Source organism: Lolium rigidum, chromosome 6 (genome assembly GCF_022539505.1).
Source record: "Lolium rigidum isolate FL_2022 chromosome 6, APGP_CSIRO_Lrig_0.1, whole genome shotgun sequence".
Classification (NCBI taxonomy): domain Eukaryota; kingdom Viridiplantae; phylum Streptophyta; class Magnoliopsida; order Poales; family Poaceae; genus Lolium; species Lolium rigidum.
The window spans coordinates 172415224-172487312 of record NC_061513.1 but is presented as its reverse complement, the minus strand read 5'-3'; the positions used below and the strand labels follow the sequence as shown (position 1 = coordinate 172487312).

The 72089-nt window shown below is 46.5% G+C and overlaps 1 protein-coding gene across 1 annotated transcript; it reads left to right on the top strand.

The window, feature by feature from the left end:
- The first annotated feature begins 37952 nt into the window (after positions 1 to 37952).
- LOC124663562 (endo-1,4-beta-xylanase 5-like) lies at positions 37953 to 41013 on the top strand. The gene is made up of 4 exons (XM_047201251.1): positions 37953 to 37998; positions 38144 to 38190; positions 39273 to 39495; positions 39605 to 41013. The coding sequence occupies exons 1-4, from the start codon at positions 37953 to 37955 to the stop codon at positions 41011 to 41013; spliced, it is 1725 nt and encodes a 574-aa protein (XP_047057207.1).
- Positions 41014 to 72089: the final 31076 nt, after the last annotated feature.

The following is a 72089-nucleotide window of genomic DNA, read 5'->3' as shown; positions in this document are numbered from 1 at the left end:
TATCTAGACTTTAGAGAGACCAATCATGCAAACCAAATTTCAACAAGCTCTACTGTAGTTCTCCACTAATAGGTTTAAACTACATGATGCAAGAGCTTAAACATGATCTACTTGAGAGCTCAAAACAATTGCCAAGTATCAAATTATTCAAGACAATATACCAATTACCACATGAAGCATTTTCTGTTTCCAACCAAATAGCAATAAATGAAGCGACTTTCAACTTTCGCCATGAACATTAAAAGTAAAGCTAAGAACACTAGTGTCCATATGAAAAAGCGGAGCGTGTCTCTCTCCCACACAAGGATTGCTAGGATCCAAATTTATTCAAACACAAACAAAAATAAAAGCTCACAGACGCTCCAAGTAAAGCACATAAGATGTGAAGAAATAAAAATATAGTTTATAGTTTCACTAGAGGTGACCTGATAAGTTGTTGATGAAGAAGGGGATGCCTTGGGCATCCCCAAGCTTAGATGCTTGAGTCTTCTTGAAATATGCAGGGATGAACCACGGGGGCATACCCACGCTTAGATTTTTCACTCTTCTTGATCATATTATATCATCCTCCTCTCTTGATCGTTGAAAACTTCCTTCACACCAGACTCAAAACAATCTCATTAGAGGGTTAGTGCATAATCAAAAATTCACATGTTCAGCAAGGACACAATCATTCCCAACACTTCTGGACATTACCCAAGGTTACTGAAATTTAATGGAGCAAACAAACCCGCTCAAACACAGTAAAAGAGGCAATGCGAAATAAAAGGCAGAATCTGTTAAAACAGAACAGTCCGTAAAGACGAATTTTTTCGAGGCACTTAACATGCTCAGATGAAGAAGCTCAAATTGAATGAAAGTTGCGTACATATCTGAGAATCACGCATGAATTTTTGCAGAATTTTTAGAGTCTCCTACAGAGAGATCTACTTAAATTCGTGACAGCTAAAAATATGTTTCTGCGCAGAAATCCAAATCTAGTATCAACCTTCTATCAAAGACTTTACTTGGCACAACAATGCAATAAAATAAAGATAAGGAGAGGTTGCTACAGTAGTAACAACTTCCAAGACACAACAAAACAGTAGCAAAATAAAAACATGGGTTATCTCCCAATAAGTGCTTTCTTTATAGCCATTAAGATGGGCTCAGTAATTATAATGATGCTCTCGCAAGAAATAAGAGTTGAAGCAAAAGAGAGCATCAAAAAGCAAGTATGAAACACTTTTAAGTCCAACCCACTTCCTATGAAAAGGAATCTTGTAAGGGAACAAGTACTGAAAGCACAAAGCAACAAGCATAGAAAGGCAACACAAGCGCAGCTTCAAGATTCTCAACATAAAGAGGGGAAACTTAATATTATTAAGATGCATATAACCATGTTTCCCTCTCTCATAATAACTTTCAGTAGCATCATGAACAAACTCAACAATATAACTATCACATAAAACATTCTTATTCACATGCATAAAAGTATCATTACTCTCCACATAAGCATAATCAATTTTATTAGTAATAGTGGGAGTAAAACTATCACAACCATCCTTGTAATTATCATAAATTGCAGGCATGGTATAATCATAATAAACTTTATCCTCCATAGTAGGTGGCACCAAATACCACTATCATTATAATCATCATAAATGGGAGGCAAAGTATCATCAAAGAAAATTTTCTCCTCAAAACTTGGGGGACTAAAAATATCACAACCAGCTTCCCCAAGCTTAAATTCTTCCATAGCATTAGCAATAATAGTATTCAAAGAGTTCATGCTAATAACATTGCTACAACTATTTTGCAAACAAAGTTCCATGGGTTTTTTAATTCTCTCTTCAAACACATCATGTCCTAATTCAATATAAAGTTCATAAAGATCTCTAATATTTTTGTTGTTTTCCATTAAGCCTAACAAAATAAAAACAAGAAACAAAAAGATATAATTGCAGGATCTAAAGGAAATAGCTTCGAGCACTCACACACCGGCAACAGTGCTAGGAAATAGCTTAGTAGTCAGAGGATGTGAATACCTTTTACCTTACCTCCCCTGCAACGGCGCCAGAAAATAGCTTGATGTCTACGCGTGCTTCTATTCCTGTAGAAAGTGTTGGGCCTCCAAGAGCAGAGGTTTGTAGAACAGCAGCAAGTTTCCCTTAAGTGAATCACCCAAGGTTTATCGAACTCAGGGAGGTAGAGGTCAAAGATATCCCTCTCAAGCAACCTTGCAATTAAGATACAAGAAGTCTCTTGTGTCCCCAACACACCTAATACACTTGTCAGATGTATAGGTGCACTAGTTCGGCGAAGAGATAGTGAAATACAAGCAATATGGATGATTATAAGTAGTAATTCCAATCTGAAATAAAAATGGCAGCAAGCAAACATGTAGCAGAACTTGTTGGAAATGGTGTTTCAATGCTTAGAAACAAGGCCTAGGGATCATACTTTCACTAGTGGACACTCTCAACAATGATCACATAATAAATAAATAACTTCTCTTCACTTGTGGTACTCTGAATTAATCTCCTATTGGAATCACTAATCCTCACGTAGCGGCTACGAAAGCTCCACTCAAAGTTCATCAAATACTTTACAAACACCACTCATAGGGATATCCTCATCAAATCATAATCCAAGATAATACCATTGCAATTTAGACCGAGTACTAACATAGCATACACACTGTCAACAATAGCTATGAAAGGGGGAATAGATCACATCAATACTATCATAGTAATAATTAACTTCATAATCCATAAGAGATTACAATCATAGCCTACGCCAAGTACTACATGATGCACACACTGTCCTCTTTACATCATGGAGGAGGAATAGACTACTTTAATAACATCACTAGAGTAGCACATAGATTAATAGTGATACAAAGCTCATGATCACATAAAGATCACACCATGGGAGAGAGAGATGAACCACATAGCTACCGGTAGAGCCCTCAGCTCCTCGGGGAGAACTACTCCCTCCTCATCATGGGAGACAGCAACGACGATGAAGATGGCGGTGGTGTCGATGGAGATGACTCCGGGGGCAATTCCCCGTCCCGGCGGTGTGCCGGAACAGAGACTTCTGTCCCCCGGAACTTGTCTTCACGATGGCGGCGGCTACGGAACTCCTCGTGGAATATGACTGGATGTTTTAGGGTTTTCGCGACGGGGAGAATATATAGGCGGAAGGGCGGCCTCGGAGGAGCCAGGGGGTGGCCTCTAATGACCCACAAGTATAGGGGATCGCAACAGTCTTCGAGGGAAGTAAAACCCAATTTATTGATTCGACACAAGGGGAGCCAAAGAATATTTCTAAGCCTTAACAGCGGAGTTGTCAATTCAGCTGCACACGGAAACAGACTTGCTCGCAAGAGTTTATCGATAGTAACGAGTTTTATAGCGATAGCAGTAGTGAAATATCGGCAGCAGAGTAACAAAGACAGCGGTGGTGATTATAGTAAACAACGGGATTAAAATACTGTAGGCACGAGGGATGGATGAACGGGCGTTGCATGGATGAGAGAAACTCATGTAACAATAAGCCAAGTACTAATCAATCAATAGGCATGTGTTCCATATTTAGTCGTACGTGCTCGCAATGAGAAACTTGCACAACATCTTTTGTCCTACCAGCTAGGTGGCAGCCGGGCCTCTAGGGAATCTCATCGGAAATTAAGGTACTCCTTTTAATAGAGCACCGGAGCAAAGCATTAACACTCCAGTGAACACATGTGATCCTCATATCACCGCCTTCCCCTTCGGTTGTCCCAATTTCTGTCACTTTGGGGCCTCGGGTTCCGGACAACAATACGTGTATACAACTTGCAGGTAAGATCATAAAGCAATGAATATCATCATGAATTGATAACATGTTCAGATCTGAGATCATGGCACTCGGGCCCTAGTGACAAGCATTAAGCATAACAAGTGGCAACAATATCATAAAAGTACCAATTACGGACACTAGGCACTATGCCCTAACAATCTTATGCTATTACATGACCAATCTCATCCAATCCATACCATCCCCTTCAGCCTACGGCGGGGGAATTACTCACACATGGATGGGGGAAACATGGCTGGTCGATGGAGAGGCGTCGGTGGTGATGATGGCGATGATCTCCTCCAATTCCCCGTCCCGGCGGAGTGCCAGAACGGAGTTTCTGGTCCCGAGACGGAGTTTCGCGATGGTGGCGGCATTCTGGATGTCTTCTGGCGATTTCGTCTAACCCCCGTGCGTTTTTAGGTCGAATGCGTTAAGTAGTCCAGAGAGGGGCGTCGGAGGCCAGCCGAGGGGGCCACACGCTAGAGCGGCGCGCCCCCCCTCTAGGCCGCGCCGGCCTAGTGTGTAGGGGCCCTGGGCCTCCCCCAGGCCTGCCCTTCTGGCTCCGTGATTCTTCTGGAAAAAAAAGCCCTTCTCCATAAATTCCGAGGATTTTCCTGAAAGTTGAATTTCTGCACAAAAACGAGACACCAGAGGAATTCTGCTGAAAACAGCGTTAGTTTGTGTTAGTTGCATCCAAAATACACATATTAGAGGCAAAACAATAGCAAAAGTGTTCGGGAAAGTAGATACGTTTTGGACGTATCAACTCCCCCCAAGCTTAGCTTATTGCTTGTCCTCAAGCAATTCAGTTAACAAGTGAGTGCGATAAAAGAACTTTCACGAACACATTTGTTCATATGATGTAAATATTCTCATGATATGGCAAGTACTTAAGCAATTCATAATAAGATACATGCAAATAAAATCATCTAATAGCTATGTCAATCATGGAAAAGGTACCAACAAATTAATAATGAGCATCATGAATCATGTCTTCAGCAGGATTGCAATGTTCATAGAAGGATATGATAAAGTGGTATCTCGCTTGCCCATATTTGTACAGCAAAACATAAATGCTTGGGCACCTTTGAAGTTCATGGGAAGACTGGAAGTAGTGATTATCAAAGATAAAAGCATCAAAGTTATACCACAGTTAATCACATTTTGGGACAAGCATATTATACTAAGAATGACAGTTGTGCTCTCAAGAAAATTCTCAAAGAAAGGATGGAGACACAATGTAAAAGTAAAAGATTGACCCTTCGCAGAGGGAAGCAGGGATTAACATGTGCTAGAGCTTTTCATTTCTAAAACAGGAGTAAAATTATTTTGAGAGGTGTTTGTTGTTGTCAACGAATGATAGTGGGTACTCTAACTACCTCGTCAAGAGCGACTCCCATGAAGGACGTTATCTCTACCAGCAAGGTAAATCATCCCTCTTCTCTTTTGTTTACACATATATTTTAGTTTCATTATGGATGACACTCCCCCAACCTTTGCTTACACAAGCCATGGCTAACCGAATCCTCGGGTGCCTTCCATCAATCACATACCATGGAGGAGTGTCTATTTGCAATTTAAGTTGCTTACCGATAAATCGGGGCAAAACATGTGAAGAGAATTATTAATGAAAGTTGATTAATTGGGGTTGGGAACCCCGTTGCCAGCTCTTTTTGCAAAATTATTGGATAAGCGGATGTGCCACTAGTCCATTATGAAAGTCTGTCAGGAGTAAATGACAAGATTGAAAGATAAACACCACATACTTCCTCATGAGCTATAAAACATTGACACAAATTGAGAAGCATTTTGAAGGTTTAAAGGTAGCACATGAGAATTTACTTGGAATGGTTTGAAATGCCATGCATAGGTATTTATGGTGGACACTTTGGAATAACTTGGTTTTCAGGGGTTTGGAAGCACGAGCAGCGTTCCCGCTCAGTACAAGTGAAGGCTAGCAAAAGACTGGGAAGCGACAATCAAGAGAGCAGTAACTGTCATAATCATGCTTGCGACAAAATAAATTAACGGAGGCATAAAAGTGATCCAAGAACTCTGAGGTAAAGAAAATCATCGAGGCTTAATTGACTTTTGTTCAGTCATATGCATGCGTGAGCATGTGCCAAGTTGATTCAAGAGAATTATTCAGAGGAGGATACCACAATGTCATATCTATCTATGAATAAAACAATGCAAGCAAATATTTATGACATGCTACTCATATTAATAAATTGGAGCTAATCATGAGAGATCATGAACTACTAGACTTTCTTAAATGACATATACCTCATATGAACCAACTAAGCATGCTCACATGGATGAGTATATGTACAAAAATGAAAACAAATAGAGTTCATACCAGCCTCTTACCACAGTCGAATTGTCATAGATCGTCATTATTGCCTTTTCACTTGTGTAGTTTGAATAATATGGAATGAAAACCAAGCTCCCGCCACCGAAGACCTCTGAACTCCATAATGAACTTTACAAAACCAAAGAAGAACAGCAAATATTTTGTGTTTTCGAATTGGAAACAAGAACAAAAGGAAACAAGCAAACAAAGCAAAATGTTTTTGGATTTTCTTATAGCAAACCAACGATAGAAAATAAAGCAAAATAAAAGCAAGAAACCAAAATAAACAAATGTTAAAGAGAAACAACAGAAATATTTTTGGTATTTTTGTGTTTTAGGAAAGAAACAAAGCAAAAACAAGAAAATGAAAACTAAAAGAGTCACATAAACACAAAGCAACAGAAATTCATCAAACTTGACAGCAGTACAGTAATCGATTTTTAATAAATTCTTCCGCTGCTCAGCTCGAAAAGTGTTCAACTAATGAAAGTTAGATAATAACCTGGGGAACATGCACAAAAATTGGCTTCGCAAAATAACGTTCTGGATGTTTTTGAGAATTTTTTTGGTATCAGTCCAGAATCTGTTTTCAATCAGCACTTCCCCGAATATCATCTCCCTCTTATTAGAGAACCACTTTAAGAAGCTAAACAAATATGTACAAGTATCCAGCAACTATAATATGCAAAGAATGAGTGATTCCGGTATACCTCCCCCCAAGCTTAGGCTTTTGGCCTAAGTGGAGATCAATCCCATGGTGCCCATGAAGTAGCACCTCCGTAGTACGACGAAGATGGATCCTGTTCTGGGTATGTGCTGGAAGAAGCACCAGGATACGTGACGGTGTAGTCGTGGGAGGGCTCGGCGTCCTCGGAGTCAGGCTGCTGGTGGAAGCCATGTATCTTCAGCTGCTCATCCACCTCCTCCTTAGAGCGCGACCATGGTTTCCTGTGAATACTGAACAAATCTGGCTGCGGCAAAGGGATTTCCCTCTCTTCCCCGTCAGCAAACAACATTCTATAGACAATATTATCTAAACTAGAGTCGGTTGTAACAAATTGATGACTCTTCATAGCAGCAATATCAAGCCTTATAGGAGTTACTTTCACGTCAGTAGGGTCAAGAGGAAGATCTAGATATGCTAGCATGCGTGAGGCAATAATTCCTCCAAAAATAGGCCCCTTGTTAGACAGGCGGCGAGCAACAAGAGCACCAAGATGATAAGGTGTCTCTCCAGTAAGTGCAGAAACTAAGAAAGCAAGATGATAACTAGAAATATTGCTAGTGTTCTCCCTACCAAGAATGCTAGTAGCAAGATAATAAGCGAAATATTTAATGGCAGGGAGTTGAATGTTTCTTATCTTGCCGCGCTGAATGGTGTGACAATCATCATCGGTGACTCCTCGATAGAGCTCCACCAAATCCTTGGGATTGCTCTCAATCTTCTTTGCTGTACCTACAGGGGCAATATCCAATGCAGTACAAAAATCCTTCAACTTCATAGTGATAGGATTACCATAGATCCCGAATGCAACTGATGGTTGATAGTGCTTGTTGTTGAACTGAAAGCTCTCAACAAAGATTTTAGTAAGCATGTAGTATTGATCCCTCTCGTCCTCCATGTAGGCGGTTAAGCCCACATAATTGATGAGGACCAAGAAATCATCCAGCAACCCTGCATTACTCAAAAAGTCATAACATGGAAAAGATGAAGCGTTAGGGACTCCATTGTCCTCTTCGGCTTCGAAGCTCGGTGCGATGACATCCTCATTATAAGACCGTCTAATCCGAGTGGATGACCTTGAGGGCCTCCCCGTGCTTGTCGTCTCTCTTTCAAACACTTCTCCAAAGTTATGGTTATCCATCTTCCTTTTCTGAAATTTTTCAACAATCATTAAAATTTGATTTGGTGACATATAATTGAAGGGAACTACTATAGGAACTTGCTAGGGTACTAAGCATGCATCAAAACTAGTTTTTACCACTTAGAACAAGCATGCAAGCTCACTAAACATGTTACCTACAGCAGCAAAATATTCAAGATATACTCAACCAAACAAAATTCTACTTGGATAATCGGAGGAGTCACATACCGGAGAGCAAATGTGCCAAATTTCAGACAAATCTGGGCTGAGCAAAGAGATCGAGAAATCTTGAGCTCTTGAGCAGAAACGCGAGTGAGAGAAAGTGAGTACGAGTTTTTTCGGGAGAGAGAGTGAGATGGGAGGAAGAGATGAAGCGGTGGGGCAAGGAGGGCCTGGCAGTTGGCGTGGGAGTTTACTTGTGTTGATGAGATTATCCCCGGCAACGGCGCCAGAAAATATGCTTGATGGCATGTATCTCACACGTTCGTTGGGAACCCCAAGAGGAAGGTATGATGCGCACAGCAGCAAGTTTTCCCTCAGAAAGAAACCAAGGTTTATCGAACCAGGAGGAGCCAAGAAGCACGTTGAAGGTTGATGGCGGCGGGATGTAGTGCGGCGCAACACCAGGGATTCCGGCGCCAACGTGGAACCCGCACAACACAACCAAAGTACTTTGCCCCAACGAAACAGTGAGGTTGTCAATCTCACCGACTTGCCGTAACAAAGGATTAGATGTATAGTGTGGATGATGATTGTTTGCAAAGAACAAGTAAAGAACAAGTATTGCAGCAGATTTGTATTTCAAGTATAAAAGAATGGACCGGGGTCCACAGTTCACTAGAGGTGTCTCTCCCATAAGATAGCATGTTGGGTGAACAAATTACAGTCGGGCAATTGACAAATAGAGAGGGCATAACAATGCACATACATGACATGATGAATATTGTGAGATTTAATTGGGAATTACGACAAAGTACATAGACCGCTATCCAGCATGCATCTATGCCTAAAAAGTCCACCTTCAGGTTATCATCCGAACCCCTTCCAGATTAAGTTGCAAAACAACAGACGATTGCATTAAGTATGGTGTGTAATGTAATCAATAACTACATCCTCGGACATAGCATCAATGTTTTATCCCTAGTGGCAACAGCACATCCACAACCTTAGAACTTTCTGTCACCATCCCGCATTTAATGGAGGCATGAACCCACTATCGAGCATAAATACTCCCTCTTGGAGTTAAGAGTAAAAACTTGGCCAGAGCCTCTACTAATAACGGAGAGCATGCAAGATCATAAACAACACATAGGTAATAGATTGATAATCAACATAACATAGTATTCTCTATCCATCGGATCCCGACAAACACAACATATAGAATTACAGAAGATGATCTTGATCATGTTAGGCAGCTCACAAGATCCGACAATGAAGCACATGAGGAGAAGACAACCATCTAGCTACTGCTATGGACCCATAGTCCAGGGGGGAACTACTCACTCATCACTCCGGAGGCGACCATGGCGGTGAAGAGTCCTCCGGGAGATGATTCCCCTCTCCGGCAGGGTGCCGGAGGTGATCTCTAGAATCCCCCGAGATGGGATTGGCGGCGGCGGCGTCTCAGTAAGGTTTTCCGTATCGTGGCTCTCGGTACTGGGGGTTTCGCGACGAAGGCTTTAAGTAGGCGGAAGGGCAACGCGGGGGGCCACACGAGGGCCCCACACTCCAGGGCCGCGCGGCCAAGACCTGGGCCACGCCGCCCTACTGTGGCGGCGCCTCGTGGCCCCACTTCCTTCCCCCCTCGGTCTTCTGGAAGCTTCGTGCAAAAATAGGACCCTGGGCGTTGATTTCGTCCAATTCCGAGAATATTTCTTTACTAGAATTTCTGAAACCAAAAACAGCAGAAAACAGCAACTGGCTCTTCGGCATCTCGTTAATAGGTTAGTGCCGGAAAATGCATAAATACGACATATAATGTGTATAAAACATGTAGATATCATCAATAATGTGGCATGCAACATAAGAAATTATCGATACGTCGAAGACGTATCAGGGCCCCACACAACAGGGTGGCGCGCCCCCCTTGCTGGCCGCACCGGCCTGTGGGGTGCCACCCTGGGGTGCCCCACTGGTCATCCCCAAGTGCTCCCAGGTGCCTCTTTGAAAAATAAGACCAACAGTATAATTTTTGTGAATTTTTGAAAATTTTGAAAAATGCACATTTCTGGGTATTAAATTTATTATTACTGGGTAAAAAAAGATTTTGAAATCTCTATATAACTAAAGAACTTTGCAAAACAAAAATGCTACAGCAAGTAGAACAAGTGGATGAAGAAAGAGATGTTGTTTAGTTCCTCTATGCATATAAAATGAATTTGTTAACAAGGTTGATCAAGTCTTGCCACCAAATAAATTTTACATAGCATAAGAAGAAATAAACCTCAAATCAATCATGTTACCTTGAATTGTATTGATATGGATCCAATCATAATACTTTGATATCCTTGCTTAAGCTCATATATAGGACAATCAATAGTTCCCACTTTGATGGTTCTCAAATTAGAAATTGTATTAACTCCACATACTTTATCAATCTTCTTGAGAAAATAAACAGTATGCTCCTTGTCATCGACATTGAAAGTAACTTTTCCTTTATTGCAGTCAATAACAGCACCTGCGGTGTTAAGAAAAGGTCTCCCAAGAATAATAGACATATTATCATCTTCAGGCATTTCCAACACAACAAAATCAGTTAATATTAAGCAATTATTAGTAACTTGAACAGGAACATCCTCACATATACCAACAGGAATAGAAGTAGATTTATCAGCCATTTGCAAAGATATATCAGTTGGTATCAACTTATCTAAATAAAGTCTCTTATAAAGAGAAAAAGGCATAACACTAACACCTGCTCCCAAATCACATAGAGCAGTTCTAACATAATTATTCTTGATTGAACAAGGAATAGTCGGTATACTTGGGTCACCAAGCTTCTTTGGAACTTTGCCATTGAAAGAGTAATTAGCAAGCATAGTGGAAATCTCCTCATTAGGAATTTTCCTTTTGTTAGAGACAATATCTTTCATATACTTTGAATAAGGAGGCAATTTAATAGCATCAGTCAAAGGGATTTGCAGGAATAAAGGTTTCATCCAATCGCAAAATTTATTATAGTGTTCTTCTTCCTTTGATTTTAGTTTCTTAGCAGGGAAAGGCATTTGCTTTTGAACCCAAGGTTCTCTTTCATTACCTTGTTTCTTAGCAATAAAATCTTCTTTAGTATACTCTTTATTTTTAGCATGCTTTTCAGGTTCTTCTTCAACCTCTTCTTTATCAGAAGCACCATTCTTATCATTATCTTTATCATGTTCATTACCACTTTCAGTTTCAGCATCAGAAATAGAAATACTATTAGGATCATTAACGAGCTCGGAGGATTCTACAACAGCTTTATGTTTCTTTTTCTTTTTCTTAGATGAAGCACTAGTTTCAGTTCGTTGAGAATCTTGTTCAAATCTTTTGGGATGCCCTTCAGGATATAGAGGATCCTGGGTAGAAACACCGCCTCTAGTTGTTACTTCATAAGCATGTTTTTTCTTTAGAATTATTTTTTAACAAGTGATTTTGCACTTCAGTGAGTTGATCAATTTGAGTTTGAACCATATGAAAATGTTTAACAAGCATCTTAACATCATTGGAGGTTCTCTCCACAATACCATGCAATTCACTAATAGCTCGAGAATTTTCCATTAAATGATTCTCTACTCTCATATTAAAATTGTTTTGCTTAACAATATAATTATCAAACTCATCTAAGCATTGAGCAGGAGGTTTTGAATACGGAATATCTTCACTAGTAAAGCGTTGAAGAGAGTGTACCTCAATCATGGATGAAGGGGGAGTTATCTTGCATAAATCTTCTATGGGAGGTAAATTTTTCACATCTTCGAATTTAATACCCTTCTCTTTAAGAGATTTCTTGGATTCCCTCATATCTTCATCATTTAATTTAATCATACCCCTCTTCTTCAATATTGGTGTCGGGGTTGGTTCAGGTGTAGCCCAATCATCATGATTCCGGCCTATTCTAGCCAATAATTCTTCAGCGTCGTCCGGAGTTCTTTTCCCGAAAACACAACCAAGCACAACTATCCAGGTATGCCCTAGACTCAATGGTTAGTCCACTATAAAATATATCAAGTAAATCATGCTTTTCCGGATCATGTACAGGACGAGCTCGATAAGAGAGCAAAATCTCGCCCAAGCCTCAGGCAATTTCTCTCCATCTTCCTGGTCAAAATTATAAATTCTCTGCAAAGCAATATGTTGAGCACTAGCAGGAAAGTATTTCCGAAAGAAAACATCAAGCAAATCTTTTGGACTATCAATGGAATTAGGTGGCAAACTATTGTACCAAGTTTTAGCATCATCCTTTAATGAGAAAGGAAAAATTTTAGCAACGAAATAAGTACGCTTCTTAACATCATCGTAAAACAAGTTACTCGTAGTAGACAAGCTCAATCATGTGTTCTACAGCACTTTCTTTTTCAGTACAACAAAAAGGTGTTTTCTCCACAATAGATATATGAGATAAATCAAGAGAAAAATCATAATCCTTATCCTTAATGTTTATAGGAGATGTGGCAAATTTAGGATCAGGGGACATTTTATATCTAACAGCACGTTGTGCAAGAAGCTTTTTAATGTTACTTGCATCAGTATTAGAATTGCATTTATCAATGAAATCATCATCAAGTTCTACATAATCTTCATCAAGATCATCACTAGAGTATTCAACAGACTCAGGTGAATTAACAGGTGTAGCAGCATTTTCATTAGGAGTTTCAGTATTTTCAATTTGTCTAGACCTAGCAATCGTAGCATCTAGAAAAGATCCTAATGAACCATCATTATCAAGCACAGCAGAAGCATCATCAAAATTATAAGAGGAATTTTCAGATTCAGCAGAAGTACCAGCATGTGAGGCTTGTGGTGGTGAAACAAGTTTACTTATCACAGATGGTGAATCAAGAGCAGGAGAGGTACTCAGAGTTGTACCTTTTCTTGTAGTGGATGGTAATATGGCGACTTTATTATCGCGAGGTTTACCCATGATGGAGAATTTGCAGCGAACAATATCAATCTAAGTGAACTTGCAAATAAAGCTATGCTCCCCGGCAACGGCGCCAGAAAATAGTCTTGATGACCCACAATTATAGGGGATCGCAGCAGTCTTCGAGGGAAGTAAAACCCAATTTATTGATTCGACACAAGGGGAGCCAAAGAATATTTCTAAGCCTTAACAGCGGAGTTGTCAATTCAGCTGCACCTGGAAACAGACTTGCTCGCAAGAGTTTATCAAGTAGTAACAGTTTTATAGCGATAGCGTGAGTGAAATATCGACAGCAGAGTAACAAAGACAGCAGTGGTGATTATAGTAAACAGCAGGATTAAAATACTGTAGGCACAGGGATGGATGAACGGGCGTTGCATGGATGAGAGAAACTCATGTAACAATCAAGGAAGGGCATTTGCAGATAGTAATAAAGCGGTATCCAAGTACTAATCAATCAATAGGCACGTGTTCCATATTTAGTCGTACGTGCTCGCAATGAGAAACTTGCACAACATCTTTTGTCCTACCAGCCGGTAGCAGCCGGCCCTCTAGGGAATCTACTGGAAATTAAGGTACTCCTTTTAATAGAGCACCGGAGCAAAGCATTAACACTTCGTGAACACATGTGATCCTCATATCACCACCTTCCCCTTCGATTGTCCCAATTTCTGTCACTTTGGGGCCTCGGGTTCCGGACAGCAATACGTGTATACAACTTGCAGGTAAGATCATAAAGCAATGAATATCATCATGAATTGATAACATGTTCAGATCTGAGATCATGGCACTCGGGCCCTAGTGACAAGCATTAAGCATAACAAGTTGCAGCAATATCATAAAAGTACCAATTACGGACACTAGGCACTATGCCCTAACAATCTTATGCTATTACATGACCAACCTCATCCAATCCCTACCATCCCCTTCAGGCTACAGCGGGGGAATTACTCACACATGGATGGGAGAAACATGGCTGGTCGATGGAGAGGCGTCGGTGGTGATGATGGCGACGATCTCCTCCAATTCCTCGTCCCGGTGGAGTGCCAGAACGGAGTTTTTGGTCCCGAGACGGAGTTCCGCGATGGTGGCGGCGTTCTGGATGTCTTCTGGCGATTTCGTCTAACCCCCGTGCGTTTTTAGGTCGAAGGCGTTAAGTAGTCCAGAGAGGGGCGTCGGAGGCCAGCCGAGGGGGCCACACGCTAGGGCGGCGCGCCCCCCCTCCAGGCCACGCCGGCCTAGTGTGTGGGGGCCCTGGGCCTCCCCCAGGCCTGCCCTTCTGGCTCCGTGATTCTTCTGGAAAAATAAGCCCTTCGCCATAAATTCCGAGGATTTTCCTGAAAGTTGAATTTCTGCACAAAAACGAGACACCAGAGCAATTCTGGTGAAAACAGCGTTAGTCCGTGTTAGTTGCATCCAAAATACACAAATTATAGGCAAAACAATAGCAAAAGTGTTCGGGAAAGTAGATACGTTTTGGACGTATCAGCCTCCCCATAGGCTGGCGCGCCAGGGGGCCTGGCCGCGCCGCCCTGTGGGGTGGGCCCCCTGCTGGCCGCTTCCGACTCTCCTTCGATGTTCTGGAACCCTCCGTGGAAAATAGGGCCGTGGGCTTTTGTTTCGTCCAATTCCGAGAATATTTCCTGTGTAAGATTTCTGAAACCAAAAACAGCAGAAAACATGAACTGGCGCTTCGGCATCTTGTTAATAGGTTAGTACCGGAAAATGCATCAAAATGATATAAAGTATGAATAAAACATGTAGGAGACTATCATTCATCTCCGGGTGTGGTGGCATAGTTATTGGCCTTCCCATGGGGTCATGCCATGGGTAGTAAACAAAGCGGGTGTTCTTGATCTTGTTCACATTCTGTCCATACAAACGGGTAATTGCTTCTTGCATGGCTCTAGCTATTCCATCCTTCCAAGTGTTCCCCGTTACAGAAAACTAGATAGTTTCCCAAGTTGGGGCTCCAAACTTTCCTCTCAGATCTATAGTAACTTCCCATTGAGGCTGTCTTCCTGACTGATTATGGAGTGGCACTCCAAAGAACTCGGGATACGGGCGTCCTAGATATTCAACTAGTTGCTTCAAATCCTTCTCGAACATTAGGTTTCCTCCGTGGCCAAGCTGATAGGACTTGCAGGTGTACTCCATCTGTGAAGAGTTAGGATGAGTAAGTTAGAGAAGTGAGCAGTGTGTCAAAATTTTATGTACTAGTATAAGGAAAAATAGAGCATGAATTTCTCAGTTTGAAAAAGATCTCAAGGATAAGAGTGAGAATAGGTTTTCATAAATATTCAATTCATTTGTTTTGAAACTAAGCTTTCCAGACGTCCATTCTAAATAGGGTCTCCTAAGGTCAAACAATGGCTCTGATACCAACTTGTCAACATCCGGGTTTTTAAGTCCAGATGCCTATTATGCCATACATCGCAATCCCAGGAAGATAGTTTTTGCGAGACATAATAAGTTCATATCATAGCACATCATTCATTACAACACCATAATAGTCTTACAACAAAAAGGATCACATGATCCAGTCTCATTACAACACTTGATCTACTGATCAATTACATAACACAATAGCGGGAATACGTAGTAGAGGTCCATCTGTTCCACAGGCAACTGTTGACGTCAGGAGTAGTCCTAGTTGTCGTAGACGTCCTGCTGTCCTTCATCCTGGTACTGGGGCTCATCTTCATAGTCTGACCATTTGAATAGCCAGGGACACAACCATGAGTACTTTAAAGTACTCGCAAACTAAAACTAATGTAAGCACTATCAACTATAGTAAGGGGGTGCTAAGCTCTAGGTTCATTTGCATAAAGCCAGTTTTATTTCATATGCACTTTATTAATAAAAGACTCTTTGATTGTCTAACTAACTCAAGTGGGAACATTAGTGTCATTCCCACAACTCTGTTGTGATTCAAAGTCAAAGTCACCTTTCAAACTCAAGTCACAAGTCACCATTCATATTTTGGAAAAATCCTGATGACGGAACAGTATGGCCTTGTTGCGGTCAGAAACCCACCGGCGAGCAGCGACGGGCAACACCGTAGAGCCGGGAGGCTCCCAGGACTGCGGCTGGCCCTGGTCCCTCCGAGCGACGGCCCGCAAAGACTTCGGCACGCACGTCCGATGCTGATGCAGGGCGTGCCACCTGACCTATACCTGGTCGGGAAGGTGTTGGATGATGCCTCGCTTAGTTTCTCGCATGGCATACACGTAAACATTAAATACGAGCCTCGATCGGCTCTCGGGTTGTCCCGTGAATCGGCTCAAGGAGCCGATCCACCCATGATGCGTACGAGGTGTACGATCGGATGGTGGTCCTGCTTGATCAAAATAAAGCTAAAACGACCTACTACGATTTAGGGTTTTCACCGCATAATCGGAACATCCTACTCGTGATTGAGCTCGGCGGCCACGCACGGTGATCGTAAACCGACCCTAGACAAGGCCTAAAAACCAACACGAAGTTGATCCTCGGAACGTCCTGTCTAGGGCTAGCAGACTACACCCTACGCGCCACTGGATCCTTCAACCCGTTTGTAAGGCCTAACCATGCAGATATTAAACTAATCCTTGAAGAACAAGGAGCAACCATAACGGATCGGATCTACTAAACAATGATCAAGCGGGTGCCGCCCTTACACCCAAGATAGGTGTAAGGGCGGCTAGATGTCTAAGGGTCGCACGACGATAGCATATGATACGAAGAACAATGCTAACCCTAAAACATCTATGATAACTACGTTGCTCGCCATCAAAAAGGCTTCAGTACGAGCAACGCATGAACGACGAATAAACGTGCGCTGCCTAGATCGCAAGATGCGATCTAGACAGCATGATGCTTACCCGGAAGAAACCCTCGAGACAAGGGAGTTGGCGATGCGCCTAGATTGGTTTGTGGTGAACGTGATTGTTGTTTATTTCATAAACCCTAGATACATATTTATAGTCCGTAGACTTTCTAACGTGGGAATAATCCCAACCGGGCACGAGCCCAACTCTGTCTAAACGACACGTATCCTACTATGTTACAGATACACGGGCAAACTAGCCCAAACTTTGTATACAAGGCCGATTCATGTATTTCTTCCATGTATATTCTTCAAGCCCATCTTCAATCGCGGCCCACCTCTGATCCGGTCAAATTCTAGTGATAACAGGCCTTTCCAACTGTCCATGACCATGGGCGCGGCTATTCGAATAGTTTTACACTCTGCAGAGGTCGTACACTTGTGCCACAATAATTGCAATAGTCCGTCAGGGGTAACTGGCCCTGATTTATCGCACTCAGTGCGCGAACTACCAATCATAACCTTTCATTTACATACCCTAGTATCGGCACCTCTCCCCATGAGCTTGGCCTCCCGGTGATAGCAAACCGCCAACCCGGGAACTGCATAGGGCTTGGGTAGGACATTCACCTCATTTCACGTTATTTCACTTTCATCGGAGGCAGCCTCAGCATAACCCCTATGACGCTTGTTCAGAGGGAACCCATACTAAAATACATAAGTTTCCAGTTAAGCCTTACCCAGATTCAGGTATTGTGGTGGTACTTGAAATTGGAATGGTATCGCATGAACCCAACCATCAGTTTTGGAAAATTCACCATTTCATTCAAGTCACCTTCACCTTCAAAATCTTTCAATAGAATGACTCATCATTCCAAGGTTTTCAAAATCAAAAGTTTCACATGTTCCCAGCTAGAGTAGTCAACTGTAATTTTAGCACTAGCAACTAGTCATGAGGGGTGCTAACTAGCTTGTAGCTCTCTAGGCTAACTTTGATGTTCTTGCACTACTCCTTATCTAGACTCAAGTTACTATAAAAGTAAGACTTGGAAATTCAAGTAAAGCTTTGAGAGATAAAAACTGGGACTTGTAAAGTAAAACTAAAAGTAGTATGGTATTGGTGCCTTGCTCAAATAGAGCTTGCACTTGGGTAACTTGCAAGAGTATAGCTTGCCTTGATTGGTACAGTTGTCAACGTGTTGTTCTTCTTCCTCGTAGAATACCTCCTCCTCGTGGTAGTCTCCGGTACTAGCGTCTATAAACAAATACGAGGATACAATCACCAAACAATACTTGAGTAGACTAATTAGCCTTAATGGACACAAGATGATCTAGCATCATCCTAAGCATTACTCACACAACACTAGGGTTTTCTTCTTTAGAGTTTGGAAAACAAACTCCTCTTATTGAAATAGGGATTAGGGTTTCTATTTATTTCCTTTGGAGAAATATTTCCTCTCATTGAATCTTGTTAAGATTTAATCTCCTCAAATAACAAGTTATGAACACATGTTGACCAAGGTCATCACTTCACACTTATCATTTGAGAAACATGATTTAAATGAGGTACTATACCTCATGCAATTTAAATCCTAATTTGATTTAAGATCCTCAAGTAATCAATGATGAGACCATGCAACTAAGGTCATCACTTTACTTCACATTACTTGGGAAGATGATTTAAATGAGATGCTACATCTCATAGATTTGAAATTCCAAATTTGAAATGATTTAAATGAGCTAGAAATGAGTACATAGTCATTGTTTGGATCTAGCTCATTATCATATGAAGCAACCATGTCATTTTTTTGCATAAACAATTAGACAATGTGAAATGTGATTTATGAGAGTTGGAATCAACTCAAAATGACTTATGGTTGATTTTTAAGAATTATTTGAAATTTGAAAAGTCCTTGCCTTGTCATTTTTGCTACTTTAATTCTACAACATAACTAGTGTTGAATCCAGTGGGGTTGGAAAGAGAATTTCTCCAGCTTTCCAAAGATATAAAGTTCACCAAAATTGGCTCAATAGATTTGAAGTTATTAAATTTTGAAATTGGCATCAGTAAAGAATTTGACTGAAAAGATTTAATTCGATTTCAAATTACTGGGCTAGGCGGGAAACGAGGTTGGGCCAGGAGAGGGGAAAAAGTACTGGGCCGGCCCAGCTAGCGCGTCTCGCACGCAGCGGGCCACCTGACACTGGGTCCCGCCCGTCAGTTACACATAAACACCGAAGCGGTACGAGCAGAGGGAGGCCGCACGATTAGAAATTGATCGGATGGTGCTGGTGCATCGTCGTCTCCGGCGAGAGGGTTTATGGCCACGGCGAGGGTTGGGGTCTGTCGAGCTCACCGGTGGCCGGCGGTCGTCGGCGAGGGTGCGTGGCGGCGTTGTCGAGGGTGGCGAAGCTCCTGGTGCAGATGGCGTCGCCTGAGGTGGCCTCAATCAATGGCGGCGTCTGCGGCGGCTTCACGGACTCCGACGAGCGATTGGCGAGCTACGGTGGGCAATAGAAGAGGGGAGGTGGTCGAGGAGATCGAGTGAGAGGAGGGAGCAAGGTTGTGTGAAGAATGGAGGCGGGGGAGGCTCCCTTTTATAGCGTCCAAGGGTGCTGCGGGGAGCGGGGCAGGTCATCGTCGACGACGAGTCTACAGCGTCTCAGTGACGTTGGCGAGGGTGCGGTCCTGTTCAAGGTGTCATGGTGATCACGATGCGCATGACTGCAGGGGAAAAGGGGGACGGTGGCGTCGGCAGCATGCTCGTGTACTGGCAGTACCCGGCGGACGATGTCGAGGAGAACGACGGTGACAGTGCAAGTGCGGGCAGGTGAGCATGTCTGGGAGCGTCCTAGTGGCGTGGTGAGGTTGCTGTTGAAGGGAGAGGGCGAGGAGAGGACGGATGCGATGGGGCAGGAGGTGTCCTGGCGTGCCCAGAGACGTGCCAGTGCACGCTCTGGCGCGCCTTGTCGTGGTGACAACGTCGTGGCTAGGGCTTTGGCTAGCTCTCCTTGGCCAGGGATCATGTCTAGTGAGGTCAGGGTGATGATGTCGACTGGTTTGACAAGGTTAGAGAGGTAGGAGAGGACCAGGGGCAGGTGGTGTCATATTGGTGATCATGTGAATGGCATGGGTTGGCAATGGTCCTTGCAAGGCTATTCTTGGGTCAACTCCTGCAGAGTGGTGTTCATTGGAGTGTGGTGAGTCAACTTGACAAGGTGAGGGTGACCAGAGAGGGAGAAGGACAAGGGTTGGCATGGTGATGTCATTTGGAGTGGCATGGCATGGCATTGGTTCTTTGTGCATATTTTTCTTGTGTACAAAGGTGCTGCAAGCTTAAGTGGGGTGAGGTGAGTCTAGTAGACATGGCGGGCAAGGTGAGAGGTGTAACATCCCAAATTTCAAATAAAGGAAGAAGAACAATTTCAATTATCCAAAATTGAGAACCAACAAAAACTTTTACTTGCATATAGTACCCTGCATAGGACTTGTGCATTTTGAGTGCTATGCCATGATGTTTGTTACTTTGTGTTTGTGATGAACTCTAAAACCCTAGAGTGATCAAGTGATCATCATAAATTAAATACCTCAAAAAGAGAAAGAAATCAAATATCACAAAAACCCTAAAAACCCTAACATAAGGTCTATGTCATTTTTGGTAAATCTGATCTTAGACCCATTTGATCTTCACCAATAATTGTGTTATGATATTAAAGAGTGAATACAACTTTGAGAATCAAAGATTTACTTTTCAAACCATTTTCAAAATTGAAAACATGATCACATATGATCATGGTCATTTCTGACTTTTATAGTCTGGTACCTACTTTGAGCCTATCTATTTCAATTTTTCCAAACCAAACAAATCCAACTCTTGGCATGTCATCCAAGTACTCAACAAGGTGAACAACTTCTGTAAAGATCACCATATCAAATTCATCATGGATCAAGAGATAGAAGCATGCCAAGATGAGACTTTGAAACATATGTAACAATCTCCAATTTTGAAATGTGATCAAACCAGGCCATCACTTGCTCACCACTTGACCTAGCATTGACCACAAGACCCTCCTACACCAAACCCATGCCTTGGAACCCCCTGGACACGACCAAACATGGCCTAGCCATGGCCATGCCGGCCACGTCGCCCACGACACGCCTCCCTCTCTTTCTCTTCACCATCGCCACGGCCACCATGTCCAACGCGTCGCCCATGATCCCGGGAGATCGCCCGTACCCGCCGTTGGTCGAGGAGACGCCGACAAGCCCCGGACGACGCGCGCCCGGGACGCCCCGGGTACGCCGCCAACGGCATGGCGACGTCACCCGGTGCACGGACACGTCCACGCGGCGCTCGCCGGATCTCGCCGTACCCGACCATATCCGCGCGCCGTAGTACCTCTCTCGCCACGCGGAGCTCGCCGGACACGCTCACGTCACCCCCTAGCGTCTACCGCCGCCGGAGAGGAAGCTTCCTTCCGCCACGGCCGCGGCAGTACACGGACGCGCCCGACCGTCGTACGCCCCCATTTGCCGCGCCGTTGACGCTCGCAGTACCGCCTTGACGTGGTGAACACGACCCCGTCGTCGCTTAGCCCCCTAGCTCACCGGAGACGCCGCGCCCTTGTCGACTTGCCGCAGCACCCACGGCACCCCTCACGCCCTATAAAAGGAGACCTCCCCTTGATGATCCAAGCACACCACCAGCTTCCCCTCTTCTTCCTCGACCTCCCCAGCACCTCGCCATGATCGATTAGCCACCGCCGCCGCCCAATCGACGCCTCACTGCCGCGGAAGCCCTGCGGCAATCGCCGGAGAAGGAGGCCGCCCCGACGACGCCGCTGCTACAGGCTGCTTCGCCGTCGTCCACAACCTCGTCGAGCACATTGCCCAACCCTAGCTGGAGCCACGGTGAGCCTCCGACCCCCTACCGCCGCCGTGCCAGTGAACCCATCTCGCCGGAGACGACGATGGCCCAGTGCCGTCCGATCTCATTCTAATCCAACGATCCACTTTAAAACATACCGTTTCGGCTATTATGAGTCGCTGACGGGTGGAGCCCACTGTCAGGCGGCCCGCGCGTGCACAGATGCGTGGTGGGCTGGCCTTGGGCCGCTTTTAAACGTTTCGGCCCACTTAGCTTTCCCGCGTAGCCCAGTAATTCAAATTCGATTTATCCAAATCCATTTAATTTCAATACTGGTTCCAACTTAGAAATTCAATAGATTGAAATTGGCTAAACCAAATTTGATGAACTTTATGTTGTTGGAAAGCTAAGAAAGAGATCTAACAAATGCCACTGGCCCCATGGTCAGATTCTTGGTGGAATAAATGTGATAAAAATAACAAGACAGGGACTTTTACTTATTCAAATAATTATTAAAAATCAACCAAAATAGATATTAAGTTAATTCCAACTCTAGTAGCTCACATTTGACTTACACTAATTGTTTCTGCAAGAAAATGGTGTGGTCACTTTGCATGATCATGCCCTAGTTTAATTAATGGATCATTTGACTAGTTTAACTAGTTGATATTATCCAAAACTACTAAAGTAAATCATGTGAAGTTGTATACTTCATTTAAACTTGTCTCACATAAATTCATGGGATGTTTGGACCCCTGGTTTCAAACTCTCTTATATGAATTACTTGAGATTTAAATCAAATGTAGTGTTATTTAAATAGTATGAGGTGGTCTACCTCATTTAAATCATTTTCTCCAATAATGATGATGAATGGTTGACTTGGGTCAACATAGGATTCATGTATTGCTGTGGAGAAATTAAATCTTAAGAAGATTCAATGAGAGGAAATTATTTCCCAAACACCATATGAACCTTACTTCTCACATATGAATAAGAGGAAATCTTTTTCCTCAAGTCACCCACCAATACACTTACTTATTTTATGTGTGTGCTTAGTATAGTTTGTGTGAAGTAATGATGTGTTTAGATTAGCCTTTGAGCTTGTTTGGTGATTATACTTCGTATTCAAATTTAGACGCTAGCACCGGAGATTATCAAGAGGAAGGAGAATTCTACCCCGAAGAAGAAGGAGAAAACCTAGAGAACTACCAAGGCAAGATAATACTCTTGCAAAGTGCAAAGCTCACCTTGAGCAAGGCACCATGATTCTTACTTCTCTTTATACAAGTCTATCTTATGTGTACACCATACAAGTTCTACTTGTTGTGTTTTCCAAGGATGAACTAAAATTGGGATAGAGAACAAGATTACTAGATGAGAAGAGATAGCAAAGCAAAGTAGCACCCCTCATGATTAGTGCTAGTGCTAAAATACTAAAATTTGACTATATTAGATGGGAGCATGTGAATGGTTGATTTTGAAACCTTGGAATGATGAAGCATTCCATTGAAGAGTTTGAAGTTGAAGGTGAACAAGAGAAGATGGTGATTTTTGATAAAAACCTGATATTGGTTTGAATGCGATACCTTTCCAATTTTTGAGTACCCCCACAATACCTGATTATGGGTAGGGCTTAACTGGAAGTTTATAGATTTTAGTATGAGTTCCCTCTGAACACACATCATAGGGGTTATGCTGAGGCTGCCTCCGTTGTTGAGAAAGGATGTGAATTGAGGTGAAATTGTACGGCCAAGCCCTGTGCAGTTCCCAGGTTAACGGTTGGTTTTCACTGGGAGGCCAAGCTCATGGGGAGAGGTGCTCATACTAGGATGTGTAAGTGAAAGGTTATGGTTGATGATCCGCGTACTGTGTTACGGTGACTCGGAGTTATTCCGACGGATGAAATCAAATGTTGTGGCACAAGTGTGCAACCTCTCGCGAGTGTAAACCTATTCGAATAGCCGTGTCCACGGTTACGGACGGTTGGAAAGGCCATACGGTTTCCGGTGTCGGATTTTCGAAAGCTTTAGTAAATATGAATGGTGACTTGGTGACTCTTTGGGCTTTGAACCAATGATGTGGGAATGACACTAATGTTCCCACTTAAGTTAGTTAGTACATGATCCAAGCTTGTGAACTAAAATTTGGCTTATGCAAGTTAAATTAGAGTTTAGTTTCTTTAATGGGCATTTTACAATAGTATTAGTTTGCAAGTACTTGAAGTACTTACGGCTTTGTCCCTGGCTATTCAAATGGCCAGAGTACGAGGAGGAACAGAACTATCACGAGGATGACCAGCAGGACGCCTACGACAACTAGGGGTTTCTGACGTCAAATGTTGGCCTGTGGACTAGAGAGTCCCGTTACTATTACGCTTCCGCTATGTATGAACTTATGTATGTTGTTGATTGTGGGAATCAACTATTTGTGTAATATGAATCATGTGATTCAAGATTGTATGACACTATGGCTTGTAATAAATAATGACTGTGATATTCGACTATTATGCCTCGCAACAACATTATCCTGGGATTGCGATGAATGACATAATAGGCATCTGGACTTAAAAATCCGGGTGTTGACAAGTTGGTATCAGAGCCATTATTTGACCTTAGAAGACCCTAGTTAGAATGGACGTTCATGAAAACTTAACTTTGAAATCAAATGAAGTAAATATTTGTGAAAATTTACTCGCATTCTTGCCTTTGAGACTATTTCGAAATTTGATGAATAATGTGCTCTTCTAAATTGAATCTACTTAAAATTTTGCCACACTTGTTCACTCTCTAACTTACTCAACCTTTTCGCTTTCAGATGGAGCCCAATGAACCCATCAACGCGAAGTTCTATCAGCTCGGGAACGGTGGGAGCCTCGTGTTCGAACATGACCTCACCGCTGTCGCTGCTTTCCTTGGTCGACTTCCCCCTGAGTTCCACGGAATTCAGGTGAACGATCAGCCCGGTGGAGAACTCCAGTGGATTATCACTGCAGATGTGCGAGGCACGATGGAGTCTCCTAACCAGGAGAGGATTCTGTTCTCATTCCGTGAGAGCAACTGGCTCGACGGACTAGCGAGAGCTCTTCAGGAGGCATTGGCACGCCTCTGCGGACAGAATGTGGTACGCCTGCTTGCGTCCCGCTTCGCTCACCTAGTGAGGCGTGATGCCTCAGGAGCACCCATGACTCTGCAGTCGCACCCAGAGCTGCGACACCACGCCGAGCACCTAGACTTTATGCTGTATCATACACAGCAGGATCTAGACAACGCCCGGGTGTACGCGAACCAGACGCACATCGCCCTGGCCACCCATGGAGATGCTATCAAGATGCTATCCAGAGACCGCAACAAGCTTCGCCTAAGGTGCGCGAAGAAGGATGCCACCATCACACGCCTTCGCGCTCAGATAGCGTCACTTGAGGCCACGGTGAAGGCTCAGGAGGAGCAGATCCAGGAGATGGAGGAAGACGAAGCGGGTATCGATATTCGGGGAGGAGGAGCCTTCCCGAGTGACGATGACGACTTCGAGGAGGACGAGTTCACCGAGGAGGAGGACTACGCTTTCCGGAGCCGAGTCCTGATGACGTCGTTCCTATCGATGTGGAGGACGAGGGTAGCTGCACTTGAGCACTGATGTAGGCATGAGTTGTATCCCGACCTTTGTATCGTAGCATGTGAAATGGTTCTTAAAACCATTGGAGTGTTGAAATGTTAGTTTGTAATGTGTTATGTGGTATGAATGAATGAATGTTTGTGTGTGTCATCCAAAGCATTCAAGTTTTTACAAGTTTTTGAACTTATTCAAAATGAACCATAGAATTTCCCTCTTATCTTATAATCTAATGTATATTCAGATGGCCGCCTCTTCCACATGAATGCCGAAGAAGCCCAGGAAGCACCAGATGTTGTACTGGGTATGTTTCCTGTCAACTCAGTACCTGCCAGAGTGTTGTTTGATTCCGGAGCATCTCATTCTTTTGTCACCGAAGACTTTGCATCAACAAGTAAAATTCAACCCCTCAGTTTGAAACATGTCATGATAGTTCAAATTCCCGGATCAACCACTAAAGCCAGAAAATTTTGTAAAAATGTACCCATCAGAATTCATGAAGTAGAATTCTATGCCAATTTGATAATTTTGGGAACCAAAGGTTTGGAAGTAGTACTGGGAATGGATTGGATGTCGAAACACCATGGAATGATTGACTGTGCCAAGAAAGCCATCACCATGACCAGTAGCACCGGTATCTTAGTGGAACATGTCTCTGAACTGCTACCTAGAAAGTTTACCTGCAACCGGAGCGTAGCCAAGCCAACTCGGATCAAATCAGGGTCGTTTGTCGATATCCTGATGTGTTCCCGGATGGTTTACCCGGTATGCCCCCGGACCGGGATATCGAGTTTATCATCGAGTTAATTCCCGGAACCGGACCTATAGCCCAGAGAGCCTACAGCATGAACCCAGCAGAGCTTGTGGAGCTGAAACAGCAACCATTGGATGAACTGTTAGCCAAAGGTCTGATTAGACCAAGTGCGTCACCTTGGAGATCCCCCGTTTTGTTTGTGGATAAGAAGGATGGTGCCAGTCGTTTATGTACGGACTATCGTAAGCTTAACGATGTCACCATCAAGAACAAATACCCTTTGCCGAAGATAGAAGATTTGTTTGACCAGCTGACCGGTGCCATAGTGTTCTCAAAGATTGACCTCAGGACTGGATACCACCAGCTGAAGATCCGAGCATCGGACATTCCCAAAACTGCCTTTACCACCAGATATGGATTGTACGAGTACAATGTCATGTCATTTGGATTGACCAATGCCCCTGCTTATTTCATGAATCTCATGAATAAAATCTTCATGAACTTTTTGGATAAGTTTGTTGTCGTTTTCATCGACGACATTCTAATCTATTCCAAGTCTGAGGAAGAGCATGAACAACACCTAGAAGCTGTCCTAGAGACCCTGAGAGAGCATAAGCTGTATGCTAAGTTCAGCAAATGTGAGTTTTGGTTGAAGGAAGTTGGATTCCTGGGACATATCTTGTCTGCAGGAGGAATTGCCGTAGACCCCGCCAAGATCAAGACTGTTGCAGAATGGAAAGCCCCAACCACCCAGACCGAGGTCCGCGCTTTTCTTGGATTAGCCGGATATTACCGCAGATTTGTAGAAGGCTTCTCGAGTATCGCTCGACCAATGACCCAATTGTTGAAGAAGGATAAGAAGTTCGAATGGACGGACAAATGTGAAGAGAGTTTTCAACAACTCAAGCTTAGATTGACCTCAGCCCCAATTCTGATCATGCCGGACATCACCAAACCCTTTGATGTTTACTGCGATGCATCCAAGATTGGTCTCGGATGTGTGCTTATGCAAGAAGGCAAAGTGATCTCTTACTTGTCCCGGCAACTGAAGCAGCATGAGCAGAACTACCCCACCCATGACCTCGAACTCGCAGCCGTAGTTTTAGCACTGAAGGTGTGGCGTCATTACCTCATGGGTAATCGCTGCGAGATCTATTCGGATCACAAGAGCCTGAAGTATATCTTTACCCAGAAGGAGCTGAACATGAGACAAAGAAGATGGTTGGAACTGATTAAGGATTATGATATGGAGATCCACTACCACCCCGGCAAGGCCAATGTGGTAGCGGATGCGTTGAGTAGACTGCCGTGTCAGTTGAATTCAATGATAGCAGAAGAACAACCCAGCCTGTACCAAGAGTTTGAACAGTTTAGAATGGAGCTAGTCAGTGAAGGATTCTTAGCTAGCATGGAGCTACAACCTACCTTGATGGGACAGATCAAGGAAGCTCAGAAGGGAAATGCCAGCATTGACGGAATCAAGACCCAGATAGTCGCAGGAAAAGCCCCAGGATTCACCGTAGATGAAGCCGGAGTTCTTTGGTACAAAGGACGTCTCTGCGTACCATCGGACTCAGACCTGAAGCAAGTCATTCTGAAGGAAGCCCATGACACCTTATACTCTATTCACCCCGGAGGTACCAAGATGTACCAAGATTTGAAGGAACAATTTTGGTGGCATGGAATGAAGAGGGAGATAGGAAGCTACATCGCCAAGTGTGATATCTGTCAGCGAGTCAAGGCAGAACATCAGCGACCCGCAGGACTGTTGCAACCCTTGCAGATTCCGGAATGGAAGTGGGACTCGGTAGGAATGGACTTTATCACTGGTTTACCCAAATCCAGCAAAGGCAACGACTCTATATGGGTAGTGGTGGATAGATTGACCAAGGTAGCCCATTTCATCGCCGTCAAGACCACCTACCAAGGACCAAAGTTAGCTGAGCTGTACATCTCCAGAATAGTCGCCCTGCACGGAACCCCGAAGTCGATAGTGTCAGATAGAGGATCACAGTTCACCTCACGGTTCTGGCAGAAAGTGCATGAAGGACTAGGAACCCGTCTGAATTTCAGCACCGCCTATCACCCGCAGACCGATGGACGGACCGAGAGAGTCAATCAGATTTTGGAGGACATGTTGAGAGCATGCGTATCGGAGTACGGATCCAAGTGGGAAGATTGCCTCGCCTTACGCAGAATTCTCTTACAACAACAGTTACCAAGCCAGCCTGCAGATGGCCCCCTTTGAAGCTTTGTACGGAAGGAAGTGCCGTACCCCCCTGAACTGGTCGGAAGTAGGAGAAAGCCAAGTCTTTGGACCAGATGTTCTTCGTGAAGCCGAGGAGAAGGTGCACAAAATCCGAGAGTATCTCAAGATCGCTCAGTCCCGACAGAAGAGTTATGCCGACAAGAGACGCCGAGAGATGACCTTCGAGATTGGAGATTTTGTCTATCTCAAGGTATCCCCCCTGAAAGGAATGCAGAGATTTCAGCTGAAAGGAAAGCTTGCCCCTAGATATGTTGGACCTTTCAAAGTTCTGAGTCGCCGAGGCGAAGTATCCTATCAATTAGAGTTACCTGAAGAAATGTCGGCGGTACACGACGTATTTCACATCTCACTCCTGCGAAAGTGCCTGGAAGTCCCCGAGAAGACGGAAGTGTTCAAGAACATCGATCACCGTTCGGTAGATATCAACCAAGACCTGACATACCGCGAAGTGCCGATTCGCGTCTTGGAAGAAGCATACCGAACCACCCGCACCCGAAGCATCAAGTTTCGAAGGTACGAGTGGAGCAACCATACCGAAGATGAAGCCACTTGGGAGCGAGAGGAAGATATGAAGAAGGAGTACCCGAGATCTCTTTAGTACCTAATTTCTTTAAGATCTCGGGACGAGATCTTTTGTAAGGGGGAAGGGTTTGTAACATCCCAAATTTCAAATAAAGGAAGAAGAACAATTTCAATTATCCAAAATTGAGAACCAACAAAAACTTTTACTTGCATATAGTACCCTGCATAGGACTTGTGCATTTTGAGTGCTATGCCATGATGTTTGTTACTTTGTGTTTGTGATGAACTCTAAAACCCTAGAATGATCAAGTGATCATCATAAATTAAATACCTCAAAAGAGAAAGAAATCAAATATCACAAAAACCCTAAAAACCCTAACATAAGGTCTATGTCATTTTTGGTAAATCTGATCTTAGACCCATTTGATCTTCACCAATAATTGTGTTATGATATTAAAGAATGAATACAACTTTGAGAATCAAAGATTTACTTTCCAAACCATTTTCAAAATTGAAAACATGATCACATATGATCATGGTCATTTCTGACTTTTATAGTCTGGTACCTACTTTGAACCTATCTATTTCAATTTTTCCAAACCAAACAAATCCAACTCTTGGCATGTCATCCAAGTACTCAACAAGGTGAACAACTTCGTAAAGATCACCATATCAAATTCATCATGGATCAAGAGATAGAAGCATGCCAAGATGAGACTTTGAAACATATGTAACAATCTTCAATTTTGAAATGTGATCAAACCAGGCCATCACTTGCTCACCACTTGACCTAGCATTGACCACAAGACCCTCCTACACCAAACCCATGCCTTGGAACCCCCTGGACACGACCAAACATGGCCTAGCCATGGCCATGCCGGCCACGTCGCCCACGACACGCCTCCCTCTGTTTCTCTTCACCATCGCCACGGCCACCATGTCCAACGCGTCGCCCATGATCCCAGGAGATCGCCTGTACCCGCCGTTGGTCGAGGAGACGCCGACAAGCCCCGGACGACGCGCGCCCGGGACGCCCCAGGTACGCCGCCAACGGCATGGCGACGTCACCCAGTGCACGGACACGTCCACGCGGCGCTCGCCAGATCTCGCCGTACCCGACCATATCCGCGCGCCGTAGTACCTCTCTCGCCACGCGGAGCTCGCCGGACACGCTCACGTCACCCCCTAGCGTCTACCGCCGCCGGAGAGGAAGCTTCCTTCCGCCACGGCCGCGGCAGTACACGGACGCGCCCGACCGTCGTACGCCCCCATTTGCCGCGCAGTTGACGCTCGCAGTACCGCCTTGACGTGGTGAACACGACCCCGTCGTCGCTTAGCCCCCTAGCTCACCGGAGACGCCGCGCCCTTGTCGACTTGCCGCAGCACCCACGGCACCCCTCACGCCCTATAAAAGGAGACCTCCCCTTGATGATCCAAGCACACCACCAGCTTCCCCTCTTCTTCCTCGACCTCCCCGAGCACCTCGCCATGATCGATTAGCCACCGCCGCCGCCCAATCGACGCCTCACCGCCGCGGAAGCCCTGCAGCAATCGCCGGAGAAGGAGGCCGCCCCGACGACGCCGCCGCTACGGGCTGCTTCGCCGTCGTCCACAACCTCGTCGAGCACATTGCCCAACCCTAGCCGGAGCCACGGTGAGCCTCCGACCCCCTACCGCCGCCGTGCCGGTGAACCCTCTCGCCGGAGACGACGATGGCCCGGTCGCCGTCCGATCTCATTCTAATCCAACGATCCACTTTAAAACATACCGTTTCGGCTTTTATGAGTCGCTGACGGGTGGAGCCCACTGTCAGGCGGCCCGCGCGTGCACAGATGCGTGGTGGGCTGGCTTTGGGCCGCTTTTAAACGTTTCGGCCCACTTAGCTTTCCCGCGTAGCCCAGTAATTCAAATTCGATTTATCCAAATCCATTTAATTTCAATACTGGTTCCAACTCAGAAATTCAATAGATTGAAATTGGCTAAACCAAATTTGATGAACTTTATGTTGTTGGAAAGCTAAGAAAGAGATCTAACAAATGCCACTGGCCCCATGGTCAGATTCTTGGTGGAATAAATGTGATAAAAATAACAAGACAGGGACTTTTACTTATTCAAATAATTATTAAAAATCAACCAAAATAGATATTAAGTTAATTCCAACTCTAGTAGCTCACATTTGACTTACACTAATTGTTTCTGCAAGAAAATGGTGTGGTCACTTTGCATGATCATGCCCTAATTTAATTAATGGATCATTTGACTAGTTTAACTAGTTGATATTATCCAAAACTACTAAAGTAAATCATGTGAAGTTGTATACTTCATTTAAACTTGTCTCACATAAATTCATGGGATGTTTGGACCCCTGGTTTCAAACTCTCTTATATGAATTACTTGAGATTTAAATCAAATGTAGTGTTATTTAAATAGTATGAGGTGGTCTACCTCATTTAAATCATTTTCTCCAATAATGATGATGAATGGTTGACTTGGGTCAACATAGGATTCATGTATTGCTGAGGAGAAATTAAATCTTAAGAAGATTCAATGAGAGGAAATTATTTCCCAAACACCATATGAACCTTACTTCTCACATATGAATAAGAGGAAACCTTTTTCCTCAAGTCACCCACCAATACACTTACTTATTTTATGTGTGTGCTTAGTATAGTTTGTGTGAAGTAATGATGTGTTTAGATTAGCCTTTGAGCTTGTTTGGTGATTATACTTCGTATTCGAATTTAGACGCTAGCACCGGAGATTATCAAGAGGAAGGAGAATTCTACCTCGAAGAAGAAGGAGAAAACCTAGAGAACTACCAAGGCAAGATAATACTCTTGCAAAGTGCAAAGCTCACCTTGAGCAAGGCACCATGATTCTTACTTTTCTTTATACAAGTCTATCTTATGTGTACACCATACAAGTTCTACTTGTTGTGTTTTCCAAGGATGAACTAAAATTGGGATAGAGAACAAGATTACTAAATAAGAAGAGATAGCAAAGCAAAGTAGCACCCCTCATGATTAGTGCTAGTGCTAAAATACTAAAATTTGACTATATTAGATGGGAGCATGTGAATGGTTGATTTTGAAACCTTGGAATGATGGAGCATTCCATTGAAGAGTTTTGAAGTTGAATGTGAACAAGAGAAGATGGTGATTTTTGAAAAAAACCTGATATTGGTTTGAATGCGATACCTTTCCAATTTTTGAGTACCCCCACAATACCTGATTATGGGTAGGGCTTAACTGGAAGTTTATAGATTTTAGTATGAGTTCCCTCTGAACACACATCATAGGGGTTATGCTGAGGCTGCCTCCGTTGTTAAGAAAGGATGTGAATTGAGGTGAAATTGTACGGCCAAGCCCTGTGCAGTTCCCAGGTTAACAGTTGGTTTTCACTGGGAGGCCAAGCTCATGGGGAGAGGTGCTCATACTAGGATGTGTAAGTGAAAGGTTATGGTTGATGATCCGCGTACTTGTGTTACGGTGACTCGGAGTTATTCCGACGGATGAAATCAAATGTTGTGGCACAAGTGTGCAACCTCTGCAGAGTGTAAACCTATTCGAATAGCCGTGTCCACGGTTACGGACGGTTGGAAAGGCCATACAGTTTCCGGTGTCAGATTTTCGAAAGCTTTAGTAAATATGAATGGTGACTTGGTGACTCTTTGGGCTTTGAACCAATGATGTGGGAATGACACTAATGTTCCCACTTAAGATAGTTAGTACATGATCCAAGCTTGTGAACTAAAATTTGGCTTATGCAAGTTAAATTAGAGTTTAGTTTCTTTAATGGGCATTTTACAATAGTATTAGTTTGCAAGTACTTGAAGTACTTACGGCTTTGTCCCTGGCTATTCAAATGGCCAGAGTACGAGGAGGAACAGAACTATCACGAGGATGACCAGCAGGACGCCTACGACAACTAGGGGTTTCTGACGTCAAATGTTGGCCTGTGGACTAGAGAGTCCCGTTACTATTACGCTTCCGCTATGTATGAACTTATGTATGTTGTTGATTTGGAAATCAACTATTTGTGTAATATGAATCATGTGATTCAAGATTGTATGACACTATGGCTTGTAATAAATAATGACTGTGATATTCGACTATTATGCCTCGCAACAACATTATCCTGGGATTGCGATGAATGACATAATAGGCATCTGGACTTAAAAATCCGGGTGTTGACAAGAGGGGTCTAGGGTGTGCACATTGGATCAAAGTTAACATGTGTATGTGACACATGCCAAGTCTCTCGCATGGTTTTGTGTGTGACGATGATCATGCAAGGCTATGTGAGGTCATGGTGAGGGGTTGGAGGTACAAAGCACTATAGATGAGCACAAGATAGAAAAAAAAGGGAGGTGGTACATAGTGGTTGCACTAGTAGGAAAACCCTTATAGGCGATGCTTAGTTATGTGGCGCACCGTTTAAAATGCGTCACAGAAAGTTATTTTGTGGCGCACCAGACACGGTGCGCCACAGAAATAGCTTAATTTTGTGGCGCACCAGGGATCCATGCGCCACAGAAATTTGGTGGGGCCAGCCCCAATCATTGGTTTCACTATTTCTGTGGCGCACAGGATCACGTGCGCCACGTAAATAAGACATTCTGTGGCGCACTGGCCTGGTGCGCCACTGAATTAAGACTTTCTGTGGCGCATTGTTCCTGGTGCGCCACCGAACTAAGACTTTCTGTGGCGCACGTGGGATGGTGCGCCACAGAAAGCCTTATTTCTGTGGCGCACATGAGTTCCATGCAACTCCACCCCCCCCCCCCGTGGATCGCCTTTTTAACCTCTGTAAAAAATAAAAAAAATAGATAAAAATTTCAAAAAATAAATCCCTTCAAGATGCCTATGTATTATGTCATCTTTTACCATTGAGAATTAACAAACAATAATTTCGACTTTTTTTGCAAAATTGCGTGGGAAAATCATCAAACTGGATTTCTGGTTGCATACGAACTTGAAAAAAAACGCATAATATATCAAAATGTTCCCACGAAAAATCTACATCCGAATTAACGTGTTAAAGATTCCAAAAGAGTAAAAAGTTACGGCCAGTTAAAGATTTTTTGCTGCAAAATAGAAAAAAAGAAAAAAAATTCTGTGGCGCACCAAGTGCCCGTGCGCCACAGAATTAACGTCCAAATTTGAAATTTCTGGCGCCCACTTCTCCTTCTCCTCCATTTCTCCCCTTCTCCACTTCTCCCATTCTCCACTTCTCCTCTTCTCCTCCTCTCCTCCTCTCTTCCTCTTCTCCACTTCTCCACTTCTCCCCTTCTCCTCCTCTCCTCTTCTCTTCCTCTCCTCCACTTCTCCATTTCTCCTCTCTCCTCTCCTACTCCGGCGACCAACTCCGGCGACCAACAACTCCGGCGAACTACTCCGGCGAACTACTCCGGCGACCTACTACGGCGACCACGACCAACACCTCCTCCGGCGACCACCTCCTCCTCTACCACCACCACCACCACCACCACCACCACCACCACCACCACCACCACCTCCTTCTCCTCCTCCTCCGGCGACCACCTCCTCCTCTACCACCACCACCACCACCACCACCACCACCACCACCACCACCTCCTCCTCCTCCTCCTCCTCTACCACCACCACCACCACCACCACCACCACCACCTCCACCTCCACCTCCTCCTATTCCTCCACCACCACCACCACCACCACCTCCTCCGGCCGGCCTCATCCTCCACCCACCCACCCACCCCACCCACCTCCGGCGACCTTCCAGAAAAATTTAAAAAAAAAATTCGGCGGCCCCAGATCTAGATCTAGATCTAGATCTGGCCGCCACTTTTTTTGAAATTTTAAAAAAAATTCTGTGGCGCACCGGCGGTGGTGCGCCACAGAAATAAGACTTCCTGTTTCTGTGGCGCACCACCGTCCGGTGCGCCACAGAAATAAGCTTTCTGTGGCGCATTGGCTGGTGCGCCACAGAATCCTTATTTTTGTGGCGAGAATTCTGTGGCGCACCACCCATGCGCCACAGAATGTGTTTTTGGTGCGCCACTGATGAGGCTTTTCCTACTAGTGTTGGAGTGGTTGTACCCTAATTTGATTTTATGTGCTCCACATATATGACAAGCAATGGTCTCATGTGTGTTGAATTTTGACCAAATCTGTTCATAGATGTGTTCTAAATAATGTTTGGCATCTATTGGTGGTCTTGGTTTGAATTTTGGAGTTGGTTTGTGAAAATTCTAAAAGTGGAGGGAATCTAGAATCTGTTTCAAAGGTGCCACTTGGCATGCTTATTTTAAGAGTTTAACTTTGAACCAGCAAGGTTGACTTTGACCAAGTTGTTCACTTTCATAAGTACAATAGATCTATGCAAAAAGATTAGAAATTTTAGTTTAGAAAAAGTTAACTAAAGTGGCTCAAAGTGGGTATGTTGTTAAAAATGTCACATGTGACCATTATCACATGTAACTAGTTTTTGATTTTTCTTTTGATTTGATTTGGGGTTTCTTGATTCAAAAGTGATTCTTATTAGTTCAGTAACACTTCCAAACCATTGACACCATTCAAAATGGCCTAGGTCAAAGATTTGCAAAGATGGCCATAGGCCCATATGTGAGGGTTTTTGCAAATTCTCAATTCTTTTTCTTTCTTTCTCTTTGATCCAAAGGATCATTGTTTTGGGTTAAAATGTTGTTGGTTGGGTTGAGGGAGGGTTTCACCATTTGGGCAAAGTAAATAGGGCATAGGCCATTATTGGAGAAATAGCCATAAGCCCACATATGCCTCATCCTTTTATTTTATTTTCTTGATTTCTCCTTGGTTTTGAAAAGGGGTAGGGTTTAGGATTTTGGCACACTGTCAAGGATTGTAAACACACAACAAGGCAATAACACAAAGATTAAGTATGAGCACTATGCACAGCACATGATGTAATAAAAGTTTTTGTTGGTTCTCATTTTTGGAAAAAGGAAATTCATTTTCTTCTTTGTTCGAAAATTTGGGATGTTACATCCTTCCTCCTCTCACCGTCGCCAGAGGACGCGGCCAGGCTCAGCTTTTTGGGCGTGGTGGATCGGTGCGGGAAAGCTCCTGCACGGCTTTGGGCGTGGTGCGCTCGCCGGGCACCACGGCGTGGTGGCTACCGGATGTGCGGCGGCGTGAGCGGGGGTGTGACCGGGAAAGCGGCGGTGCGACGGACGGCGACCTGGGCGCCGGCCTTGTGATGGATGTGGTGGCCTCTAGCGGCGGGACATGGCGGCGGTGGAGGTGTGGGATGGGACGGGCCGGATGGGTGTAAGCCCTAGGTCGGTCTTATCCTTATCCTCTCTGTGATCCTAGTTGTCGCTGGTGGAGGGTCGGTCAGCTGCAAGGCTTCTCATCGCGTTGCATTGGCCGGCCTAGGATGGTCGGCGGCGTTGGGCCCGAGCTGAATAATGGTGGCGGTTCTAGGGTTTCTATTATGCGAAGATGAAGACCTGCCTGAGGCATGTCCGTCTTGATCTGGCCGGAGTGATGAGTTTCAGAAAGCTCCGCCGGCAAATGTAATAGTGCATCTTATGCATGGAGTTTGCTGGATTGGGTGGTATTCAATCGTGCACACCAATGCTTTTATTCCGACCGTTTGATTTTGAAGGGAACGACGCGAAGCTCTGTTATGTGTTGCCATTAGATGATATTCTGGTCCATGGTGAAATCAGAGGCGGAGAATATCATGAAGGCTGGATTGGGGGACTAGCAATGGAGGTTCGAGTCTCTGTATTGTTGACGGACTTCCTTGGTTTTCTGGGTTTCGCAGTAGCAATATGCAAGTGGTGGCGGCAGCACAGAGAGTCTTACCTTTCAGGATGAAAATCCAAGGTTTAACCTTAACTGATTGTAACTGGCAATGGCCTTGTTGAGGCATTGTTTTGAGAGCGGGAACTATCTTCAGGGTGAAAACCTAAGATCTTTTAATCGGGCGACGACGGTGCTTGTGCACTATTTTCTTCTTGTAGGTGTCGCTTTTTGGAGAGCGTGGAGTTCAAATGTTGTTCAGGTGGTGGATGTATTGTTTCTGCTAGGGCTGAAACACCGTAGTGAGACTTTTTGTTTCTTAGTTTTTTGTTGTTGTTGTTGTGTGTATCCGTACTATCATTAGAGTATTGCGTTGTTGCAGAGACTCGATGTAATTGGTATCTCTCGATGTTAATATATTCCTTTTATCGAAAAATTTATAAAGTTGATTAAAAATCGTATTATTAAAAAAAATCACGTAGTTGGTGTCTTTCAGTAGAGACCAAAATTAGACGGACACGGCAACTTGCGTCATTATAATCTACTCCACGACAGTTCAAAATACATAAGCTCCTGAAGCAAAGTATGTTCACATAGAGACTCATTACTTCTAGCCACGACAGTTCGAAATTAGCAAAGAGAAACTCCTAAGAATATTTTTTTTAGAGAAAAACTCCTAAGAATACTAGATCACAGAATTAATTGGGTATTCAATATTCTCCAAAGTAATGTGGATATCGTAGTGGTTATCTATATCTTTTTGTTCTTTATTTATTAGACCCAAATATATCGAATACTACAATATTCTCCAAAGTAATTTGGGTATCATATTGGTTATCTATATCTTTTTTGTTAATTATTTACTATACCCAGATATTCTGAATACTGCATACTTTGGAACTAATTTAATTGACATTAATCGAAAGATCGACCTGATCTGAGCATGCGTTCATGCCGCGTGCATTATAGCCCATAAATAGCAAGATTTAACTGCATCCACACATAATGCACAACTGTTGCTCCTCCTGCCTTGTCTTCCGCTTCAGTCAAAGATCGAAAAAGTTACCAAACATACAGCCTTGTCTTTCTGAAGCACGAACCTGTTACCGCTTGCCTATATATTTACCCCGTTCTCCATCAACTAAACATCTCTCCTCCAGTTGAGTAGACGAAGGCACATACACACTCGTGGTCGCCATGGGGAAATTGCTCACATTTTTGCTATGCATTTCCCTGTTTGAAGGTTAGTTTTCTCTAGTTTATTTTACCCCGGTTTGTTGTTCCAATTCCAGAGAGGTTTCTTACGATTTGTATTTTTCAAGTTTCCACCTATCGCATATAGGAAGATATGACGAATCTATTTTCCCTTAATGTATATGTATGTGCAGGATGGATGGTCATGTCTGTTCCCTATGATCATACAGCGAGCATTGAGGCAAGTAGCTTTTGTTTTAATGCCTGATAGGTTTTGTTTTATTTCTGGGTTCTGGCAAAAGACAAAATATATCAGTGGTTTCTTACCGGTAAAATATCGGCGTGGAATAAGCGATTTCGTAGACAGTAAACGAAATTTGGTGATAGTTTACATCGGAAATTTAAGCCATGACTTATACTAGATCTTATGTACTCCCCCTAGGGCAAGGCGGGGCAGCCGCCCTATCTTGATTTTTGGTAAATACATTTTGATGCATATATATATTTTTTAATATTTTTAGTGGTCATCCATCGAAAACAGACTCTGTGTGAGAAAGTTATGCTTGTTTTAGTGAACATTGTGTAAAATCAACTTCGAAAACATAGACTCATATTCTAGGTTCAATGTAAATAACAATGTTTCTATATTTCTACTATAGAGATTTATCATGAATCTTAGTATATTTCTAGTATAGAGATTTATCATGAATCTTGGTATATGCAGGATAACTTTGTGATATTCATTATTCAAAAGTGTAGAATTGAAAATTTAGAGATTTTTTTGATATTTGAAAGACACATCATGATTTCATCAAAGACAGAATCACCTCATTGAGATGGTGAATTGGAAGGGTTTCTTGGCGACAAAGATCATTAAGACCTAGTTGCTCACGATGGATATTTAAAAGTCTTAATCGATAAAATTATTCTTTTTACAAAAAAAAGTAAAGCTTTGGCATTGAGATGGCATTATTAGTTTGCCCTACCTCAAAAAAATTCCATCCTTCGCCACTGTATGTACTCTATAATTCAACTCTATACACTTGTTTTTACAAATGGGTGATCTGTATCCCAAGGAAATTACATATTAGTCTTGGTCCATGTTTTTTCTCTAACAGTGAACTTATTACAATATACGTTCATGACAAACATATTAATCACCAAAATTAAGTAAAATATTTGAGAAAATGCGCTGATCTCCAAAAGTAATTAATGAGAAGTATTTCGTACATGATCTCACGATACTCAATTGCATCTAGCCATGTCCACGATAATCTCATGCATGGAGTAAATCATGTTGTTGGTTTTTATCTTGTTGTCCAGTGCTTGAGCAGCCCGATGAATTCTCTGTACAAAGGTGGCATTATCCAGAACAGCGAGTTCAACAGCGGCCTGATGGGCTGGTTGGTGCCGGTGGGCGTGCAGGCAGGCGTGAGCAGCTCGCCGTCCGGCAACAAGTACGCGTCAGCGAAGAGCAAGGGGCAACCGTCGCGCAGCGTGTACCAGAAGATCCAGATGCAGACCAACACCCACTATGCCCTCTCAGGTGAAGTGAATTGCGTATCTTCCATCTCTCCGAAAAGAAAGTACGCATGCATCGATGCATATCTGTATATAGTTCTGAACTTGTGATCGAATATATGTTTCTGTTGCAGCATGGTTGCAGGTTTCATCCGGCACTGCCGAGGTGAAAGCGATGTTCCAGGCTCCCAACGGCGCGTACATCATCGGCGGAACCACCGTGGCCAAGTCCGGCTGTTGGAGCATGCTAAAGGGCGGCATGACTGCTTATTCTTCCGGACAAGCCGAGTTCTTCTTCGAGGCCGATGGTGTGGTGGACATCCTGGTGGACAGCGTCTCCCTACAGCCCTTCTCCTTCGCCGAGTGGAAAAACCACAGCCGCCTGTCGGCCGACAAGGCCCGCAAGAGCACCGTCAAGGTCCTCGCCCGGGGCCCCGACGGTGTCCCGTTGGCCAAGGCCAACGTGAGGATCGAGCTGCTCCGGCCTGGGTTCCCGTTGGGTAACGCCATGACCAAGGAGATACTTGACATCCCGGCCTACGAGAAGTGGTTCACCTCACGGTTCACGGTGGCGAGCTTCGAGAACGAGATGAAGTGGTATTACACGGAGTGGAAGCGTGACCACGAGGACTACACCGTCCCCGACGCCATGCTCCGCCTCGCCCAGAAGCATAACATCAAGGTGCGCGGCCACAACGTGTTCTGGGACACCAACAACACGCAGATGGCGTGGGTGAACCCGCTGAGCCCCGACCAGCTCAGGGCGGCGATGCAGAAGCGCCTCAACTCCGTCGTCACGCGCTACGCCGGCAAGGTGATCGCCTGGGACGTGATGAACGAGAACCTCCACGGCGAGTTCTACGAGACCAGGCTCGGCACTCCCAACGTGTCGGCGCAGATCTACCAGCAGGTGGCGCAGATCGACCGGACGGCGACGCTGTTCATGAACGAGTTCAGCACTCTGGAGTGGGCCGGGGACATGACCTCCATGTCCAGCAAGTACGTCCGCAAGATGGAGGAGATACGCTCCTACCCCGGCAACGCCGGCCTCAAGCTCGCCGTCGGCCTCGAGAGCCACTTCTCCACGCCCAACATCCCCTACGTGAGGGCGACGCTGGACATGCTCGCGCAGCTCAAGCTGCCCATCTGGCTCACCGAGGTCGACGTCTCCCCCAAGACGGGCCCCTACCAGGTGGAGTACCTGGAGGACGTGCTGAGGGAAGGCTACGGCCACCCCAACGTGGAGGGCATCGTCATGTGGGCCGCCTGGCACAAGCACGGCTGCTATGTCATGTGCCTCACGGACAAGGACTTCAACAATCTTCCCGCCGGCAACCTCGTGGACAAACTCATCGCTGAATGGAAGACGCACCCCGAGGCCGCCACCACGGACGCCAACGGCGTGGCCGAGCTCGACCTCGTCCACGGCGACTACAGCTTCACCGTGACTCACCCGTCGCTCCATTCGCCTACGGTGCACACTTTGACCGTGGATGCCTCATCGTCCTCTTCCTTGGAGCACTCTCTAGGCATCCAGGATTAATTAGCAAGCTAGGGAGTACACACACATACACAATCACTACACAATTGCTTAGTTTCATTTACTTCATTCTTGAGACGAATTACTAGTTTGAGAGAGTGCTACATCAAAAGGAATGACGTTAACTTCAGATCGAAATTAATACCATCATCACAAAACGGATTTTCGTTTGTGATAAAAGATTATACTACTTCATTCGCTATCGCTTTAATCAACCAACTCAAAGGAAGCAGCACCGGCCCTCTCCAAGGGTCAGGTCGATGGGAGAACCGGAACTTCATGGTGACATTGTCTTTTGAAGCTCCCGTCACTAGGCGAGCACTTCTCTCAACGAGGGAACTTCAAAGCTACCTTCTTTTACCCTACATCGCCTGTACTAACATGGGAGTGGTCGGGCCCCACTAGTCAACCAAATCCGGCGATTTTGACAAAAAATGACCTTTGGCGAAACTATTGCAACAATAACCCTCCGACGAAACTATTACACTCGGCTAACCCTTTCATGTGGCGCATATACGAGCGGCGCCACACTTCACTGCCACACATCGTGGCCTGCTTGGCGGGCAGCTGCCTAAGTGGCATGGCCAGCCGATGTGGCAGGGCATGTGGCGCCGCTCGCATAGGCGCCACACATCCTCGTATGTGTGGCGCCCGAGCCGCCTCCAGCCCGAGCCTCTGCTTCTCTTCTTTCTTCCCTCTCCCGACTAGGCTCCCTCCCTTCTCTTCCTTCTCAAATCCCTCTCAAGATTTCGTGGATTTCTGCAGATCTGTCCATGGAGTGCCTTTCCAACCCATCCGTTGAGGTATTCTCCTCCGATCCTCTTCTTTTCATCCAATATTTTCGTTGATTTGGTAAGATTTAGACATGAAACCTTAGATGTGAAATCCTAGATGTGATGGTTGATATTCATGGATTTGGATTTGGATTTGAACTTTGAAGGCAACAGAGGGTGATTTGGGTGGACTCAAAAACCGAAAGGCCAACCAAGTATTTACCTTGTGGAGGAAATGATGAGGCTAAGGCTGAAGAAGTTGTTGACGCCGTGAGTAGGACTATCTCGGTCTGCGCCAGCAAGGTGGGTATACGCCAGGGACCTGGTATACGCGCCATTCACCATTCGGGATGCCCCGCCATTCCATCCCCATCCGAAGAGCTGCGGCCGCCCTAGAGGCCGAAGGCTTCTGTCTTCTTTTTTTGGATAGTGCTAGGAATCCTTCGGAGGCTCACAGCCTCCTAGCCTCCTGCTTGCATGCTTGACACATGTCAATTTTCATCTAAAATCTAATCTTTGCTTCGTCGCAGCAGAATATCTCCCGATTTTGCTTCATTGAAGAAAAAAAGGGTTCATCTAGAAAGAAAAAAACAAAAGACTCGCCGGAGAAAGACCTCATCAGATACCTCGCCGACTACTTGGTAGCAACAATTTTATACTAAAGTAGCAAGACAGCAGAACATTTGAAGCAGTAAGTTTGTACTATCGTAGCATCGTCTACTACTCGTCGAAGACCTAACGGAAACCTCGCCAGAGACCTCGCATCACAATTTTATACTAAAGTAGCAACAACGCAGAACAATTTAACAAGATATACTATTGTAGCATCACAATTTTATTACGAGATCTCCGGTGAGGTCCTTGCAACGACAGCAGCACCAACCTATTCCATGGTAGCCCCAGTGACATTGCTTTGCAACATCGAAGACAACTCCGGTCACTATCTATTATAACATCGAGCATCCGACAGCTACCTTTGTAGCTCTATCCGAAAGCCTTTGCAGCTGCACCCGATGGCCTTTGTAGCAAAATTGTGAGCGGTTTGTAGCAACAATACTCGCATTTCATAGCACCAATAGCATCTGCGCCCCGCCGGAAGCATTTGCAGCTCCGCACGGAGGCCTATGTAGCAACGACGTCGACCTTTTGTAGCAACATGACTCTGAAAATCGTAGAACTTGCATCTCCACCAACATGGCTGTAGCACCGCAGGACATGGCCGGTAGCACCACCACAACCCACAAAGCAGCAACGACAAACACCGTATGAATATTCACCGCACACCGGTCACGCCATCACCACCTAAGCCTCGCAGCACCGTTGTGCACATGATCCTCTTGCAGCAACACCATCGTGAGGACGACCATGGTGCTCCGTAGGGATGGCCAGTGACGAGGTCGTTTCGGCTGCAAGAGTTGATGAGGAGGTCAGGGAGGCGGGGGTCTCGCTCAGGCGAGGGGGAGCTAGGTGAGGGGGTGGCAAGGGTGTGGGAGCTGCGAGGGAGACGGCGGTCGCGCGCCGATGAGACGGAGCTCGGCATGGGGTGAGGCGAGGGAGAGAGCTTCGGGGGAGGCGGCCGACGATGAGGGCTAGGGGGGAGCGCATGCTGGCGGCTCCATTGATCGCCAAAGCGGAGGAGGGAGTGGTGCAGGCGGTGGCGTCAATGGACACAGGGGAACGGTGGTGCGGCAGAGTTCCCGTGAGTAAATCGGGAACGAAGACAAAAGATTGGGGAGAGAGAAATAGTACTGTTGGTCCTAGCCACGTTTTCTTTCCAATTGTTGGTGACGTGGCTTCACTAGAACCAAGCGATGGAAGGATATAGACGTTACGCGACCCGGAGGCAGCGACGATTCCAGCCTCCGACTGATATGAAGCATTAGAGCATCTCCAGTCGCCTCCCCCGAACCGTCCCCCAAAGCGATTTGGGGTGCGCTGGACAAAAAAAACGTTCCCAGCCACGTTCTCCAAAGCCGCTTTTTGTCCGGCGCGTCCCGATACGGTGTCCTACGCCCGAGCCCGTCCCCGCCCCACAGGGGATGCACCGGGGACGCCGGATGACAAGGTATCAACTTGCCAATGCCTACAAGTTGTAGATTAGAGTTTCGCGGAAAGTAGAGGGCAAGTAGATCTCGAATGTTAAGCCGAAAAGGTGTTCGACTGCTAAAAACTAGGGTTGGTGTTAACAATGATTCGATCCTCTCTTTCTCGCTCGACTCCCCTTTATATAGAAGGTGGAGCCGTGATACGTCCCAAACGTATCTATAATTTCTTATGTTCCATGATACTTTTATGATGATACTCACATGTTTTATACACATTATATGTCATATTTATGCGTTTTCCGGAACTAACCTATTGACGAGATGCCGAAGTGCCAGTTCCTGTTTTCTGCTGTTTTTGGTTTCAGAAATCCTAGTAAGGAAATATTCTCGGAATTGGACGAAATCAACGCCCAGCATCTTAGAATTCCACGAAGCTTCCAGAACACCCGAGAGCCACCAGAGGAGAGCCACAGGGGGCCCACACGTGGTGGCGGCGCGGCCAAGGAGCCAGGCGCGCCGCCCTACGGTGTGGTGGCCTCGTCAGCCCTCCGACTCCGCCTCTTCGCCTATTTAAAGGTCCCTGACCTAAATCTTCGATAAGAAAAAGCCACGGTACGAGAAACCTTCCAGAGCCGCCGCCATCGCGAAGCCAAGATCTGGGGGACAGGAGTCTCTGTTCCGGCACGCCGCCGGGACGGGGAAGTGCCCCCGTAAGGCATCTCCATCAACACCACCGCCATCTTCATCACCGCTGCTGTCTCCCATGAGGAGGGAGTAGTTCTCCCCGAGGCTAAGGGCTGTACCGGTAGCTATGTGGTTAATCTCTCTCCTATGTACTTCAATACAATGATCTCATGAGCTGCCTTACATGATTGAGATTCATATGAGTTTTGTATCACTATTCATCTATGTGTTACTCTAGTAATGATATTAAAGTACTCTATTCCTCCTTCATGGTGTAACGGTGACAGTGTGTGCATCATGTAGTACTTGGCGTAGGCTATGATTGTAATCTCTTGTAGATTATGAAGTTAACAATTACTATGATAGTATTGATGCGATCTATTCCTCCTTCATAGTGTGATGGTGGCAGTGTGCATGCTATGTTAGTACTTGGTGTAATTACAATGATCTATCATGCACTCTAAGGTTATTTAAATATGAACATCAAATGTTGTGGAGCTTGTTAACTCCGGCATTGAGGTGCTCTTGTAGCCCTACACAATTAGTGGTGTTCATCATCCAACAAGAGAGTGTAGAGTGGTTTTATTATGTGATCAATGTTGAGAGTGTCCACTAGTGAAAGTATGATCCCTAGGCCTTGTTTCTAAGCATCGAAACTCCGTTTACTTACCGTTCTGTTGCATGTTTACTCGCTGCCATATTTTATTCAGATTGCTATTACCACTCATATACATCCATACTACTTGTATTTCACTATCTCTTCGCCGAACTAGTGCACCTATACATCTGACAAGTGTATTGGGTGTGTTGGGGACACAAGAGACTTCTTGTATCGTGATTGCAGGGTTGCTTGAGAGGGATATCTTTGACCTCTTCCTCCCCGAGTTCGATAAACCTTGGGTGATCCACTTAAGGGAAACTTGCTGCTGTTCTACAAACCTCTGCTCTTGGAGGCCCAACACTGTCTACAAGAATAGAAGCACCCGTAGACATCAAACACTTTTCTGGCGCCGTTGCCGGGGACCTGAATAAAAGTTACTCCACAAAGATTTCTAACTCCCACGTCAACTGCACGCCAGCAGCACTTTTCTGGCGCCGTTGCCGGGGAGGAAAGGTAAAAGGCACTCATACTCTGGTCCAGGTAACTAAGTAATTTTCTGTTTCCGTTGTGTGTGTGCTCGAAGCTATTTCCTTTAGATCCTGCAATTGCATCTTTTTTGTTTCTTGTTTACACTAGTAAGGCATAATGGAAAACAACAAAAATATGAGAGATCTTTATGAACTTTATCTTGAATTAGGACATGATGTGTTTGAAGAAAGAATTAAAAAACCCATGGAACTTTATATGCATGCTAATGGGAATGTTATTAATATGAATGCTTTGAACACCATTGTTGCTAATGCTATGGAAAATTCTAAGCTTGGGGAAGCTGGTTTTGATGAGTATGATATTTTTAGTCCCCCAAGTATTGAGGAGAAAATTTTCTTTGATGATACTTTGCCTCCTATTTATGATGATTATAATGATAGTGGTCTTTTGGTGCCGCCTACTATGGAGGATAAAGCTTATTATGATTATACTATGCCTCCTATATTTGATGATGAGAATAATAATGATAGCTACTCTGTTGAATTTGCTCCCACTACAACTAATAATATTGATTATGCTTATGTGAAGAGTAATGATACTTTTATGCATGTGAATAAGAATGCTTTATGTGATAGTTACATTGTTGAATTTGTTCATGATGCCACTGAAAGTTATTATGAGAGAGGAAAATATGGTTGTGGAAGTTTTCATGTTACTAAAACACCTCTCTATATGCTGAAATTTTTTAAGTTACACTTGTTTTATCTTTCTATGCTTGTTGCATTATGCCTACATGACTTGTTTATTTACAAGATTCCTTTTCATAGGAAGTAGGTTAGACTTAAATGTGTTTTGAATTTGCCTTTTGATGCTCTCTTGTGCTTCAACTCTTATTTCTTGCGAGTGCATCATTAAAACTGCTGAGCCCATCTTAATGGCTATAAAGAAAGCACTTCTTGAGAGATAACCCATGTGTTTATTTTACTACAGCATTTTTATTTTACATTTGTGTCTTGGAAGTTGTTACTACTGTAGAAACCTCTCCTTATATTTATTTTATTGCATTTGTTGTGCCAAGTAAATTCTTTGATAGTAAAGTCAATACTAGATTTGGATTACAGAAACAGATTTCTTGCTGTCACGAATTTCAATATGCCTCTCTGTAGGTAACTCAGAAAAATCTGCCAATTTACGTGCGTGATCCTCAGATATGTACGCAACTTTCATTCAATTTGAGCATTTTAATCTGAGCAAGTCTGGTGCCTCAAAAAAATTCGTCTTTACGGACTGTTCTGTTTTTACAGATTCTGCTTTTTATTTCGCATTGCCTCTTTTGCTGTGTTGGATGGATTTCTTTGTTCCATTAACTTCCAGTAGCTTTGTGCAATGTCCAGAAGTGTTAAGAATGATTGTGTCACCTCTGAACATGTGAATTTTTGATTATGCACTAACCCTCTAATGAGTTTGTTTTGAGTTTGGTGTGGAGGAAGTTTTCAAGGGTCAAGAGAGGAGGATGATACAATATGATCAAGAAGAGTGAAAGGTCAAAGCTTGGGGATGCCCCCGTGGTTCATCCCTGCATATTTTAAGAAGACCCAAGCGTCTAAGCTTGGGGATGCCCAAGGCATCCCTTCTTCATCGACAACTTATCAGGTCACCTCTAGTGAAACAATATTTTTATTCCGTCACATCTTATGTGATTTACTTGGAGCGTCTGTTTGTTTTTGTTTTTGTTTTTGTTTGAATAAGATCGGATCCTAGCATTCTTTGTTTGGGAGAGAGACACCCTCCGATGTTTCGTATGAACACATGTGTTCTTAGCTTTATCTTTAATGTTCATTGCGAAAGTTGGACTATTTCATTCATTGTTATATGGTTGGAAACGGAAAATGTCGCATGTGGTAAATGGTTTAATGTCTTGAATAATGTGATACTTGGCAATTGTTGTGCTCATATAGATCATGTTTAAGCTCTTGCATCATGTACCTTGTACCTATTAACGAATAATTACATAGAGCTTGTTAAAATTTGGTTTGCATGATTGATCTCTAGAGTCTAGATATTTTCTTGTTAAGGTGTTTGAACAACAAGGAGACAATGTAAAGTCTTATAATAGCTACAATATGTTCATATGTGATCTTTGCTGCACCTTTTACACTTGAGTTTGCTTCAAACAACCTTGCTAGCCTAGCCTTGTATTGAGAGGAATTCTTCTCATGCATCCAAATCCTTGAGCCAAAAACTATGCCATTTGTGTCCACCATACCTACCTACCACATGGTATTTCTCCACCATTCCAAAGTACATTACTTGAGTGCTACCTTTAAAATTTCTATTCTTTGTCTTTACAATATATAGCTCATGAGACAAATAGTCTTAAAAACTATTGTGGTGAAGAATATGTACTTATGTGTCTTATTTCTTAATAAGTTGCTTGTTGAGCGGTAACCATGTTTCTGGGGACGCCATCAACTTTTACACCTTTTTTGAATATCATGTGAGTTGCTATGCATGTTCGTCTTGTCTGAAGTAAGGGCGATTTCATGATCAAATGGTTTGAGTATGCATATTGTTAGAGAAGAACATTGGGCCGCTAACTAAAGCCATGAATCATGGTGGAAGTTTCAGTTTGGACAATTAATCCTCAATCTCTTATGGGAATATTATCTGGTGTTGAATGCTTATGCATTAAAGAGGATTCCATTATCTGTTGTCTATGTTGTCCCGGTATGGATGTCTAAGTTGAGAATAATCAAAAGCGAGAAATCCAATGCGAGCTTTCTCCTTAGACCTTTGTACAGGTGGCATAGAGGTACCCCTTTGTGACACTTGGTTGAAACATATGCTATGCAATGATAATCCCTGTTAATCCAAGCTAATTAGGACAAGGTGCGAGCACTATTGGTATACTATAAATGAGGCTTGCAACTTATAGGATGTCTTATACATAACACATATGCTTTATTACTACCGTTGACTAAATTGTTTCTTGTTTTTAAAATGAAAATCTCTAGCACAAATATAGTAATCCATGCTTCCCTCTGCGAAGGGCCATTCTTCTACTTTATTGTTGAGTCAGTTTACCTATTCCTTCTATCTTAGAAGCAAACACTTGTGTCAACTGTGCATTGATTCTTACATGTTTACCTATTGCACTTGTTATATTACTTTGTGTTGACAATTATCCATGAGATATATATGTTGAAGTTGAAAGCAACCGCTGAAACTTTGAAAGTATAGAGATGGTAAACCTAGAGGGGGGTGAATAGGTTTCTACAAGTTTTAATTCTTTCTTTGCAATATTAGGCTTTGCGGAATATAAAGGTGAGCCTAATGCAAACTAGGTGAAGCAACCTATATGAGTATACAACTAACTCGAGCACGATGGCTCTCACAGGCGATTAAATCACAAGTAAGGAGTTCGGTTAGAGATAACCGATAGCACGCGGAGACGAGGATGTATTCCTGTGTTCCCTTGCTTTGCAACAAGGTACGTCACGTTTGGAGGGGTGGAGGTCCCACGAAGGATTCCCCACGCCACGAAGGCTCACCCTATTCTCCGGAGCCTATCCCACGAAGGAATAGCTCACTCACTTGTGGTAGACTTTGAGGTAGCCTCCAAACCTTCACAATCTTGCCCGGAGCAAATCCACAGCCCGGATGCTTCCGGACTCCTCTTGCCCACCTAGGGTTTCCAAGGAACCCTAGGAAGCAAGCTTCTCGATGAATACAAGGGGGAATGAGATTTGGCTTGGTAGAACGGTAGATCGGGTCCTCCTCTAACGATTCCCGGGAGGGATTTGAGTTTGGGTGGAGGAGGAGGTAGATCTGAGGCTTTTGGTGTTTCTAGCAATGGAGTAAGAGAGAGAGAGCTCAAGAACAGCTTGTAGTGTAGTGCCTCACAGTTCAGAGGTAGGAGAAGGCCTATTTATAGTGTTCTTCGAAATATGGCCGTTGGTCACTTGCCACCTCAGCTTTTCTCTCGACAAACCCGGTTAACCGGGCCACATACCGGACTGCCCTGTGGTGAGGCCGGTCGGACCGGGCCAGTGACCGGATGCCCTTTGTGTCGTCCTGGAGCTCCTCCGGTTGGCGCCCGGTTGACGCCCGATTGGCGACCGGTCGACCGGGCCGCACGCCGGACGCTCCGGTCGGTAGGCCGGTTGACCGGTCGGCAACCGGATATGTTGGTTCCTCGTATGGACCCCGGTTGGCAGCCGGTCGACCGGGCCGTGCGCCGGACTCCTCCGGTTGGCGACCGGTTGTCCAGGCAGCACGCCGGACTGGCCGGTCTGTAGTCCGGTTGGACCGGGCTGCAAACCGGATTTCTGCTGTAGACCCTTTTTCGATTGTTGTTGAAGTGGGGGGTCTCCTTTAGCCTTCTTGTTCCTTTGATACACCATTTATGCCTCTTTTCATAATACCTGAGATTATCCTTATAAACATATTAGGCCAAATACTCTAGCACGGTGTCATTGTTACCAAAATAATGGATAAGGGTAAAATACCCTTACAATCTCCCCCTTTTTGGTATACGATGACAAACCGAGCTAGAGTCACAAATAGATATTATGATAAGCTCTAAACCTTGATTCCATATAAGATATTACGACAGCTCCCCCATAATGTGTGCACTTGGAGAATTTGCGTTTGAATGCAAAGTGCACCATTTGTGGAACATGAGAAGCTCCCCAATATCTTTAGGAAACAAGCATGGTATGGAGATGTGTAATATCAAGATATATAAGCATAGAACACATAATCATTCTAACATAGAGTACTACACATAATAGTCGTCCATACACATCCATACACGAATTATTGGAAGTAGCAAATGGTTCTTGAAAAATCAAAGCAAATAAGCACAAACCATATAAAATCTAAATAAAGCAACTCCCATGGCTTGTGGCAATCACAGAACCCCGTGGTCCTAGACTCTACTCTCTTCTCCCCCTTTGGCATCGGAACACCAAAAAGGCGAAGAAAAGAGGAGAGATGCTATCGTACCCATCAATAGAACTCATGCCCGGTCGAGTAGGAGCTCTCGCCATCACCGCGTGCAGCCGAACCACTGTCATCCTCATCACCAGCATCATCAGTAGGGGTAGGAGCACGAGCAGTGTCGTGGTATCGTCACGGCATATGCCATAGGGTGGCTAATCGAAGGTGGTTCCTAGATGGTCTCACGGTGGTATCCGGATGCGGGTATGGGCACGAGCGACACGGCGACGTACCCAGGTTCGAGGCCCTCCGATGGAGGTAACACCTCTACTCCTGCTATGAGTGTATATGATGATATCACAGTACAATGGTGCTCCTAGAGTTGTATCCGGCTGCTCCTGGGAGGCTAAGGTAGACGAAGGTCTCTCTCACAGGGCAGCGCTAAGACTAGAATGAATAAGAAGTGATCGATCGTCCCCGCACGAGGGGGTATCCCAGCTTATATAGGCGCTGGTACTTTACATAGAAGTCCCTATAGTCTAGTGGCCGGCTTGGCCGGCTCCGGCTTCCGCTCCTTCCCGAGGCGTTGACGTCACGGAGCCGTTGAGGCATAGTGGTCTGTCCCATCCGCCTGCCGGAGTCAGCGGTATGGAGAGGAACTGTCCATGTCGCCATCATGCCCTGTAGCCAGTACGGATCGACGTACGCCATGATGGCCTGTCCGCCGCGTGGCACTGTTGCTCTACAGTGCCCCGCGCTTTACGGGAGATGAGGTCAGCGTGGACCTTTGAACCCGGACCACCTGCTCAGTTCCTTCTCGTGCAAGACTCGCCGGCCTCGAGTCGGTCCGACGTGTGAACCCCGCCGGATATGGCTTGTAGAAGCCGGCCTAGCTACAGCGTTGAAGGCCGCAGCCAGTCCGACTAGGACTTAGAGCCAGCCGGCCTCCGGGTCAGCCGGCTACGGCTCCAGCCGGCTGCTCCTCAGCCGGCCTTTGCCGCCAGCCGGCCAACCTCAGCCGGCTGCTCCGCGTCCATTGCCCTACCCGGGGTCTTCCCCCCGACATTAGCCCCCGAAGCTGGCAAGGTCCTGCGTTAAGAGGGACCTAGGCAGGTTTTCCTGGCTTTAGATATCTCTCGAATGTGTTGGGCGGCCCTTGGAGGGGCCGACTGAGGATTTCCGTTCAGCCGGCTGCTCCTAGCCGGACGCTATTTTCGCTTCAGCAGCTCTTGCTTTTTTACAAGTATTGATGATGTCTCCGCCTTGCCGGGAGAGTTCGGGACCGGATTGAATTTAATGTCCGGCTCCGGCTTGGGCGCGCCGGAGTTTCCGCCACCTCGGGCCTTGTGCCCGACTTGACTCCGTCCGACGGCTGGCTCCTCGCCGCCGTTTCGTCCGGTCACATCAATGTTTTCTCCGGATCTAGTGCGGTAGTGGGGAAAGTGGCGTGTCCGTTTCCAGTAACGGCCGCCGTCGTGGGGGGAAGTTATGGCGCAGTAGATCCCGTCGTGGCCCACGATCGCCACGTGGCTGCGCATCGGGCGCGCCAGGCGTCTATAAATTCCCCTAGAGCGGTATCGAGGCACCCTTCTTCCTCCTCGCGCTCCTGCTCCACTTCACTTCGTACGAACTGCTTCACGCCGCCGCTCCTATTCTCCGACGTCCTCCTGGCGAATTCCGGCGACCGAGCGCGGCCGCACACCTTGGTTTCTTCGCAGCCGTCCGCGCATCAAGCCGACGCCACGGGGCCCCGCATTTCCACGGTACGCTCTCCGCCGCCGCCGTCGCCGCCGTCCCGTGGTTCTTCCTCGCCGTTTCGTCTTTCTTGGTCCTCCTCTTCTTCTTCTTCGTCGATGGCCCAACCAAGCGGCTCTTGGAGGGGCTCCTATATGCGAGAGGATGACATCGAGCGGCTTGTGCGCCTCCGCCGGATTCCGGCGGGGGTGATTACGAGGGCGCCTGGCGTCGAGATGGAGCCCAGGCCTAACCCTGGCGAGCGTGCGGTCTTCGGAGCGCACACGACCGAGGGTTGGGCCTGCCGGCTTCACCCTTCTTCCGCCGGTTCCTCGACTTCTTCGGTTTGCAGCCTCATCATCTGCCGGCCAACGCCTGCGTCCTCCTCAGCTTCTACGTGGCCCTCATGGAGGGCTACGCCGGCTTGTGGCCGGACGTCGAGTTTTGGAGCCGGCTGTTCTATCTCAAGGCGCAGACGACTGACGGCCAGCTGCGGGCCTGTGGTGCTGCCTCGATCTACTCCCAGCCAGGTACGCCTTTCCCGAGGATCCCGACGGTGGACTTGGTGAAGAACTGGCAGATGTCGTTCTTCTACGTGCGGAACGACAACCCAGCCTTCGACCGGCTCAACCTGCCGGAATACAACCCGGCTCCGCCAGCCAGCCGGCCAACTCCTGGGCTACCTCGTCTCTCAGCGAGGAATTGAAGCCAACCCGGAGAAGATCAGTGCCATTGAGAAGATGGAGCTTTCTGGTTAAGGTGTTTGAACAACAAGGAGACAATGTAAAGTCTTATAATAGCTACAATATGTTCATATGTGATCTTTGCTGCACCTTTTACACTTGAGTTTGCTTCAAACAACCTTGCTAGCCTAGCCTTGTATTGAGAGGAATTCTTCTCGTGCATCCAAATCCTTGAGCCAAAAACTATGCCATTTGTGTCCACCATACCTACCTACCACATGGTATTTCTCCACCATTCCAAAGTACATTACTTGAGTGCTACCTTTAAAATTTCTATTCTTTGTCTTTACAATATATAGCTCATGGGACAAATAGTCTTAAAAACTATTGTGGTGAAGAATATGTACTTATGTGTCTTATTTCTTAATAAGTTGCTTGTTGAGCGGTAACCATGTTTCGGGGACGCCATCAACTTTTACACCTTTGTTGAATATCATGTGAGTTGCTATGCATGTTCGTCTTGTCTGAAGTAAGGGCGATTTCATGATCAAATGGTTTGAGTATGCATATTGTTAGAGAAGAACATTGGGCCGCTAACTAAATCCATGAATCATGGTGGAAGTTTCAGTTTGGACAATTAATCCTCAATCTCTTATGGGAATATTATCTGGTGTTGAATGCTTATGCATTAAAGAGGATTCCATTATCTGTTGTCTATGTTGTCCCGGTATGGATGTCTAAGTTGAGAATAATCAAAAGCGAGAAATCCAATGCGAGCTTTCTCCTTAGACCTTTGTACGTGTGGCATAGAGGTACCCCTTTGTGACACTTGGTTGAAACATATGCTATGCAATGATAATCCCTGTTAATCCAAGCTAATTAGGACAAGGTGCGAGCACTATTGGTATACTATAAATGAGGCTTGCAACTTATAGGATGTCTTATACATAACACATATGCTTTATTACTACCGTTGACTAAATTGTTTCTTGTTTTTAAAATGAAAATCTCTAGCACAAATATAGTAATCCATGCTTCCTCTCGCGAAGGGCCATTCTTCTACTTTATTGTTGAGTCAGTTTACCTATTCCTTCTATCTTAGAAGCAAACACTTGTGTCAACTCGTGCATTGATTCTTACATGTTTACCTATTGCACTTGTTATATTACTTTGTGTTGACAATTATCCATGAGATATATATGTTGAAGTTGAAAGCAACCGCTGAAACTTTGAAAGTATAGAGATGGTAAACCTAGAGGGGGGTGAATAGGTTTCTACAAGTTTTAATTCTTTCTTTGCAATATTAGGCTTTGCGGAATATAAAGGTGAGCCTAATGCAAACTAGGTGAAGCAACCTATATGAGTATACAACTAACTCGAGCACGAAGGCTCTCACGGGCAGTTAAATCACAAGTAAGGAGTTCGGTTAGAGATAACCGATAGCACGCGGAGACGAGGATGTATTCCTATGTTCCCTTGCTTTGCAACAAGGTACGTCACGTTTGGAGGGGTGGAGGTCCCACGAAGGATTCCCCACGCCACGAAGGCTCACCCTATTCTCCGGAGCCTATCCCACGAAGGAATAGCTCACTCACTTGTGGTAGACTTTGAGGTAGCCTCCAAACCTTCACAATCTTGCCCGGAGCAAATCCACAGCCCGGATGCTTCCGGACTCCTCTTGCCCACCTAGGGTTTCCAAGGAACCCTAGGAAGCAAGCTTCTCGATGAATACAAGGGGGAATGAGATTTGGCTTGGTAGAACGGTAGATCGGGTCCTCCTCTAACGATTCCCCGGAGGGATTTGAGTTTGGGTGGAGGAGGAGGTAGATCTGAGGCTTTTGGTGTTTCTAGCAATGGAGTAAGAGAGAGAGAGCTCAAGAACAGCTTGTAGTGTAGTGCCTCACAGTTCAGAGGTAGGAGAAGGCCTATTTATAGTGTTCTTCGAAATATGGCCGTTGGTCACTTGCCACCTCAGCTTTTCTCTCGACAAACCCGGTTAACCGGGCCACATACCGGACTGCCCTGTGGTGAGGCCGGTCGGACCGGGCCAGTGACCGGATGCCCTTTGTGTCGTCCTGGAGCTCCTCCGGTTGGCGCCCGGTTGACGCCCGATTGGCGACCGGTCGACCGGGCCGCACGCCGGACGCTCCGGTCGGTAGGCCGGTTGACCGGTCGGCAACCGGATATGTTGGTTCCTCGTATGGACCCCGGTTGGCGGCCGGTCGACCGGGCCGTGCGCCGGACTCCTCCGGTTGGCGACCGGTTGTCCGAGCAAGCACGCTGGATCGGCCGGTCCGTAGTCCGGTTGGACCGGGCTGCAGACCGGATTCTCGCCGTAGACCCTTTTTCGATTGTTGTTTAAGTGGGGGGTCTCCTTTAGCCTTCTTGTTCCTTTGATACACCATTTATGCCTCTTTTCATAATACCTGAGATTATCCTTATAAACATAATAGGCCAAATACTCTAGCACGGTGTCATTGTTACCAAAATAATGGATAAGGGTAAAATACCCTTACAATCTCCCCCTTTTTGGTATACGATGACAAACCGAGCTAGAGTCACAAATAGATATTATGATAAGCTCTAAACCTTGATTCCATATAAGATATTACGACAGCTCCCCCATAATGTGTGCACTTGGAGAATTTGCGTTTGAATGCAAAGTGCACCATTTGTGGAACATGAGAAGCTCCCCCAATATCTTTAGGAAACAAGCATGGTATGGAGATGTGTAATATCAAGATATATAAGCATAGAACACATAATCATTCTAACATAGAGTACTACACATAATAGTCGTCCATACACATCCATACACGAATTATTGGAAGTAGCAAATGGTTCTTGAAAAATCAAAGCAAATAAGCACAAACCATATAAAATCTAAATAAAGAAACTCCCATGGCTTGTGGCAATCACAGAACCCCGTGGTCCTAGACTCTACTCTCTTCTCCCCCTTTGGCATCGGAACACCAAAAAGGCGAAGAAAAGAGGAGAGATGCTATCGTACCCATCAATAGAACTCATGCCCGGTCGAGTAGGAGCTCTCGCCATCACCGCGTGCAGCCGAACCACTGTCATCCTCATCACCAGCATCATCAGTAGGGGTAGGAGCACGAGCAGTGTCGTGGTATCGTCACGGCATATGCCATAGGGTGGCTAATCGAAGGTGGTTCCTAGATGGTCTCACGGTGGTATCCGGATGCGGGTATGGGCACGAGCGACACGGCGACGTACCCAGGTTCGAGGCCCTCCGATGGAGGTAACACCTCTACTCCTGCTATGAGTGTATATGATGATATCACAGTACAATGGTGCTCCTAGAGTTGTATCCGGCTGCTCCTGGGAGGCTAAGGTAGACGAAGGTCTCTCTCACAGGGCAGCGCTAAGACTAGAATGAATAAGAAGTGATCGATTGTCCCCGCACGAGGGGGTATCCCAGCTTATATAGGCGCTGGTACTTTACATAGAAGTCCCTATAGTCTAGTGGCCGGCTTGGCCGGCTCCGGCTTCCGCTCCTTCCCGAGACGTTGACGTCACGGAGCCGTTGAGGCATAGTGGTCTGTCCCATCCGCCTGCCGGAGTCAGCGGTATGGAGAGGAACTGTCCATGTCGCCATCATGCCCTGTAGCCAGTACGGATCGACGTACGCCATGATGGCCTGTCCGCCGCGTGGCACTGTTGCTCTACAGTGCCCCGTGCTTTACGGGAGATGAGGTCAGCGTGGACCTTTGAACCCGGACCACCTGCTCAGTTCCTTCTCGTGCAAGACTCGCCAGCCTCGAGTCGGTCTGACGTGTGAACCCCAGTCGGATATGGCTTGTAGAAGCCGGCCTAGCTACAGCGTTGAAGGCCGCAGCCAGTCCGACTAGGACTTAGAGCCAGCCGGCCTCCGGGTCAGCCGGCTACGGCTCAAGCCGGCTGCTCCTCAGCCAGCCTTTGCCGCCAGCCGGCCAACCTCAGCCGGCTGCTCCGCGTCCATTGCCCTACCCGGGGTCTTCCCCCCGACATTAGCCCCCGAAGCTGGCAAGGTCCTGCGTTAAGAGGGACCTAGGCAGGTTTTCCTGGCTTTAGATATCTCTCGAATGTGTTGGGCGGCCCTTGGAGGGGCCGACTGAGGATTTCCGTTCAGCCGGCTGCTCCTAGCCGGACGCTATTTTCGCTTCAGCAGCTCTTGCTTTTTTACAAGTATTGATGATGTCTCCGCCTTGCTGGGAGAGTTCGGGACCGGATTGAATTTAATGTCCGGCTCCGGCTTGGGCGCGCCGGAGTTTCCGCCACCTCGGGCCTTGTGCCCGACTTGACCTGTCTGACGGCTGGCTCCTGCTGCCGTTTCGTCTGGTCACATCAATGTTTTCTCCGGATCTAGTGCGGTAGTGGGGAAAGTGGCGTGTCCGTTTCCAGTAACGGCCGCCGTCGTGGGGGGAAGTTATGGCGCAGTAGATCCCGTCGTGGCCCACGATCGCCACGTGGCTGCGCATCGGGCGCGCCAGGCGGCTATAAATTCCCCTAGAGCGGTATCGAGGCACCCTTCTTCCTCCTCGCGCTCCTGCTCCACTTCACTTCGTACGAACTGCTTCACGCCGCCGCTCCTATTCTCCGACGTCCTCCTGGCGAATTCCGGCGACCGAGCGCGGCCGCACACCTTGGTTTCTTCGCATCCGTCCGCGCATCAAGCCGACGCCACGGGGCCCCGCATTTCCACGGTACGCTCTCCGCCGCCGCCGTCGCCGCCGTCCCGTGGTTCTTCCTCGCCGTTTCGTCTTTCTTGGTCCTCCTCTTCTTCTTCTTCGTCGATGGCCCAACCAAGCGGCTCTTGGAGGGGCTCCTATATGCGAGAGGATGACATCGAGCGGCTTGTGCGCCTCCGCCGGATTCCGGCGGGGGTGATTACGAGGGCGCCTGGCGTCGAGATGGAGCCCAGGCCTAACCCTGGCGAGCGTGTGGTCTTCGGAGCGCACACGACCGAGGGTTGGTCCTGCCGGCTTCACCCTTCTTCCGCCGGTTCCTCGACTTCTTCGGTTTGCAGCCTCATCATCTGCCGGCCAACGCCTGCGTCCTCCTCAGCTTCTACGTGGCCCTCATGGAGGGCTACGCCGGCTTGTGGCCGGACGTCGAGTTTTGGAGCCGGCTGTTCTATCTCAAGGCGCAGACGACTGACGGCCAGCTGCGGGCCTGTGGCGCTGCCTCGATCTACTCCCAGCCAGGTACGCCTTTCCCGAGGATCCCAACGGTGGACTTGGTGAAGAACTGGCAGATGTCGTTCTTCTACGTGCGGAACGACAACCCAGCCTTCGACCGGCTCAACCTGCCGGAATACAACCCGGCTCCGCCAGCCAGCCGGCCAACTCCTGGGCTACCTCGTCTCTCAGCGAGGAATCGAAGCCAACCCGGAGAAGATCAGTGCCATTGAGAAGATGGAGCTGCCGCAGTGCCTCAAGGACGTCCAGAAGTTCACCGGATGCCTGGCCTCCTTGAGCCGCTTCGTCAGCCGGCTGGGGGAGAAGGCACTGCCCCTGTACCAGCTGCTGAAGAAATCGAACAAATTCGTATGGTCACCGCAGGCGGATGAAGCCTTCCGTGACTTGAAGCGCGTGCTCTCGACCGCGCCCATCCTCGCATCGCCGGCTTCAATGGAGCCGATGCTGTTATATGTCGCTGCCACCAATCGTGTGGTCAGCGTCGTCCTGGTGGTGGAGCGCAAGGAAGCCGGCAAGGAGCAGTCGGTCCAGCGCCCAGTGTACTATCTCAGCGAAGTGCTGTCCCAGTCGAAGCAAAACTACCCCCACTACCAGAAGGTCACCTACGGCGTGTACATGGTGGCTAAGAAGCTCAAGCACTACTTCCAGGAGCACCCCATCAAGGTGGTGGCTACAACACCCTTGGCGGAAATCATCGGCAGCAAAGACGCCAATAGCCGGGTTGCCAAGTGGGCCCTGGAGCTAGCCGCCCACACCATCATCTACGAGCCACGCACGGCCATCAAGTCGCAGATCCTCGCGGACTTCTTCGTCGACTGGGCCGAGATGCAATACCTGCCGCCTGTGCCTGACTCCACACACTGGAAGCTGCACTTCGACGGCTCGAAAATGCGAAACGGCTTAGGAGCCGGCATCGTCGTCACCTCTCCCAAGGGAGATCGGCTGGACTACGTCCTGCAGATCCACTTCGCCGCATCCAACAATGTGGCGGAGTACGAGGCGCTCATCCATGGGCTGAAGCTGGCCAAGGAGATAGGCGTGCGTCGCATCCTCTGCTTCGGCGACTCCGACTTGGTCATACAACAAGCATCTGGCGATTGGGACGCGAAGGACGCCAACATGGCCTCATACCGCTTCCACGTCCAGCAGCTATCCGGCTTCTTCGATGGCTGCGAATTCCATCATGTGTCGCGAGCAAACAACGAGGCGGCTGACGCCCTATCCAAGATTGGCTCAACCCGGCAAGCTATTCCGCCGGGCGTTGCCTTGGCGGTCCTCAAGAAGTCGTCCATCATACCGTCACCGGACTCGGATTCCATATTCGTGCCGGCTGACCCGGGGGCTTCTCAGCCAAACTCGGGGGCTTCTCAGTCCAACGCGGGGGCTTCTCAGCCAAACTCGGGGGCTTCTCAGCCGAACCCGCCGGCTCCACAGCCGAATCCGGCGACCATGCAGTCGAATCCGGAAGCTCCGAAGATGGAGGCCTTGGTGGTCAGCGTGTTTGAAATAAAATGCGTACCATCATGGGCACAAGAATTCCTCTCCTACCTCACTGATGGTGTGCTTGCCCAATGACGGGGTCCAAGCCGGGCAGATTGAGAGAAGGGCCAAGGCCTATACAATCATCAACCACGAGCTGTACAAACGCAGCGTAAGTGGGGTGCTCCAGCGGTGCGTAGAGCCGGCTGAAGGGATTGAACTCCTACGGGAAATCCATCAGGGAGAGTGCGGCCATCACGCCTCCTCCAAAGCCATAGTGACCAAAGCCTTCCGGCACGGTTTTTACTGGCCGACTGCGCTCAGAGACGCAAAAGAACTGGTGAAGAAGTGCAACGGCTGCCAACGCTTTGCCAAGCAAAAGCACACGCCGGCTTCCGCCTTGAAGACCATCCCCATTACCTGGCCGTTTGCCGTCTGGGGCTTGGATATGGTGGGCCAATTCAAAACAGCCCGAGGCGGCATGACTCATCTCTTGGTGATGATTGATAAATTCACTAAGTGGATCGAAGCCAAGCCAATCAAGAAGCTGGACGGCTCCACAGCCGTCACATTCCTCAAAGAGATCATTGTAAGATACGGCTATCCCCACAACATCATCACCGACAACGGCAGCAACTTCGCCGAAGGCATCTTCAAACGCTATTGCGGGGAGATGGGGATCCGAATGGACCTATCGTCCGTGGCGCATCCGGAGTCAAACGGCCAAGTGGAGAAGGCAAACGGCTTGATCCTAGCCGGCATCCGGCCTCGGCTGGTGGAGCCGCTTGAGCGCTCAGCCGGCTGCTGGATTGAAGAGCTTCCCAGCGTACTGTGGAGCCTGCGCACGACGCCAAACCGCTCAGTCGGCTTCACACCCTTCTTCCTCGTATACGGGGCCGAAGCCGTCCTGCCGACTGACATCGAGCACGACATGCCAAGGATCAAGCTATACACAGAAGCTGAAGCCAAAGAAGCTCGTGAAGATGGAGTCGACCTGGTTGAAGAGGTCCGGCTGATGGCCGAATCCAGGTCTACCGTATACTAGCAGAGCCCCCGCCGCTATCACAGCCGGAAGGTCCAGTCCTTAGCATTCCGAGAAGGAGACCTAGTGCTCCGGCTGATCCAACGGACAGCCGGACAGCATAAACTGTCATCCCCATGGGAGGGTCCCTTCATCGTGATCAAGGCAGTAGGCAATGATTCCTACTTTCTCATAGATGCCCAAGAGGCTAAGAAAAACAAGGCGAACAAAACTGACGAGGAGACTAAACGTCCCTGGAATGTCAGGTTGCTTCGACCATTTTACACTTGAGAGCAGGAATGTATGTATCCCTTGCACTCCCTTTTGTAAGCTATGAAAAAGCAAGCGCTAAGAGCGCCAATTTCGACAAGTTTTTCGCGTACTCTATTGTTTTCGCCGATTGGCTAACACCCTCTCACGCGGCCGGCTTAGTAACGTGATCCGGTTTCCGACAGCCGGCTTCCGACCAGCTACAGACCGCAACCCGGCTGTCCGGCTGGCGGGAGTAAGTGCCTAGGGAGCCGGCACGCGAAAGACGGTTAAGGGAAAGAGTGAAAGCGAATCGATTCTTGCACAATTCTTCATAAAAGTCCCGGACTGCCGAATTCGACTCGTTCGACTGAAATACTGTCGGCCTCACCCAGCGGCCCGCTCTTGATCCGGCGACGGACCGCAAGTCGGACGTACGATCGGCAAGGGCAAAGCCAAAAGTGGGGTGGATGGGAAAAAGCAAACAAGTTGAAAGAAAGCAAGCCGGCACACAAATGATTAACAAACACATTAAAGTGCGCCCTAATAAAAGGATAATAACATTGTCTTACATATGCACCCGGCATCCCGGGGATTTAACGAATTGTCTTGTCAAAAGCAACATCTTAACAGATACATTTAAGCACCGGCTGGATCAGGACCAGCCGGGGGAGCATCAGCGTTGCCGGCTGCCGGGTCCGCCTCAGGCATGTCCGCATCATCTTCCGCCTCCTCCTCATCGTCAGACGGCGGATTCGGATCCTCGACGAAGAGACCCTTGTCGACGGAGTCGGCACTGGCACAGGCGCGGGCAAGCCGAGCGGTCTTGTTTTCCGCCGGAAGCGCGTCCTCCACGCCGGCTCGCCGATTCTCCAGCTGTTCGAGGCTGACCTCGTCATACCAGGAGAGGACGAAGGAAAGCGCCATGTCGGCCCCAGCGCGCGCGGCGGAGTCCTTCCAGTCCAGGAAGCGGTCAGGCGCCTTCTCTAACCAGGTGATGAGGTTGGAGAGGTCTTGCGGCAGCGTCTCGGTCGGCCACAGCTGCCGGATCAGTTCCTCCGCCGCCTTCCGGAGCTCCCAGCCGAGCTTGGTGATTGGCTCCACGCGGGCGGCCATGGACGCCAGATAATCCTCCATGGTGAAGCAGGCAGAGCTCTGCTCCCCAGTGGCCTGCCGGCGCTCCTCCCGCGCCTTGCCAACGGCCGCTAGTGCCGCATCCTGCGCCTCAGGGAAGGCCGCTGCAAAGAAGAAGCACGTCAGAAGCCTGTCAAAGGCAGAAAAATGCAAATTTTCAAAGTAAGACTGGCGGCAGCCGGCAAGAACCGACTGCCCCCAGCCTGAAGATGGAGATATCAAAAAATCAGTTTATGCCGCCGACTGCCAACCTAAGCCGGCAGCCGACAGCCGAAAGCCGGCAAAGGGGAAGGAAAGAGAAATAAAAGACTCACCCGCCAAGCCGCGGTCGAGCGCGCTAATTTCATCCACCCACCGCTTGGCGGTGGCCGACAGCTCATTAGACTTAGCGGTCACCTCTTGGCGAAGCGCAAGCCGCTGCCGTTCCACCTCCTCCAGCCGCTTGCTCAGGCCCTCCAGCTTCTCCTCCCCATCCTTTTTGAGGGCGGCCAGCTCCTTGAGGTGGTTATCCTCAAGACGGCGCAGCCGCGCCAGCTCCCCATCAGCCACCTTCAGCTTGGCGGCAGCAGCCCGGCCCGCCTCCTCGCTCTCGGCGCATTGGGCGCGGGCGGCCCGAAGGTCCGACTCCAGCTGCGGGACCCGGGCAGCCTCAGCTGCAAGTCGACAAGAAAAGTCGTCAGCCGAGTGAAACCAAAGAAAAAGAAGCTAAGTCAAAAGGAAGAAAAACCTTACCCTTGGCAACCTCCAGCTCACGAGCCAAGCCGGCCCGCTCAATTTTGGCCTTGTGATAGCTGGTCACGACTTGGTTGTACAAGACGGTGGGCGCCAAATGTCGTGGTATCGTCACGGCATATACCACCGTGAGACCATCTAGGAACCACCTTCGATTAGCCACCCTATGGCATATGCCGTGACGATACCACGACAAGCAGTCCTAGGAGGAAGGCCACCATGAGCATACATGGAGAAGTCAAAATTCTGGATCATCTCGTCGGTAAGGGGAGGCATCTCCCACTGAGGTGCAACCACAGGCTCCATCTCCGGTCCAGAAGGAGGAACAGGGTGGTTCCGTGAGGCCATGAACTCATTCTGTCGCCTCCGTGTCTCCTGATTTACAGTAAGGATCTGATGTGCAACATCATTGGTGTTCTTGCACATTTGCCACATGCTAGAGAAGAAGCGAGCGGCACCATGCTTGGAGCGCCGAGAGTAGCTGGAGCTAGCATCATGATCATGGTGTTCCTTGGAACGGCGCTCAGTGGAGGGCATCATGGAGGGAACGTCCGGACGAGTGGACTCCTGAATGGGTATCCTGAATGGGTCCATGATGACTCTTTCACCAAGAACGTTGAGAGGAGCGGAACAACGTAGTTGATGAGCCGCTGGACATACTGAGCATAGTTGGGAGTCATGCGGTCCATAACTGCACGCTTCAGTTCACAGTGAATAAGATCACAGCCATCAATCTTCCTCACCCTGTCAGGATTACAATAGTACATCAGATTTAGGTGATAGTTCCTGACTTCACTACTGTCGCCAGACTTGCTGATGAGGCTCTCACGGAATATATTGGCAAGGACAAGATATGAGTAGTACATCCCAGAGATAGTGGGAGGTCCAGGTGTAGGGTTCGCAGGATAGCAGAAAGAGATGTCACCCTTAGTATGCTTGGACCGTGAATGAATCTTGTACCCTGGAGCACTGTCACCACCACAACCCATGGCTGCACGAAACTGAGAGTAGGTGCATGAATACTTCTCCTTGCCAGTCATCCAGGTGATGGTGCGGTCCGCGTCATCATGGAAGAAGACAGTGCAGTAGAACTGACGGACTAGGAGGGGACAGAAGGTTGGTTCCTCTTGTTCATCATCAGGCTTGAGGCACACAAGGTCATAGAGTCCCATACCCTTCAAGGTTTGAACCACAAAGCGGTACTTTGTGGCCTCATGCAAGGCAAGCTCTTCAGGATTGATGGCCTTGGGCGTCACAATATCACCATTCTTCATAAACTCATGAGAATCATAGTAACCATCCCATAGGGCTACTTGTGTCTTGGTCCAGAAGAACTTGTCCCCACGAGTGTAAGTCCGTTGCTCAAAGCGATACGGATTCACCGTCCTCATTTCCTGCCACTCAACACGGTTTGCATTCCCAACATTGAAAGTTGGCACTATTTCATCATCCTCTTGGGCGGCATGCTTATCCTTTTTCTTGCCACCAACTAACTTGGTTCTACCCCCAGCTGAGCTGCCAATGTCAGTACCCTGATGAGCTTGAGGAGGTACACGACCACTAGAACGGCGGGGAGGATCAGCAGTCCTTCCTCTCTTGGCAACATTGCCACGTCCCTCACCACTCCAACTACCCGAAGACATGGTTCTCCTTGATCAAGAGAGCAAGAAGAACACGAGGTAGGACTTGAAAGCCAAGAACTCCAAGATTTCCCAAAATAGCTTGAGAGGGACCAAATCCTTTGGTGGAGTTGCTCCAAGGGGCCCGATCTATGGTTTGGTGGAGTTTGAGGGATTTCTTGTGGTGGGAAGGCCCTAGAGCATGTGGGAGGTGATGGGGGTGGCGGCAATGGAGGTGTGGAGGTTTGGGGGTAATGAGGAAGAAGACCCCAAGGGGTATCCTCCTCCACTCATAACTGGTTGCGCGGACGGTCGGGCGCCCGGTCGACCGGACCTGGCACCGGCTGGTCCGGCCCAGAGGCCGGTCCGACCGGACCAGAGACCGGCCACGGGCAAATTGCCCAGTTTTGTCTCGTTTTGCCCCTATTCTTTGTGTAAATGTGTGTGAATGCTCAGATGATGACATGTACATATAGATAGATAGATGATGATGAGATGAGCATAGACATGGGGTTGGAAACACAAGGTTTTCTAGGCATACCCATTGGAGTGAAAATCCAAACAAGATGTAAATAGCAACAATGGGTATGAGTCGAAATATATATCAAGAATCATAAGTCATTTTGAAATGATTTTTGCAATAAGATCATTTGGCCTTATATAGTCAAATCAAGTTGTAATGAAGGCTCAGTGAGGGGCGGGGAATTACTCCCCCTATGTGAAAGCGCAAATGTCATGAGACCTCGAAGAGACATGCTTGGGTCCATATAATGACATTGGGTCTATTTATGTTGCACACATAGTTATGCATCTTACCAAGGCATGGTAGGATTACTATCCCCATATGTGCTATGCCTCTAAGATAGATAGCAAGATAAATGCAAGAATATAGTGCAAGAAGTTAATCAATCCAAGTTTTTAGGATCAAGAATACCAAGTTCTCCTCTCAAGTCAACAAAGCGGGCTTCATCCAAAGGCTTAGTGAAAATATCCGCCAATTGGTAGGTTGTTCCCACATGAATGAGATCAATATCCTTATTGGCAACGTGATCACGTAGGAAGTGATGGCGAATGTCAATATGTTTGGTGTGACAATGTTGAACCGGGTTATTGGCGATCTTAATTGCACTTTCATTGTCACAAAGAAGAGGCACCGTACCAAGAGACACACCATAGTCTTTCAAGGTTTGCTTCATCCATAACAATTGAGTGCAACATTATGCCGCGGATATGTATTCGGCTTCGGCGGTGGATAAAGCGGTGGAGTTTTGTTTCTTGGATGACCAACTCACCAATGACCGGCCAATAAATTGGCAAGCCCCGGAGGTAGACTTCCGGTCAACCTTATCACCGGCCCAATCGGAATCCGAATAGCCAATGAGTTCAAAGGTTGACCCCTTTGGATACCATAGCCCGAGAGTAGGAGTGAGAACAAGGTATCTTAGAATCCGTTTGACCGCCATTAAATGGCTCTCCTTGGGAGCGGATTGAAAACGAGCACACATCCCTACACTTAGCATGATATCCGGCCTAGAGGCACAAAGGTAGAGCAAGGATCCTATCATGGAGCGGTATACCTTTATGTCCACATCCTTCTCACCGTCACATGAGCCAAGTTGCCCCTTTACGGGCATGGGTGTCTTCATTGGGCTTGCATTGGTCATGTTGAATTTCTTGAGCATGTCCTTTACATACTTTTCTTGAGAGATGAAGGTGCCTTTTGCAAGTTGCCTCACTTGGAAGCCTAGGAAGAACTTCAACTCTCCCATCATGGACATCTCAAATTTCCTAGTCATCAATAGCTCAAAAGCTTTGTTATGATTGGGGTTAGTTCCACCAAAGCTAATATCATCAACATATATTTGACATATAAATAGGCCACCCCCTTTAACCCGCTTGGTGAAAAGGGTGGAATCGACCGTACCCATGCAAAACCCATCATGTAGTAAGAAATCCCTAAGGAACTCATACCAAGCACGTGGAGCTTGCTTGAGACCGTAGAGTGCCTTATGGATTAGATACACGTGGTTGGGTCGGCATGGGTCTTCGAAACCCGGGGGTTGAGCCACATATGTGGTTTCTTTTAGAGGACCATTCAAAAATGCACTTTTCACATCCATTTGATATAGTTTGAAATTGTGGAAAGATGCAAATGCAAGCAAAATACGAATAGCTTCAAGACGGGCTACCGGCGCAAAGGTATCCTCAAAATCCATACCTTCTATTTGGGCAAACCCTTGCGCCACTAACCTTGCTTTGTTTCGTATGACAATGCCATTCTCATCTTGCTTGTTCTTGAATACCCATTTGGTCCCAATAACATTGATGCAATGATCTTTGGGTCTCTCAACTAGAGACCACACTTCATTACGAGTGAAACACTCCAATTCTTCTTGCATGGCAATTACCCAATCCGGATCAACCAAGGCTTCATGTACCTTGAGTGGTTCAAAACTAGACACAAAAGCATGGTGTTGACTATAAGTGATAAGTAATGCATGGTGTCTACGAGTTACCACTCCTCTTGAGATGCTACCAAGGACTTGATCTACTTTCATGTCACTTGCCCTTGTAGCGGCCTTGATCTTCCGAATGGTTCCTTCATGATCAATGAATTCATCCCTTGCTAGTAATTGATCATGAGGGATCACTTGAGCTTGATCATGAGTTGTGGATGTCTCTTGATCATCATCATGGTCTTGCTCAATGGAATGAGGACTTTCTTCTTGTTCTTCGGAATGTGACTCATCTTGAGTGGAGGATGGTTCTTGAGTTGCACTTGATGGTTCGGCTTGAGTTGAGCTAGGCTCCACTTGGGCCGTGCTTGATACTTTTACTCCATCATCATTATGAACTTCTATGGGCCGGATGTGTCCAATGCCCATATGCTTGATGGCACTAGATGGATCAAGATCATTACCTGCAACACATGGAACAACTTGCTCCACTTGGAAGCCATTATCCTCCAAGAACTCCACGTCACAAGATACTTCAATAGTCCCAGTGGACCGGTTGTAGTATCTATAGGCGTGAGAGTTCTCCGCATAACCAACAAATATGCCCTCTATGGTTCTAGTTTCAAATTTACCGAGCTTTCCTTTGTTGTTCTTAACAAGACATTTGCATCCAAAGACACGAAAGTACATGACATTAGGCTTGTTACCGGTAAGGAGCTCGTATGGAGTTTTGTTGTGGAGGGGACGGAGGAAGAGCCGGTTGGAGTAGTGGACGGCCGTAGAGATGGCTTCTCCCCAAAAGTTGTGGGGTGAGTTGAATTCACTCAACATGGTTCTTGCCATCTCAATGATAGTCCGGTTCTTCCTTTCAACAACACCGTTTTGTTGAGGGGTGTATGGCGCCGAAAACTCATGCTTGATGCCCTCATCATCGACAAACTCTTGCATGGTGTAGTTCTTGAACTCGGTGCCATTGTCGGTTCTAATCACCTTGATCTCGGATTCATACATACGTTGAGCTTTCTTGGCGAAGATGATGAACTCCCTATGGGTCTCGTCCTTAGACTTAAGGAGAAAGACCCAAGAGTATCTTGAGTAATCATCAACAATGACAAGTCCATACTTACTCCCGCCAAGAGTATCATAATGTGATGGCCCAAAGAGATCCAAATGAAGGAGCTCCAAAGGCCTAGATGTGGTGACAATACTCTTGATAGGATGTTTCTTCTTGAGTTGCTTTCCGGCTACACATGCACTGCAAACACGATCTTTCTCAAAAGAAATGCCGGTTAGTCCCACAATGTGTTCACCCTTTAGGAGTAGTTTGAGATTCCTCATGTTGACATGACCAAGGCGGCGATGCCACAACCAACCTTCGTCATGCTTGGTCGCCATTAGACATGTGGAGTGAGAGGAGCTCTCTTTCGAGAGGTCAACCACGTAAAGGTTGTTCTCCACATATCCAACGAGGACCAATTTGAGATTGTCACTCCTAAACACCATCACACAATAATTAATAAAATATGAATTGTAACCGGCATCGGCAAGATGATATATAGAAAGCAAGTTATAGCCAAGGGATTCAACAAGCATGACCGTCTCAAGGCACAAGTCCTTAGAGATTGCCACCTTGCCGTACCCAAGTACCTTTCCCTTTGAGTTGTCACCAAAGGTGATGCTTGACTTCTTGTTGATGTCTTCAATGAATTGATCAAGCACACCTCTTCCTCCGGTCATATGATTGGTGCATCCACTATCAAACACCCTTTTTGGACCACCGGAGGAATACCCCTACAAAATCAAGTAGAGGATTTAGGAACCCATCGATTAATGGGTTCCTTTGCAATGGCAACAATATCTTTTGGTACCCAAATTGAGTACCCTCTATAAGCATAGCCATTAGGAGGGCCAACATAGTTAGCATAGACATCACCATAATAATCAACAAATAATGCATAGTGATTGTTTGGCCCCGTGCGGTCACCACTAGTGGCTTTGCCATTATTAGTGACCTTCTTGTTCTTATCTTGAGCGGGTTTCTCCTTGTTGTAGTTCTTCTTCTTGTGAGACTTGGGAACATATCCAAGTCCAAACTTTTGATTTTTTGACCTTTGCTTACTCAAGAGGTCATCCAATCCCATCTTGTTCTTGGCGGTGGTGAACTTTGCAAGTTCCTTTGTTAACCTAACATTTTCCTCAAGAATAGATGCTTGCTCACAAGAGGATTCATTAGGATGATAGTCGAGACCATATTTAGTCACCAAGGATTCAAGATATGCATTGGTCTCAACATGCAAAGAGAGTTCCTCTTGTAAACGAACATGTTCCTCAACAAGCTTAGCATGCTCACTAGTAAAAGAGGTGATGAGGACATCCCTACCTCACTACTACCTCCGTCATTACCAACTGAAGATGAACCTGTTGTGAAGCCCAAGTCCAATGAAGTCAGGATTGGACCAATGACACGAGCTCGTGCGAAGCTACTTAAACAACGAGGTGAACTTGTTCCTAAACGATACCTTGATTGATGAGAACTTTATACTACCTAAGTCCTATTACTTATGTATCATCGGGTATGAAGAGGAGACAAGCATCGCACGAGGAGGAGAGGAGCAGGCTGGACGTGAAGATGGACGTGAAGTTGGACAAGGAGCTGGACATGAAGATATCTCATGGACGCGCGAGGGAGGAGCGGGAGGAATGCGCGAGAGGAGAAGAAGAAGTCCAGGCCGGTCCGGCGCCCGGTCGGACCGGCCCCCACGCCGGGCCGCCGGTCCACTGGCCCGGTCAACCGGCCGCCAACCGGCCGCCAACCGAAGGGAGTGCATCGTACGGGCAGAAACCGGAAGCTCGCGAGTTTCCCGGTTGCCGCCCGGTTGACCGGACCACCGACCGGACCGGCCGGTCCACGGCCCGGTCGACCGGATCCCAGACCGGACCGGTCCGAGTCCTGTCTCGACCGGATCTTTTCGGGTCGGTTATTCTTGTATCTTTTCGACCAGAACTCGTCCCGGACACCTATATAAGTGCCCAGGACGCCCCCTAGCTGCTTTAGACCACGTTTAAGATAAACCCTAGTTCTTAGTTGTTTGCTCTAGCAAAACTATTGAATCCCTACACCATATTGCTTAATATTGTGTAGATCCTGAAAAAGTCTTGTGTGATCTGCTTGTTCCATTGGGAATTAGACGGTTGCAACTTACCGCTTCGTGGTCGGCGGCTACGTGCGCAAGTGTGTGGAATTGCGAATATCTTGCGGGGTTGAGAGCTGTTGCATTGGCGACGGGGACCAATCGAGAGATCTCGTTGCGTCATACAAGTTATCATCCACTTCATCGTCGTGTTTCTCCGCTGCCATCACCCCGTGATCATCATCACCACCGTTGCTTCTCGAGAAGATCGGGCCACCCCTTATCATCTTGCTATCAGATTTCCAGTTTTCCTCGGTAAGCCATCCACAATCCACCCCATAGTTGAGTTGTGAGTGTTTCCTAGCCAGAAAAAGCCATAAAAAAATTAGGGTTAGGGTTTGCCATAGCCTTAGATTGCACTAATTTCGAGTTTTAGTTGCTTTTCGTAGTTGTTTTTGCGTATCTTTTTCTTTCCATCTAGTATTGTTAGGGTTTGTGTTTTCTCTATCATCTAGTTATCATAGTGTGTAAGTTTTTATTACTCCGAGTCCACATAGCGTACAGTGTGCTTGTTCCCAACCATAGACACAGCCTATCGATATAAAGTGACTAGGAACTTCCCCAGAAGAGACTAGTTTTACCGCTCGACAGACTGCTCATTAGGTTATCGGTGCTTTACATATTTCTGTTGGCCGTGTTATCAAGGAGTTGAGTCAAAAAAAAGGAGAAAATTGAAAAGAAGCAAAAAGAGCTACATATCTGCGTGTGTTACAAAAGAAAAATCCAAAAAGAAAAGTGACGTGCTAGTTGAATCAAGTGAAGGCCTAAGTTTACTTTACTGCACCCGTAGTTGAGCAATCTTGTGCCTATCTCGTTGAGCTTTGCTACCGTCTCTCTTGTGCATTGCAACCTTTTCCCACATATAGTTGCATTGCCCCATTATATAGCCTTGTGTGAGTATCATTGGTTGTCTACGGTCAGCGCTAGAGCTTGTTATTGGTGCAAATAGGTAGCGTACCTACAGCTCCAAATATACCCTGCTTTGTCGTGTGATTTGTTCTTATACCCTTGATATTCGCTTCGCTACATCCGTGCACTAGTTGTTACTACAAGTGGTAAGCAACACTAATTTACTTTGGAACGGTAAGATTTCCTTTTCTTATCAATTTTGAGTGAGTTGTGAGAGTACCACCATATATTTTTGATTTAGTGCACTAATCTACTAACGATGTCTGCTAGTGATCATAAAATTGTTAACCAGGAAAACAAGAGTGCTGCGAGATATCATCACATGGAGGGAGTATGAGGCTCTTCGTAATGAGATGCGACGTGAATTCCGCGATCAGGACGAGGTGCTTAATGGGAAGATTGATGAAATTTCCCAAAAGCTGGATGCTACTCATGTGACCGTCACTACTATGCAAGATCAAATGACGGATGTAGAACGTAATCTTGCTGATTTGCGCTTAGCTGTTGAGAATTTGACCGCGCAACAACAACAAGATGATGACGAAGATCCTGAGCTTCAAGATGACGCACACAATGCTCGTGATGCGCCACGTGGTAATCGTCCTCGCGGTTGGGCTCCACTTGGCCGCAATGGTCGTGGACAAGATGAGGAAGATGGCTTGGGTAAGCCCAAGTTTTCTATTCCCAAGTTTGAAGGAGGAGCTGATGTTGAAGAGTACCTCACTTGGGAGCTCAAGATTGAGAAGTTGTGGAACTTACATCCACATTATACTGAAGACCGGAAGATCAAACTTGCTTCTTCCGAGTTTGATGGCTACGCTTTGCGTTGGTGGGATTCTTTTGTTCGTAATCGCGAAGAGGATGGTGACCAGCCTATACGCACATGGCGTGCCATGAAGGAGGCAATGACTTCTCGCTTTGTGCCTACAAATTACTTGCGGAATATATATGATAAGCTGACTCTATTGAGACAAGGTGTGAAGACTGTGGATGAATACTACATGGAGATGGAGATGCTTATGCAGCGTGGCCGTGTCCGTGAGTCTCTTGAGATGACAATGCAGCGTTTCCTCAACGGTTTGAAGTATGATATCAAAGGCATTGTTCGTCACTACAGCTACACCAATATGAATCAATT

What these genes read in the sequence shown, in the direction of transcription:
- LOC124663562 (XM_047201251.1), top strand. Translation starts at nt 37,953, where the DNA reads ATGGGGAAATTGCTCACATTTTTGCTATGCATTTCCCTGTTTGAAG. An exon ending in ATCATACAGCGAGCATTGAG is followed by an intron (nt 38,191 to 39,272) that starts GCAAGTAGCTTT and finishes CTTGTTGTCCAG; the next exon opens with TGCTTGAGCAGCCCGATGAA. An exon ending in CACCCACTATGCCCTCTCAG is followed by an intron (nt 39,496 to 39,604) that starts GTGAAGTGAATT and finishes TTTCTGTTGCAG; the next exon opens with CATGGTTGCAGGTTTCATCC.